This window comes from Heloderma suspectum, chromosome 2 (assembly GCF_057233095.1).
Source record: "Heloderma suspectum isolate Gila_16-S chromosome 2, 16-S_ref, whole genome shotgun sequence".
Taxonomy (NCBI): Eukaryota; Metazoa; Chordata; class Lepidosauria; order Squamata; family Helodermatidae; genus Heloderma; species Heloderma suspectum.
In genome coordinates, this window is record NC_139459.1 from 104,016,962 (window position 1) to 104,088,868 (window position 71,907).

The window sequence follows — 71,907 nt, forward strand, 5'->3', positions numbered from 1 at the left end:
AGGAACTGGTTGCTTTAACAAGTCTTTTGCCCACTCGCCAATAATGGAGCAACTCATTTTGGAGGAACCCCTGACAAATTAGAAGGGCATGACTGCTTAGTATGCCTTTCCTGATTCCGCATCACCAGTGCTGATGTGCAAGAAGAGGACACCCAGTACCTCTAAAGGAAGGTAAAGGAAGAAATATTGATGCAGAGATTTAAGAGAATGTTGGAAGGTAGAAAATACACTGTGTATATCAGGGTGTTGAACCTCTTTTTCAGCCCAAGGGCCAAATTCAGTTTTGGAGAAGGTCTCAGAGTCCACATGCCAGTGGTGGGCAGGGCTGAAGACAAAAGGTTGTGGGACCAAAAATACCAGCATATTTTAGCTTAAAACTCTTACTGCCATTAAGTAAGCCTTCGGGGAGGTATTTCAACCTTTTAACGTGCAAAAGCCAGGAAACCACCAAATGAGTGATGGTTGGGGGAAGGGAAGTTTGGCTACCTAGGGAACCCTGGAAGGCCAGATTGGGACCCCAGGTGGCCCAGATTCCGGCAACAGACCTGAGGTTTAACACTTCTGGGGATAACAATGAGGAACTATCAGTGTATTACCTTTTGAGAGTTTCAGGGCCATTGTTTTGAAAAACAACAATTTCAATATGGAGTTTTATTTCTTTTATCTTTTATTGTTCACCACTCTGGAATCTGTTCAGATGTGGAGCAGTGTATAAATCCTGTAAATAAATAATAAATAAAATAAATTCTGTTGCTCTGGTGGTGGCAGTGGAAGCACAGTCCTTCCTGCTTCTTTAAATAGCAACCTATGGGTCACTTTAGACCATATGAACCGCAGAAGCCAATGCCAGCCGCATCAGACAAACCTTGTAGGAAAGAGGGAATAGAGCTTTCCAGGGAGGAGCTTAATTTGCTAGGCAGGAGATCATACAGCAGCAACGACAGCAGTTAAAAGTCACTGTTTGTAGTGCCTCAGCGTAAGCTGACCCTGGTATGGTTTCCTTTTTCTTTTAGAATAATTCCTGGCACTTGAACTCCCGCTACCTCTGCAAAATGACACCGTGTTACAGTAAAACTCTTCTGAACCTACAAAGCTCACACGTAGTAGGGAGATAAGCCTTTAATGCTGGCATTACAGGACAGGGAGGTGAGAGACACGTACACAGCAGCACTACACACACACACACACACAATGCCAGCACTACAACTTGGTATCCCAGGGAAACTGTGACCTATTATTGTTGGAAATGTTTCTGTAGCATGTGATTTGCTGCTGTTGAAAAATACCTCATGAAGTCCTGTTGTGGGATAGTGTGTGTGTGTGTGTTTTAAATACCTAAAACATTGGGGTGTCTAGAAAAAAGGCTTCAAAGTACAGGAAAGGAATAGAATGTACAGAATAAGAAGGATCTAGATAAGACAGACTGAGATTTTGATTTAAAAAAAATCGTAATGCAGTTGGTTTGTAAATGAAAAACATTGGACAGCGTAACTACATAGCAATAAGTGCACTGAGAACCCAGGTGAAGGGTTGCCTTCTGCTTAAGGAAGTGACAAAGCACACTCTCCCCACGCAATCTATCCTGTAGGCTTCCTCCCTTCCTTTTGTCCAAGAATGAAAGCAGCAACATTCTGGATAAGCAGATAACAGAGATATTGGCATCCAACAGTGACGTCGGGCTTTTCACATGGAGCTTTTATCCTGCTATTGAGATTGCTCACTCATGGAAGTTTGCCAACCCTTTAGATGATGCCATCAACTTCCAGGGCATCTCCTGCACTAAAGGTCCTTCATTCCGTTTTTTAAATAGATCCGAGATAATGAGCTATCAAATTACCCCATTTGTGTTCTGCTTGAGTTCCCTCCATGGAAAAGGAAAAGCCGCAAGAAGAGGATCTAGACCAATGAAACATATGGAAGACTCAGATAAGGAGGAAAAGGAGGGGGAAAGGGGGAGAAGGAAGCACATGTAAAGGGAGTCTGTTGTGATCCCGCATTTAAAACAGAATCAGGAAGCCCCCTTTTAAATTCAGGACTTTAAGGTTGGTGCAGAGATGCTCTTCATTTGGAAACATTTATCGGAGGTTTTCAAGAGGGAAGGCAAGGTTGAAAATGTCCCTTGCTAACCTTTGGAAAGGAGGCAGCTGGACAAGAAGCCCCCTCCTCCCCTTGTCCCGAGTCTGCCTGCTACTCCCCCACCCTGAACTGTTGTTTATTTATTACATTTCTATCCCGCCTTTTTTCATCCTTAAGGAACCCAAGGCAGCATACATAATCATCCTCCTCTCCATTTTATCCTCACAACAACAACCCTGTGAAGTAGGTTGGGCTGATAAGTCTGTGAATGGCCCAATTTCACCCAGTGAGCTTCCATGGCTGAGTGGGGACTAGAATCCAGAACTCCCAACTCCCAGTCCAACACTCGGGCCACTACATCACGCTGGCCCTTCAGGATACAAATACTTCCAGCTTACAAATAACTAAGATACATTAATAAAATCACAATAAACAATATTAAAATATAACAATCCATATGTATCTGTCCCACAGGGCAGTTGGTGGCAGAAGCAGGGCTGACTCAAGACACTTTGCTGCCTGACGTGAAGGGTAAGATGGCTCCTCAACCTATTCCATGTACTGAAGCTGACTGGACTGGCAGTTGCCTCTAACTTAATACAGTAATGGGAGAAGATCCTTCACTGCACCTTAGGGAAGCAGACTAGCTTATGGGGCTCAGTGCAGGCTGCATAGTATGCACACTCTGCCCTCCAACACTTTGCCACTGCTCCCTGTCCCCCAGCATCTGCCACCTGAGGTGACCACCTCACTCTGCCTCATTGTAGAGCCGGCCCTGTAAACTCTACAGCAGTATCTCACCCAGAGTCCCTTCAGAGGTTTTGGACAATTCCCATTATTCCTAATCACTGGCTATTTTTGTCTGGGGCTGATGGGGGATGTAGTCCAAACCATCTAGACAGACCCAAGTTGGAAGAGGCTGCCCCTGAGACTTAATTATATCATGAATAGTTTCTGGAGGAGGCTGAATACCATCAGCTCTGAATACCACATATGTCAGGGGTAGGCAGAAGGTAGATCTTCAGATGTTTTGGCCTTCAACTCCCAGAAGCCCCTACTAGCACAGCTAATGGCCAGGAATGTTGGGAGTTGAAGGTCAAAACATCTGGAGATCTACTTTCTGCACACCCCTAACATAAGTCATATAGTTTTTCAAATACCTTCAAATGAAATATTATAACATGTTTCAAGGATGGGTGGGAGTGTTCTTTTGTTTTTGCATCTTTACCCCGCATATGCTGCAACCCTTTGCTACTTGTCAAGTCCCTTTCCCTGTCAACTACTGCTTACTGGATCCCCCTCAGCCATTTGCTTTGCTTTGCTTAGAACACCCATCTCTTGAGGCTGGGCCATTCAATACAAGTAAAACTGTAGCTTAAATCGTAATGTTGGATAACTATCAAAAACATTCTTGGTGCTATGAAATATGTTCCTATCCCACAAATCCATGCCATCAGAAAAAAGAGTAGACACTCCAGAATACACTGGGAGTACTGGAAGATTGAGAAGCTGCAACAGCTGCTATTATTAAGTCATTTCTCATTAGTTATCGGCTAATTAACCTTCTGAAAATAGAAACATTTCTGCTCAGTGGAAAATGATTTTCCATTCATTGTAATGACTGAGAATTCCACTCTTGGGAACAAGACTGACTTCATTAAAAAAAAATATCAAGCAACCACAGTGTTTAATTGTAGCAGAGGAAAGGTAGATAATAACAGAGATTTCAAATTGGGCAAGCCTCTTGGGCACCTCTGCTGTCTCCCACTAACCCAAGCCACTCAGTGTCAGTAGTATGTGGAACAGCTTCCACAATCTCTGCCACATATGTGGCTGACTCATTTGGAAGATACTCCTGGCAAAGTTAGTTGAGTGAGGGCTTTCCTACACAAGGCATTTACTGTGCACTTCTCATTCCCTACTCACGGTTGTTTACAGGTTCTTTCGATGATGTCATGACCCCCGCCCCCAGTTTTGCTTCTGTGCCTAATAAGCATTTTTGGCAAGTTTTTTAAGAGCAGGGAAAATACTGCATTTAATTGTGAAAGTTAAAGAAAACATGATTTCCTTTTGTGCATGTGCACTATTCTTCTATACCACACCGCCACCTAGTGGTTATGTAGCAGAAAAGCAGGAAAGGAAATGCTCTTCGTGCTGTGCTAGGATTTCAGTTCTGTGACAATACTGTGGATTAACAGCCAATTAACAGCTTCGTGTAGAAAAGCTCTGAAATCTACTTTACCATCTTACTGTAATAGGGCATCTTATGCACACTTACCTGGAATTAAATGCCACTGAACTTAGTGGCACTCACTTCTGAGGAGACATACCTGTGAGCGAGCTACATGCGTATTTATTACACTTACAACCCCCTTTTCTCCATGGAGCTTACAGTGGCATGCATAGTTCTCCGTATTTTATCCTCACAACAAACCTATGAGGTAGGTTAGGCTGAGAGAATGTGACTGGTCCAAGGTCACTTGGTGAGCTTTGTGGCTGCATGGGAATTTGAACCTGGCTGTCCCTGCTCCAAGTCTGACATCTAACCACTATACCACACTGTCTCTTAATGAGGCGTTCTTACTAATAAGAGGAGGCAAGAGAAGAAGCTATTAATGGGAGGAGGCAAGAGAGATGTTGTGGCAGCAAAAAACAGATTTTGTACATATTTTTATAACCATACATTTTCCCTTTGTTGTTCAGTTGTTCAGTCGTGTCCGACTCTTCGTGACCCCATGGACCATAGCACGCCAGGCCTTCCTGTACTGCGCTCTCTCCCGGAGTGTGCTCAAGTTCATATTCATTGCATCAGTGATGCTATCTAGCCATCTCATCCTCTGCTGTCCCCTTCTCCTTTTGCCTTCAGTCTTTCCCAGCATCAGGGTCTTTTCCAGAGAGTTTTCTCTTCACATTAGGTGGCCAAAATATTTGAGCTTCAGCTTCAGTATCTGTCCTTCCAATGAGCACTCAGGTTTGAAGAACACTCAGCTGTGGATGTGTCTGGTGGTGAAAAGAAAATCCGAAGCTGTAAAGAACAATATTGTTTAGGGACCTGGAATGTAAGATCAATGAATCAAGGTAAGCTGGATGTGGTCAAACATGAGATGGCAAGACTGAACATCAACATCTTGGGAATCAGCAAACTAAAATGGACAGGCATGGGCGAATTTAATTCAGGTGACCATCATATCTACTACTGTGGGCAAGAATCCCTTAGAAGAAATGGAGTAACACTCATAGTCAACAAAAGGGTGGGAAAAGCAGTACTGGGGTACAATCTCAAAAATGATAGAATGATCTCAGTACGAATCCATTCAACATCACAGTAATTCAAGTCTATGCCCCAACCACTGATGCCGAAGAAGCTGAGGTTGATCGGTTCTATGAAGACCTACAACACCTTCTAGAACTAACACCAAAAAAAGATGTCCTCTTCATCTTTTTGGAATGCTAAAGCAGGAAGTCAAGAAATCACCGGGATAACAGGCAGGCATGGCCTTGGTGTACAAAATGAAGCAGGACAAAAGCTAATAGAGTTTTGCCAAGAGAACACGCTGATCATAGCAAACACTCTTTTCCAACAGCACAAGAGACGACTCTACACATGGACATCACCAGATGGTCAATATAGAAATCAGATAGATTATGTCCTTTGCAGCCAAAGATGGAGAAGCTCTATACAGTCAGTAAAAACAAGACCTGGAGCTGACTGTGGCTCAGATCATGAGCTTCTCGTTGCAAAATTTCGTCTTAAATTGAAGAACGTAGGGAAAACCACTAAACCATTCAGGTATGACCTAAATCAGATCCCTTATAAATATACAGTGGAGGTGAGAAATAGATTTAAGGGATTAGACCTGATAGACAGGGTGCCGAAGGAACTATGGACAGAGGTCCGTAACATTGTTCAGGAGGCAGCAACTCAATCCATCCCAAAGAAGAAGAAATGCAAGAAAGCCAAGTGGCTGTCTGATGAGGCCTTACAAGTAGCTGACGAAAGAAGGGAAGCGAAAAGCAAGGGAGAAGGGAAGATACATCCAACTGAATGCAGAGTTCCAGAGAATAGCAAGGAGAGACAAGAAGGCCTTCTTAAATGAACAATGCAAAAAAATCGAGGAAAAGAATACAATGGGAAAGACCAGAGATCTTTTCAAGAAAATCGGAGATCTCAAGGGAAAGTTTTGTGCAAAGACGGGCATGATAAAGGACAAAGAAGGCAGGGACCTAACGGAAGCAGATGAGATCAAGAAGAGGTGGAAAGAATACACAGAAGAACTATACAGGAAAGATCTTAATGTCCCTGGTAGCCAAGATAGTGCGGTCACTGAACTTGAGCCGGACATCCTCGAGAGTGAAGTCAAGTGGGCCTTAGGAAGCATTAGTAACAACAAAGCTAGCGGAGATGACAGTATTCCAGCTTAGCTATTTAAAATCCTAAAAGATGATGCTGTTAAAGTGCTGCATTCAATATGCCAACAAATTTGGAACACTCAACAATGGCCACAAGACTGAAAAAGGTCAGTTTACATTCCAATTCCAAAGAAGGGTAACGCCAAAGAGTGTTCAAACTACCGCACAATTGCGCTCATTTCACATGCCAGCAAGGTGATGCTCAAAATCCTACAAGCTAGGCTTCAGCAGCATGTGAACCGAGAACTACCGGAAGTACAAGCTGGGTTTCGAAGAGGCAGAGGAACTAGAGATCAAATCGCCAACATTTGCTGGATCATGGAGAAAGCAAGAGAATTCCAGAAAAATGTCTATTTCTGCTTCATTGACTATGCTAAAGCCTTTGATTGCGTGGATCACAACAAACTGTGGCAAATTCTTAAAGTGATGGGAGTACCAGACCACCTGACCTGTCTCCAGAGAAACCTGTACGAGGGTCAAGAAGCAACAGTAAGAACCAGACATGGAACAACTGAGTGGTTCAAAATTGGGAAAGGAGTACAACAAGGCTGCATATTGTCACCCTGCTTATTTAACTTATATGCAGAGTACATCATGAGAAACGCGGGGTTGGTTGAATCACAGGTCGGAATTAAGATTGCTGGGAGAATTATCAACAACGTCCGATATGCAGCCGATACCACCCTAATGGCAGAAAGTGAAGAGGATCTCAAGAGCCTCTTGTTGAGGGTGAAAGAGGAGAGTGCAAAAGCTGGTTTGAAACTCAACATTCAAAAAACTAAGATCATGGCATCTGGTCCCATCACTTCCTGGCATATAGAAGTGGAAGAAACATATAAATCAGCCTTGGCAAATACTGATTTGCCAAGGCTGATTTATATGGGCCCTTTTTGCCCTCATTTATACTGAGGGCAAAAGCTAGCCTAATCATGTAGACTACCCCAACAATTCATAGATTTTATGTAAAGCGAGGACTGTGCAATAAAGATGAGCTAGAAGCTATGAAAATCCATTGGCTGAAGAATGCTGTAACTTGCATTTCTGTGCCCAAGACTGGGTGTGGACTTGACAGCCTGGATTGGAGTATAATTCCAACAGTGCTTGAGGAAGTATTTGAAGATAACAGATGTTAACATTACAGTTTATACCCTTTAATTCTTGGGACAGTTGCCTTGTTTTCCTGTTTGTTGTATTCTATTTTTTTTTACTTGATTTGGGAAAAGATGGTAGGATGATGTTAGTCCCATTTTCCTTCGCTGTACCAGACACTTCTCACCATTACTAGTGTCCAATCATAGACAATATTTTGGAGAAATTTACAGTTAGATTTTTCAGGGATTCTCTGTCCAAACTGAAAATATGTCTCTCGTTTGTTTAGCAAATGAAGCTACTAGTTTGAAAAACAAACAAAAAACCTTGCATAGCTATGTTTTGGTTAGTCTAGCACTTTTTGCTACATAGTCTTGTATTTCAGAGTAAGATGAACAACTGGGACTTCAGTGGTAAACTGCTGAAGATGTATTACTCAGTTAAAATAAATCAGATTTTCCTTTACTTTTGTGATATGACTGCTGTTGTTGCTATTACTGCCATTGTGTTGTTGCTGGTTTTATTTTTTTATATTTTTATCACTTTTAATATTTTAGCTGTTTTTATGTATTTTATTGCTGTAAGCTGCCTTGAAAAGGCTTCTGCCCTGAAAGACATACAAGAAATGTTTTAAATAAAAAATAAAAATAAGCTAACAATTGATACAAATGAGCAACCTCTAACTAAACCTATCAAACAGTAATAATGGATGGGAGTTTAGTCACAGATGGGCAGGCAGTAGGGTTGTATTTGCCTAACATTTACTTTTTAGCAAATAAAATGCAATTACGCTACGTTGGGATCATAACTGCTGTTTTTAGTGGACCTCAGAAATACCAGCATTACTCATATGGAAATGCAAAGCCACCTTATACCAAGTCAGACCTTTAGCCCATCTAGCCCAATACAATAAGAACATAAGAAGAGCCCTGCTGGATCAGACCACAGGTCCAACCTAGTCCAGCATTCTGTTCACACAGTGGCCTACCTTCTCTGACCAGCAGCAGCATCCTTGGATTTCCAGTGGAGCTCTTTCCCATCCGTTACTACCTGACCATTTCACTCAGGGACGCAGAATCTCCGGCCCTCCTGGGGTCCCCATCAGACTACCTAGTGGTCCCCAGATGGCCACGCCCCCTTCCCCCAATCACCTACAGTTTGGTGGTTTCCTAGATTTTGTGCAGTTTCTCCCCATTCTAAAAGGCTCAAATGCCTGTCCTACATTTCATTTATTTTAAACTAAAATATGCTGGTATTTTGGCGCCATCCCTTTTGCCTTTAGCCCCACCCAGCACATGAATATGGCCCCCCAAAGCTTCTCTGAAATGGAATTTGGCTCTTGGGCTGGAAGAGATTCGAGATTCTACACCTCTGATTGAACTGGCAATGCCAAAGGTGGACCTTTGGACCTTCTGCGGCAAAGCATGTGCTCCAGCACCGAGTTATGGCCTGGCCCATCACAGTCATTGGTGAATGTCTGAGGGCCCCTGCCTTCCAGCTCTGCTTTAGTAGCATGGGACCTGCTGAAGGGTACAGGGTGAGTCTTTTCTATGCCGTTCCAGTCATGTCAGCTGCCCCAACCCATATGGAGGAGGAGCCTACAATGTAGTTCCCTCTCACACTAGTACTGTCCCTGCTGCTTGGAGGGCTGATGTTGGCATAGTTCTCCCACATGACATGGAGCTTCTGATGGTACAAGACACGTGCCGGGCAGTTCCCTGGTGCTAAGGTAACTTCAGAACAGTCCAGAGGGGAATAAAAAAAACTGTCGTTGCTACTTGAAGACTGGATATTTAAGTGATGTATAAAAAATACAGGACGGTAACAGTACCTGAGCCATACCACTCAAAGAGTCAGTTCTGCCTTAACATTTTAAGTGCGTGGCATGAGTCCAAAAAGTACATTCCTGTGAAAATATTTTGTCTGGTGGTTCAATCATTCAGTCTCTTGAGAAATGCTCCTAGGAATTGCTCCTAGGATGTGCTCTTCCATTGGGCTATAATATTTCAGTGTGTTTGCACTCATGGTAATCACTTCTGGAAACATCTTTGTGAACAGATGCAGAAGAGAAAAGTATATGAACTGTCCCATAAAGCTTTATGCAGAGGATCCTTTTGTGCTCTAGAAAAAAACAAGGTAGCATTAGGAAGTCATAGCACGTGTGAAATAGATGCATGAAAAAAACACCCAACATGAACACTCTGGATCAGATCATTCCTTTGAGGTGAAGCGTAAGAGCCAGAAAAGACATTACTTTAAATGCGTGCCTAACAGCTATGTGGGTTTTTTTTCTTTTCTTCATTTTACTCTAGAGTAGGTGCAGGGCCCTTGATCTGGATTGGGACCCTAGTGCTGGAGTTACGGGAGGCTTTTAAGATCTGGATTGGGCCTTCAGCTCCTACTGTAGAGTAAAAATGAGAAGACTTAGATCTAGACATACATTTAACACAAACACACATGTTTTGGTCCTAAGGACACGTTTGGACTTTGTACAAGCAGGGTCAAGTGGAAACCCAAAAGAGGCCTTACAGATGCTCTGCCATCTTTTCTTGAATATTGGAAGGAGCCCTAATATGTTGCTTGCCAGTTTCAGGCCTTCTTTATACATTATGTTCAACAAGTTCGTCAAAATGAATCCTTATGTACTCTAAATGTGCTTTCTGACCCCATGGGCTGCTATCAGTCTGCTACCCTGAGACAGCTTAAAGATGAAAAGTTCAAAATATTTTTAAAAAATGGTAATTAGCAGATACATAATGTTTTCATATTCTTCTAGCAAGTCTACCCTTTCGCACAAAATCCAAGGACCTCTGGATACATTTTTATGCACACACAGATCTTCTATGCTTTACTTCAATTGGGGCAGGGGGGTCCTTGGACATGTACTCCTGTGCAAGAACCTTATATGAAAAATGCTGCATGCATGTGGCAATTTTAATTATTGTTACATTATACGTTATTGAAAAAAAAGTCACAATGAACTTGAAAGTAAAAACACACAGTATAATTCACTACAGAAACTTCAAAGCAGCTTGAAAGGGGAAGGTTTCAAAAAGGCTTTTTGAACATCTGCTGCATCCAGCAGAACAATTTGAAGGAGTTGTGCATTATTATCAACTATATTGGTCCAGTTCACACATCACGAAAACCTAGACTTTTAAAAAATGCTGAGCTATTGCAGCTCCCACTGCAAGTGAGAAAGGCTATACGAACTATGGACCTTTTATCTGTGACTTGCTTAGTATTATGTGTGAATCAGGAACCCTATCTTATCTCTGCCCTGACAGGCTGAGAAATAACCCAAGAACAAACTGTGGTCTGTGGTTTCTTTAGCCACTCCTGCTTTCAGAGGAAGCAATCAGGCAGCACACCATCACACTGCCTCGTTCATGATAAACCAGATTTTTTTAAACAAATCTGGCTAATCATGTTGTGCAAACTGAGCTATTGTCCTTCTGCTCTACACACACACTGGCATCCAAATTCAAGCCACTGTCTCTGTTTTGGGCAGAACAAATAAAGAGAATTATCCATACAGCAGCCTGCCAGTAGCATACAAATGCTCAATGAAGAAGAAGTGTAGGCTGACATTAATAATCCATGTTAGAGCTCGAGCAGTGACGATTGCAAGGAAAGTTCTTTTTTAAACAAAGAGTTCTGGATCACCAACAACCAAAGTAGTAGTTTGTGTACACTGTGTGTAGTCGAGAAGGTCATCCTGAATTGACCTCTTGGTCAATTTGGTTTAACAGTTTGTTAAATCAAACCAAATCTTCTACCATAAAGAGTGACATCTTCATAAGAGACACTGCAGTTTTGGCTTCTTTAGGGCAAGGAAAATAGTGTTTGCAATTAAAATTCTTTTAAGAACCTTCCCCTACGTCAGGTACACTATCTTTCTGTACCTGCATGTTCATAATAGATTCATAAAGCAAAGTTAATGACAATGCGCACCTCGGATGATGCAATATCTTTTTTCCCCCTTAGTCAGTTTCCAGAATGTTGCCTCTCTGCCCAATTGATTTATCTTGTTTCTTGGCAACTTCCTCATCTTCCACCGTCTACAAGATCATTTCACTAAACATCCGAAAGGAAACATTAATCATTTACAATGCCAAAGTATGTTCTGAAAGGAGAACTTCCATGCCTATAGAGTGTACACAATCATGCAGAGGCACAGGCTAACCATCAACACATGATTGATAGTCAGCCTGTGCCATCAAAGGCAGAGATAACCATCCAATGTTTCCTGCCCCCCTCTAAAATGCCTTAACTCCATACCTTAGTACTTACTAAGAAAATCCTTTGCTTAATAATCTAGTTATTAGGATTATTCTGCAAACTCCAGGCTTTGCCTTCTTTCTCTGGAAAAAGATGGAGAGAAGCTGATTCTTCAATAAACAGGAACAAGAATATTCCCTTGTGGCTACAGCCCAGATGAGCCTCAAGATGATACTCAACAGTATCTCCACCGCCACCACTGCCACCCCATCATCATGCACGTGTGTAGGAGAGCTGTTCTACTGCTGTGCCAAATGCAGGAGGCTTGGCAGGAGAACCTACCACTTCTGGATCTCATGAAAATCATGGCAGGAGGGTTTATATTAACTAAATATGTTGAGATTTCTCTGCACTCTCCCCGCCCCCTGCGACATATGCAGACACACACAGACTTTGGCATCGTGATGTTCAGGGGGTAGCTCCCCGAGTACTTTTGGATGATCTGGAAGAAGTAGAAAATAGGACAAGCAGTTTGGGAAGCAATCCCATCCCACTGGGCAAGACAGGATTGCCACATCTCCCTCTTTCTGTCTGTAATTATTATGTGCTCCCAAAGGTGAGCTCTGACATATGGAGACCACATCTGCATCTCCCCATGTGGGACTCAGCCCTACATCTTCTGCTTCCCAGTGCACTGTCCATGCCGACTAACATATCAAGCAGCTCATAGTATTGCCTCCTTTGACTGTACTGATGTTGTTTCTGTTCTTCCTTATCCCTGTAGCTCCTCACCCTCTCCCTTGAGAGAAAAGCCTGTTTCCTTCATGCACAAGTGTGCTGTGTGCCATTTTATTAGCCTTGTCTCACTGGCATCTCCAGCAGGACCTGAACCCTTCTCTCAGGGAACGTATTTCCAGTGATTCCTGGTAACACGTTTTGCAATAATGCTTAGGATCCTGCAAAATGCAAAATATTCAAACCATAATTGCTTTTACTATAGTAAATTGCTTTTACGATATTCCTATAGAAGCGTATTTTCACTTAACAACATTTTAGCATGGCATTATATATTAAGAGAAACCAGGAGGTCTCTTCTTCTCCCTGTTTGGCATTTGACCAATTAAAGCTCTTCTTGCATATTTCAAAACAAGTTTGATATAAATTACAGAAATAAGCAGGTCTATTGCCATAAGGTGCATAGTGAAACAAATACCTGCCAATCCTGAAACTGCTTGCAATTAATGAATCCTACTGAAGTCAATGATATTTATGAGTTTTCAAGTGGCTTCCAGAAATATCAGTTCTAAAAAATATACCACAACTGGAATAAAATGTATTTTATTCAGCTCCCTGTATTCTACTTCCTTCGTGTTGTATGTCTTATAATTGAATGTTAAAACTGTACAAATGAAAATGTTTCTCTCTCAAATGCAAGCTAAAGCTTTAATTATAGGTTCCCTCCATCTCATTTTATAAAATTAACAATTAACTGTAATCAAAGACAAGCGAAAGCAGAAGCAGCAATTTTCTCCTTCAATAGCAGGGTCAAGTATTCCAAGTCAGATTCTGTCTAAAGAGAACCATGTTCATACATGAGATCATATGTGCTGTGGAAGTCCCTTCTCTTGGGGAAATAAAAGTTTTCAAATGTGGATTCCAATAAGAAACACTACAAGAAAGAATAGCATATACATACATGCACACACGCTATCATCAAACATAGAGTATATTATTTTAAGACAAGGGTTTGTGTTTGTGGGGGGGGGGAGGTTGTTTAATGTGAAAGGCACGTGGCATATATGCAAAAAAGAAAACAAGTAAGAAGCGACGGAGACCTCTGGCAACCAACCAGTATCCATTACAGCACAGTTTTGCTAGATAAATATATTCACGTACAAACTATGGCAGTGATTCATTTACAAGCCATTCAAACAGATGTTCTTGTAGTTAATTTTAAATTGGTCTGATACCATTGAAGTTAATGGAATACGCTTATGTACAAAAACACGGGCTTCAGTGGAACAGCTACAGCTGCCTTCTCCAATCTAGTGCCTTTTGGACTCCAATTCGCATCAGTACCAGCAAATGGTTAGGAATCCTGGGAGTTGTAGTTCAAAACATCTGAAGGCACCATGTTTTGGGAAGGCTGAGCTACAGGCACCCTAATCCAGCCTAAATATATTGGTGGAGACCCGAAGAGATACTTCCGGTGTGTTCAAGAGCACTGGCACTCCCAACGCGAGTGCTTTGCTTACTTCTTTTTCTTTGAACAGAACAGCGGACCTCTGTGTCCTTGAGTAAAGTGCTTTGGAGAGTCCCCCATCCCACCACTGTCAAAAGTAGTTTGCCACATGGCATGTAGGGGCTGCCCCTTGAGGGGCAGCCCCACATTCCTAGCTGTGAGGTTCTTTGGATACATTATGTAGAAGTAAGAGATGTAGCACATTTAAAGCATTGTGTTAGTGGCAGCTGCAGTGATGTTACACCGATGTTTCTGGCAGTAAACATGTAACGTGCAAAGGCAGACATGTGTCCCTAAACATGCAGTGGAAATGTACCAGGGGGACTGCAGCCAATCAGCCCTCCTTGAGTCTTTAAATACGTTCTTCCGCCTTCATATATTACATGTTTATTTCAGGGGAAATAGCCTGAATACCAGTGTCGCTCTAGCAAACACTATTGCCGCATAAAACGTGAATCAGTGTGAATTCAGCGTGCCACTGAAATTGCTGGGATTTACTTCTGCGTAATGTCTTTGGCCTGGGAGCAAGATCACATCTGTGCGCCCCAATAACTATTATCTCTTGCTCTGTATCCCAGTTGCTAATAAGCCACACTAGAATCTTCACTTCCATGCTTGGTAAAAGTGGGACTTTAGTCCAGTGGTAGAACATATGCTTTGCATTCAGAAGCTTGACAGCTGTGTGTTAGGCAAAAATTCAGCAAGTGCAGCCTTTGCTGACAATGAGTGCAGTGTGATGCAAAGAGCTGCACCTGTTAAATTTCCACCTGTCAAAAAGACACAGGACACGAGGACATCTGTCAGGGGAGGGGAAAAAGGTGTGCAACCCTCCATCATACCATTTCCTCTGGAGCAGTCTCTGTTGATGTCAGTAGCACACTTGTTCAGCCTTGAGAAGAGAAGACTGAGGAGAGATATGATAGCGCTCTTCAAGTACTTGGAAGATTGTCACAGAGGGGAAGGCCAGGATCTCTTCTCGATCATCTCAGAGTGCAGGACACGGAATCATGGGCTCAAGTGACAGGAAGCCAGATTCCAGCTGAACATCAGGAAAAACTTCCTGTTAGGGTAATACAACAATGGAACCAATTACCTAGGGAAGTAGTGGGCTCTCCCATGCTGGAGGCATTCAAGAAGCTGGACAGCCATCTGTCAGGGATGCTCTGACTTGGATTCCTGCATTGAGCAGGGGGTTGGACTCGATGGCCTTGTAGGCCCCTTCCAACCCTACTATTCTATGATTCTATGAATCCATCAGTGAAAACTGCTGCAGTCCAGGAAGATGGTAGCTACCGCTTTAAAGAATGAAGGTCACATTCATAGACACTCATTCTGGACCAATTTGAACAGGAATGCTGAGGACAACACAGCAATCCTATACAAGTCTACTCAAAATGAAGTCTCATTGAGATTGATGGGCTTATTCCCAGTTAAGTGGGCATGAAACTGCAGCCTAAGGGTGCAATCCTATGCATGTTTAGACAGAAAACATTCCTGGCCAGGGAATGCTGGGAGCTGTGGGATTATTTTCTGTCTAAATGTGCACAGAATTGCACCCTAAGAGGCTTAAGGCTCCAAGGCTCCAATTCTATATACATGTACCTGGGAATAACATCTATTGTACATCTGAGTAGGCATGCATGGGGCTGCAGTGATAAACACACCGATCCTGGGAGCAAGTCTCACCGAACTAAATGACAGCACATACATGCATAGAATCTGCGGTAGGGCCACAATCTTAAGCACACTTACTTGGGAGTAAGTCCAGCTGAACTCAGCAGGCCTTACTTCCAAGTAAATGTACGCTTCAGCTGCAATCCTGCGCAATACTTCTCGGGACAGAACCCCAGAGGTCTGAGTCGAGCTTTCAAGTGAACCTGTCCAGGATCAGGTTGCATAGACGTTTTAGGTCCCTCCACAACCGCATGCACGCTATATACAGCGCATGCGATTGCGGAGGGACCGAGAGAGAGAGAGAAACAAAGCACAGGCAGTAACGTTTTGCCGTCGTGTGTACTTCCAGAAAATCATCGGAACGGGACTAACGGGCACAGGCCGCTTCATGCGGGTAGAATCACGACCCCGCATCTCCTCCCTCGCGGGGAAAGCCACTTACTGTGCAGAGGAGTCTTGCGCGGCTCATCTGTGTGCAGGAGGCGGCTGCAGGTCGGAGCAGAGGTTCACCTGCGCGCCTTATCGGCCGCAAGCAAGGCATCGCCTGGCGGCCGTCTGGAGCGCGCACAGCTGCGGCGGCAGGTTGCCTGGATCAGGAAATTAGGGCAGGCGGGTGGGATCGGAGGCGCTCGCGAGCCAACCAGAGGCCGCCCAGGCGCCCGTGAGTCACCGGCAGCAGCCCAGACCGCGACGGGAGCGGGGCGGTTCGTATAAGAGCGTCGCCCAGCCGCCCTCCCCTCTCGTGCATGTTCCTCGGGTTTTCCTCACCGGCCCAACCGGTGTGCAGGGGGGCGTTTGCGCGCGCGCGCGTCCGTGTGTGTGTGCACGCGTGCGGGGCTGCCCTGCGCGACGCCTCCTGGGTTTTATTTATTTTATACGTGCATGTCTCTATAGCCTGCTGGAACTGCCTTCTTCGTCGCCGCCTGCGTCGCGTCCCCCGTCTCCACCCTGCCTGGAGCACCGCGCGAGCCGCGGGCTGCGTCCCCCCCTGCCTTTGCGAAGGGGAGAAGGAGCGGGGAGGGGGGCGCGCGGAGGGCCGGCCCCCCGCCTTGGGTTTTCCTCCTCCCTGCGCGCTGCGAGCTTGTGCGAGGCGCGGCGGCGGCGGCAGGCGGCGTCGCGCGATGGACACGTTCTCCCGGTGGGGGCTCTGGCTGCTGTTTGCTTCGGCTTGTCTCCGGGGGGCGCGCGGTGAGTAAAAAAACGGAGCTCCGTTTGCTCCCCCACGCGCTCGTGGCTCGAAGCCTTCCCTGCGTGGGAACCCTGCAGACGGGGAGGGGGCGGGGGAGGGGGCGCGGGGGGAGGCAGGACCGACCAGCGCGCGCTTGCTTTGGTTCTGCGCCCCCCGCCCCATTGAGGAGGCGGACAAACAGCATTCGCGCGCCCCCCCATTGAGGGGGACAAACAGCATTGGGCTCCCTCGTGTTCTTCAGAGAGGACCCCTAACAAAATGTCTTTGAATTATGCCGTTTATCATTAATAATAATCTCCAAGGGGAGACTCATAAACGCCGCAACAGCTGTGGCCCAGGCCCATTTCTCAATGCTGCCCATCTTCCCAGTATTAAGATGCAGGCTGGGATGGGGCCAGGGGCTCCCTTTGAAATTGGCTTTGACAGGAGTCGTGATGGGGGAAATCCTTGCGTTGGGTGATGATCTCTTCTTTCTGTATGGGTGCGTGGGAGAGAAGAGCCTGGGCCCTGGAGAGGTAGGTCAGGGGCTTTCTTTGTTTCCCATGTTGTTGCTGTATTGCTACCATTGCCTTAACTCTAAAAGTAAGACCTCAGAGCCTTCTGCCCGTAGGCAAGCAAGCGCTTCAAATGTCAGTGGAAGAAAAAGCCGCTTTCTTTTCCTCTTCCATGTTGTTTGAAGGAGATATCTGATGGCTCCTGATACTGTGTAGGTTGCAGAACTTTACTTCTATCTGCTGCTAGCAGAGGGTGATGAACTCCTAAAGACTCCTGTGTAATGTAAGTATGGATGTCTGTCATTGATAAGGTGAGGTGCTAGGTGCTGGCGGAACAGCCACGAAAGGGAGAGGGCCTGACCCACATGAAAGACGGTAACTCGATCAGGAATGACGGTTGTAGCAGTACTGCTTGGCCATAGAACAATGCATGTGTGTTTGGTCCCTGGCTGAGTGCTATTTTGGTTGGCATTGGCACCTGCTCTGCTCTCCAGACATGTGTGTATGTGTGTACACAAGGGTTTCTAAAACAACACTTTAGTATGCGAGTGTTAAACCAGGGGTGCAGAACCTTTTCAAGGTGGGGGCCCGCATTGCCCCTCACCAGGCTGGATGATGTCAGTGGAGAAGTGTAGTTTCCATAGTTTTAACTGTGGAACTGTGAAACAACTGCTTGAAACTATGCTGTTTTCCTAAACTTGCCCCACTTATCTGAACTGTGTCTAGCTTAAGATAAAACTAGGAGAGACTAGGGTTCATGATAATGTTGAGTAACCAGCTCCGAGCCTTAAAGTGACTGATTGAGCTCTGACTGCTGTGGGCCTGCTAGCAATGCCAGTGGTGTAAGGTTTACACTTGAAAGTACTTAATGCTGAGAGGTATCCTGTTTACCTAGGCCAGTTTTATCTACTTCTCTAGGCAAGTATTGGGCAGCAAAAGTATAAACCTTAGTTTTTCATCTGGCTGAGCAAGTGCTGAAGGCAGGGGTTGTCTTAGCCCCCTAACCTAAATTTTAGTCTCTAGATTCCCTTTGAGTTTACCAAGAAATTTGATTAGAAACAGCATATCCTGGACATTATGGTTACAACTACAGCAAGTGGACTTGTAGAAGTCAGCCCTATCAGCTATTTGTGTCTCTGCTAGAATTCTGATTTGTTTTGATGTTAGCCTATTAAAGTGAGACCTTTGAAATACCTGCCAAGGTAGTAACTCTTCTTCCCTGTATGGTATTCCCTGTGAGCAGGCTGTGTAACTCTTACTTGGCTGGATACAGCCCTCAAGTCCTAGATGGCTTCAGATATACAATGGCAGGAATATCCTAAAACGTATTTGACTGTGTTGGCTCCTGTCTTAAGCATACTTCACGTAAGCACTCTACTGTAGTAAGTGAAAAAGGCTAGCTCGGTTCTGAACTTTCATGCCACGATTTCCATAGTGCTTACCCAGACAACTTCCTTGAACCGAAGGCTGAATGTACAGAACTATGTTTACATACTAGACTTGATGCTCAAGGGTAGGCACAATTGGGCACCTGTCAAGGGCCCACATCCCAGCAGGGGCTCACTGACAGCCTCCTGGACGTGTTCCTTTTCATCATTACACCATGCTTGTTCACCTGCCTCTCGTTCTGGCTCCAGCAACAGCGGTAGTGAGAAGGAGGAGCAGTAGATACAGTTGCTTATTTGCTCACTGGCTCTCCGCCTGTTAACCAAGCGGTAGCGATGATGAAAGAAGATAAGGAGTGAGAGCAGCTGGAGACAGTGGCAGTGAAAAGGTAGACTCACTGAGGGAGGGGTCCTGTTGAGGGTGTCTCGCCCAAGAGCCTTCAAAAACCTGGGGCTGGCACTGCTTGGCTCACTTAAAGGGTTGTTGTGTGTGAGGAAACTCTGTTGCATGCTGCTATTCAAAAATTGAATTTAAACTGAATAAGAAGGGTGCAGAATATAACTACTCTTTCATATATGCTTGTCTTGTAAGGATGTGGTCCCCAACTTTTTTGGGTTCATGGGCAGGTTTGTAAATAAGAACCTGTTGTGGGCACCACTACAAAATGGCTGCCATGGACACATCACATAGCTATAGTCACAAAGGATAAGTAATATGCCAAAGAAACTGAGTACAGGAGATAGAGGTTGAGTCTGAAGCCCAAATGTCTAACCACATATTTATCCCTGCAAATCACAACAAATTACATTTTCCCATTTCACAGAAGGCAAAATGGATCATCAGCCAAATGCATATTCTTTCTCATCCAGGATCTCCCCTCTCTCCCCCCCGCACACACACCCGTCCGTTCTCCTTCCCCCATGATTGCTCCTGTTGCCTCCACCCTGTCCCACAAGATCACTTTCCACTGCTCTCCCAAGCTTACCAGGGGACAGTGGGGTCCCTTTTTCTTTTTTTTCTGAGTACTTTGCAGAGTGGAGTGTTGGTCTGCAGGCACCCATCTTCATTTTTTTAAGATTGCCTCTAGGGTCCAGGTGAGGCATTGTAAGAAAATGAAGGTGGCACTGGCTGAAGCCTGGTGCTTCATTTTGAAGTGATGCCAGCTGTCCAGAAGGTCTTTAAAAAAATCCAGGAAAGGCAGGAGGCCTTGCAGGGCCAGGTGTCCTTAAGCTTAGATGTTGTGGTTCCCTCAGGTGTCACACTGGGAAGCTAGTTGTAAGGCAACCAGCTTCTGATTTAGCTCTAGCCCAGGACAGAGAGCCTGCAGTGTTCCAGGTGTTGTTGGACTCGCAACTCCCATAAGCCTCAGCTAACGCCGTCAATGGTCAAAAGTAATGAGGACTGTAATCTAACGTTGAAGGCCACATTGTCCCCACCCTTGCTTTAGCTAGGACTATATGCTATGCAAAGTGGGAGGTTTGAGTAGAATGAAAGGATCAGTTAAATTAGTAAACTGATTGGAAGAGCGTATAACCTATGGCTAGAAGTACGTAAAAGGTATGCTCCCACTCATGGATTAATGTTCAAATACAGGACTTGGTTGATCTTAGTTGTGGTTACCATGAACCAGAAGTCTGTGGTTCAAATCCCAGCTTGGTGACGGACTTGCTGGGTAGCCCTGGGCAAGCCATTCTCTGCCCTCATCCCTTCCATCTATTGCCATCCAAAGCTATATAGGGCTGCAGGAGCTATTCTGAGGGAGAAACTAAAACTACTTCCTAGTTTTCATCTAGACTTGGCATGACCCTAGTTCATTACAGTAGCCAATCACTCTTGGTAAGTTAATTTGGGTTTGTGCAATTGGCAAAAGGCCTCCCTCTGAAGTTGTGAAGATGCAAAATTGGTTATTTCCCCCAACTCTCTAAGTGTTTTGTACAGTTAGGAAGCAAGTGCTATGTACTTGTTGTAACTTGGTATTTATAAGGACCTAGTGTTGGTCCGTATAGGAAGTTTATAAGGACCTCCTGCTCCTCAGGTAGCCTTTCCACTAAAATGTTGTGGGGATATTGGTTACCAAGATACGAACCACAACACTGGCATTTGGAAACATCCTGCTTAAGTTAAGGATATTAATATGTTCAGGGGTTTCCCCTTGGAATGGAAATAATTCTAGAAACCTGAGATTCTGGTTCATAGCTTCCAATAAACTTCAGTGCTTTGGCAAAGTAGATCATGAGATAATTCACAACATCCTTCTCAGAAATAACATCTATTACTAAAAGGTTCCATTTAATCTTGGGCCAACACCTTATCTTGAAATGTTAACCAGTCTAGTTGATGCGTGACAAAATGGGAAGAGGGACCTTGCATTGGTGTTCCTAATATTTAAAAAAGCTCTGATTGTGTAATTGAGATTGTCCTAACATCTACATTTCTACAAGTGGGTCCCTGCCCATATTTCTTCTTCTCTGTATCTAAGCAGGAAATACTACAATGTTTGAGTTCTGGCCAGGAACTTATTCCTGAGTGCTTTGTGAACAAGAGAAGCAAAATCTTATACTGGAGTTCTGTCAGGAGTTGACTTGAACAGCACTTGCTCTTTTTAGTGAGGGCTAAAAATAAATGTGCTCTGCCAACCTTGAAGTGGCAAAAGTAAACATCTAAATGATGCAACAAATTAGGAGAGCCTTTCATCATGCTGCACTTCCTTAGCCTTTAAAAATGCCTATATCCTGTTTCAGCGTGATTCTAGACAGATGAGTCTGACTGTACGGCAGTGAATGTATTGCCAGCTCAGCTTGGGGGAAGAAGAGAGTAAGTGCTGTGAGGGAGAGCATAATTACTCCCTGGGAACAACAAGTGGAAGCTTAGAATACTGTGCAAGAAGACACGTCTGCTTTCAGTTCCTTTAAATGCTAGTTGGTCCTTTCTCTTCATGTGTAAAGACTGAGCAAGAGGAAGCTGTCGCACATCATGGGAAATAAAGCCCATTGACATGTTACCATCAACTTCATTGGGGAAGGGGCGTAATTCAGTGATGGAGGCCGTGCTTTGCATGCAGAAGGTCCCAAGTTCAATCCCTGGCATCTTCAGCAAAGGCTTGGAAAGAGTCCTGCCTGAATCCCTGGAGAGCTGCTGCCAGTTAGTGTCAGTAATACTGACCTAGATGGACCAATGGTTGGACAGTAGTGTCCTGTGCTTGTATATATGGCTGAGTAGCCACTATACTGAGATCTTGATTAAAAATATGCCAGATCTTGATGTTAAACAAAAGAGATTACTGTCTTTTGGCCATGTGGCAACCAACAGGTGAGACAACTACCACATGTTATGCAGTTGTAACCTGGGTAATAAGACTGTGCTACCAGTCATTAATGTATTATTGTAGCCTTATAGATGGTGGCTATTCCTTCTGGCTCCACGAACATGAGTACTCTGTGCTTGCTGCGATGCACTTTTTCCATGTCTTTGCACAGCATGCTCCATGTCTTCTAGAAGAGGGGAGTGGAATAAGAAGCTGCCATTGTAGCTGATGTCTTACATGCAGCCCTGACTTAAATCGGTGTAATGTTAGAGACTGCCCCCCCCCCCAAGAGTAACCTTTCATGCAGCTTTCAGTATGCATTCTGGAAACTGCACAAGTTGGTTCCTCTAGAGCCAGGGTGGGCCAAAGGTAGATCTCCAGATGTTTGGGACCAACTCTCAGAAGCCCCTGCCAGCATGGCCAATGGTCAGGAATGCTGGGCATTGAAGAACTAAACATCTGGAGATCTACTTTCTGCCCATCCCTGCTTTAGAGCTTCTAACACTTACAATGGAGGAAATATCCCTATCCAATCTGTAGAGCAAGCAGCGTGTTATGTGAGTTATACAAGCACTTGAAATGTGTATGTTATCCAAAAATGCAAGCTGCTCGCACATTTCGTATCAGTGGAAGCAGCTCTAAAGCAGGCCTGTATTCTAGAGGCTTTACAGAGGATGTCCCCCTCTTCCACCACTTTCAGGAGCTAAGGCAGGATGACATGTTCTGGGGATGTGGCTGTTTGCTATAGTAGCAGAGGCTTTTACTGACCTCTTGGTTCTGAGCATTTCTAGTTAAATTGAGTCAGCTAAGTTTTCAGAAGCATGAGCTAGTTAAAATTTTCCTCCTGCTTAATACTAAAAACAAACTTCTGTTGCTGGATTCTTGTCCCTGCTCAGTTTTCTCCACTATTGTCCAGGGAGGAGGTTAGGTCGTATCCAGCGGTGGCTTTGCCTTTGTGTAAGCACTCATGCAAAGCACCTGATTTTCAGTGTTTCCTCTTAGCCACTTAAGTTCCCATCCCGCCCCCAAAGCTGCTCTTGAGAGTTGGGGACCCTCCAAAACAGTATGCAATATGGTACAATGGGCTGCAGTAGGTAGGCGGGAACAGGAAAATTAGGTGTCCCAATTTGTGCAAACAGAGGTGCTTTCCAGTAAGGCAAAGCCATCATGGGATACAACCCTTTTAATTCTCATCTAGCATTTGGGGGATGATGAGGAACCAATGGTCTTATAAAAGTGTATTGTACTGCACAGGGGCTGAACAAGAATATATCTCAGAGCCCATCAAAACATCTAGCCAACTAACGTTTTTGTTCATGAGGACATATTTTTAGGGCAACCTGCTTCTCCACTGAGTTTGAAACACTACTAATTTTTATAGTGTGTATACACCAGTTCATCAACTCCTAGTGCAATTCTGTATACACCACAGGCTGTGGGCAGCATAGCTGATCTGGCATGTTGGTCTTCCATAGAAGTCACTTCAAAAATAAAACCTAACCAGGAACAATATTATGCTGCCTTCTACTTTCTCTGCCCTGTAGCTTCACCAGCTATTGAATCCAATCCCTATTCTGTTCCTACCCACATATCTCCTCCAATGTTGATCTGTTCTCAAACACCATCTCCATCCTGAAAAGGCTTTGTAGACATGCCTTTGGAGAAGAGGATTTCAACCTTGCTTCTTCATACCTGCCACTGCCACTAACCTATCCCAGCTTTGAAGACTTGGTCAGGTTTCTTTGTTCAGCGGTATAAAGAGAAAGGGGCATGAGCATTCCTCGCCTTACAATGGGTTATAAATCTGCTATGCATACATCTATATTCTGTATTTGGTGGTATGGCAAAAGCTTAAGTCTTCTGTTCTCCCCCCACCCCATCCCAAATATATAATAAAACTCTTCTCCAAGATGACAGCAAAATGTTTGCATTGCTAGAGTCATGCATCAGAGCATGATTTGCTTGATGGGCTGCCACCTGAAACCTTAACAGCTAAGTTAGGCAAGGTGACTTAGCCTAGATTTATGTACATGCACCTCTACCTGCAAGTGGTCCTGTATTTTGTAACACTGTTGAAAAATGCTAGCCAGATGTGAGGGGGCTTTAATAAAATGAGAAGGCCATACAAACAACCATTGAGATGGTGGCTGGGTAATACTGAATGGCAAGACTGCTACCCAGTGGGGCCTCCTTGCTTCAGCACTGTCCCTAATGGTTTGTATACATGAGGAACTTTGGCTTTGTTGGCTTCTACTCACCAATCCTGGGCCAGGCAAACTCGTTGTTTTCCAAAAGTGTGATGTGACTTGAGCTGTGTGAACTGAGAGTTGTTTGTTAGAAAAGAACATTAAATCATCTCTTCATCATGACTAGAAAAAGCCTCCTATGACAGCTTACATTACCAGAGGACAGAATGTCAAGTCCTGACCCTAGATACAAATATGCTTCGTCCAGGTGAAGGATGCATTTGATGTACTTGTTACGCTGCCTCAAAGTAGTACTATGTCTAACTGCAGCTTATTTCTCAAATCAAGGTACAAGAATACCATGTGATGAATCTCAGTTTCAGTGTCATAATGGCCGCTGCATAACTCTGGTGTGGAGGTGTGATGGGGATGAAGACTGCTCTGATGGCAGTGATGAACTATCCTGTGGTAAGAACTTACATGGTCACTGAACAAGTCTCTGGGTAGTAAAATAGCTTGGCAAATACTTCAGCATGCCTCCGACATGCTCTGTCTGAGCTTATTTAGCTGACAGAAAGCCATGGAGAGCAAAATGATTGCAATAATGGGTTCCACCTTTAACAGGCTTATCAAAGCATCCAACCAAGTAAAAGGAGTCTGAGAAAGCTATTCATAATCTGTATCTTGGGGTTGGACTACTGGTTTTGCCAATGACTACCTATGGAGATTCACAGTACTTAAGGTCAATGATCAGAACTGTGCTTCATACAATTGCAATAAAACAATTTGACCTGGGCTAGACACACCATCCGTACCAAAGAAAAATGCCGCAATTTGCACATTCAATAAACTTCAGATACGTTGACCATTTGTAGCCAGTGAAGTGCTTTAGCATATTTTAGGCTGCAATCCTGTGGTCTCAAGTCAGCCCAGGGGCCATCCCCCCAAGTGTGAAGATGGAGAGCTAACCTCTGAAACCCCTCCCAGCTGTCATGGAAGTTTTTTATGGCCCCTGCTTGTCTGTTGGTAAATGCAAAATGGGAGTGTTCCACGGGCATGTGGGTGGTAGATGGGGGAAGGCTTAGATCCACAGGATCCATAGCCTTTCCCATTCACCCAAAACATAATTGCCTTCCTGTGGCAACCAGTGGCAGGGGAATCCCTAGATAAAAGGGGAGGTGAGAAGAAATGCCTTGCTCTCTTTTGCCCTGCTGGCACAAGCTCAGCAGGGTTTTGGATAAGGTGGTTTTTCTGCCCTGATCTGTTCCCACTTGTGGGATTGCTCTGCTTGGTGTTAAACTGTTGTAACAAGACCTCTTTAGACAGAGAGACCTCTTTAGACAGAGAAACCACCTTATGAAGTGTTAGAATAGAGGAGGTCTTCCTCTTTTAAAGCAACAAGGTGACTGGCATTTTGCCAACTTCTAGTATAGTTGCATCTCAAAGCTGTTGGAGGTTGGCACTATTCCCCTTTGGGGACTGGCTCACACACCTAGTATCCCTAACAAATTTGCTACATATGTCTGTCCTTTGGCATTTACTTGCCTGTGGGGGGTGTGTGTGTGTGTGTGTGTGTGTAGGAGGTGAAATATAAACAAAAATTACCTGAGACTGCTGTGAATTATGCACTCCCAAACACATGAAATGATGCAGCTGTTTAACTAGGAACATGCTTACTCAACTAAACATGTGGTTCTACATAAAATGGTAGATCGTGTGTACTTGAGGTTTACTGGGGGTGGGGGAGTTGCATCCTTATTGCCTTTTGGTTTTCCCATTTCTAGTGCAATAAGGTTCAGTTGATGCGCTGCTGCATCTAGCTCTTCATCTCTTTAGGGTGCAGCTGGCTGTGGAGACCTGCTGATAAATGAAAGCTGGTTTAGCAATTAATATTTTTAAAAATAGAACTCGGAGCTTTTTTTTAGACCTCTTCATTCCATTGTGATATCAATTATGTATTGCTGCTATGAGTTTCTAGGATGGAAACTGTTGGACAACCATTAAGCAGAGTACTTGAAACATGCCACTGAGTTCCTACACTTCTGACAAATTCAGTGTGATACTTCATCCTTGCAGTGAAGAAGACATGTTCTGCCTCAGATTTTGTGTGCCAGAACGGACAGTGTATACCAAACAGATGGCACTGTGATGGGGATACTGATTGTGAAGATGGTTCTGACGAACGTTCTGAACTATGCTGTGAGTAGGCTTGCTCTTCTGTCGCAAGGCAGCTGTAATGCCATCCCTTCTTAAAATTGAAGTAGGTGAAATGGCTATGCAGGTGGCATATACTTAACGTTTGGCGTATTAAGGCAGCAATTGGGCAGGAGACTGGTGCGGTGGGATTGAATTGAGATAGCAAACATATGTCTGGTGTTCTCCAGCTGGCATGTAATCAAGTCTTCATCTACTTGCAACTTAAGACTAGGCCAGCCTTCCCCTACAGGGGCCCTGTTTGTTTTGGACTACAATTCCCAAGCTTCCTGACCACTGGCCATGCTGGCTGGGGCTGATGTAAGCTGAAGTCCAAAACATCTGAAGGGCACCAGGTTGGGGAAGGCTGGGCTGGCTCTTGGACCTTGAGGTAAAAGTCATATTAGTGAACTCAGAACTTGCTTCATGATAAATAATGTAACATGGCCACCAAACATATTACCAAATAACTTGGCATAAGCCACTGCTGAATCTTAAAGAGTATTCACTTCCAGAATCTGTACCCTGCATTATAGGCTCAAATGGGCTGTTGACTTGGTTTAAATGTTGAAAGAGCTAGTCGTATTCATAGAACATTAAACAAAGAAATGAGCAGTGACCCTCAAAGAAGTCTTCCTGAGCAAGGTATTGGCTAATATGCTAACGGGGGATAGAGGTGTCCAGGATGGCTTTGCTCTGGGAGGGCAGTTCTCAAGGTAGAACAGGAGAGCAAAACGTAGACTAGCCTTGCTTTTCATGCATAGCTGCAAGTATATGTTGCATAAAAGTGCAAGCTGTACTGTCTAAGCTGACTTGAATAGAAACCTTGAGTCCTCAGTCTAGGACCTTGAAGCAGTTTCTGAGGGAACTCTTGATCACTTCTTAACAGATGCAAGGAAGTGTGCAATAGGTGAAATCAGCTGTGGTCTTCGAACAAATCGGTGTATCCCAGTGACCTGGAAATGCGACGGTGAAGATGACTGTGGTGATGGTACAGATGAAGATGATTGTGGTAAGCCAGAGTTCTTTAGGATGGAGCAGGCATGACCTGGCCACCTAGGTCACATCACATCTAGCAACAATGTGAATTGGAAAGCATCCAGCCACACTAGTGAGCATGGGATATTGGCCATAACAAAATACTACTTGGCACTCAGACATCAGGTTCTATATCAGTTTGGGCTGCATTTCTGTCTGTAGTCTTCTGGCCTCTTGAATTAAATAGGTCTTGGGAAAATTCCCCATCAGTGTTTCTGAGAATGCTGTGGGATCTCAACTCAGTACACCACTAATCTTAAGCATTAATGGCTAATACAGGATGCTTGTTAGTTTAAATAGTAAGTCAAAAGTTTGGCCTTGGAAATGCAGCCTGGACCATTACAAGTACCAGTAAAAGGCAATGTTATATGAACTACAAAGCCTTCCTGTCCAAATTGCCATCCTATAGAATGTTAAACATTCTAAAAGCAGAAATTGTTACTGTATAGATAGAAACGGCAAGGCTACAGTCAAATGATCTACATGAGGTGTTTTCTTGCATTAGGCAGCAGTTCTTCCTGTAGCTTTTAACTTGAATTTTACTAGTTACATGCTTAAATTTAAAAGTGCTGCCTTTATAAATAACTCTGCTACAGTACCAAAAACCTCGACTAATTTAGGTGCTAGATTAAATGGCAGTTTAGTTAATGGTCAAACCATACTGCTAGTACGGTGTTCATGGATATAAATCAAACCATCTAGTGCATTGAACTTGGTGTAGAAATTAACCTGATAGGTGTAGATTGCGATACTCTGTTCACATTATTCAGTTTCTTCCTACAGAGCAGTACTACTTGGTAAATCTAATTCTGTGTCTTTCCTTAGCCAATATAACTTGTAGTCCAGAAGATTTCACATGTGCCAATGGGCAGTGCATCTCAAAAGACTTTACCTGCAATGGGCAAGAAGACTGCAGTGATGGTAGTGATGAGGTTGGCTGTGCAGCACCTACTTGTAGAGTAGGTGAGTTCCAGTGCAAAAGTGAAAGTGACACCTGTATCCCAATTAACTGGGTTTGTGATGGTGAAGCCGACTGTACTGACTGGTCAGATGAATCTCCAGAGCAGTGTGGCCGCCAACCTGTCCGAACTGTGAAATGTGGCGAGGGCGAGATGCTGTGTGACTCAAGAGATGAGTGTTTTCACAAGAAGTGGCGTTGTGATGGGGACACTGATTGCAAGGATGGAAGTGATGAAGTCAATTGCCGTAAGTAATGGACTGTTGTCTATGGAGGGCAGACTGTTGCTTGTCACTCATTAGCTCTAAGCTTAGTTCTTCAGTACTCTCTCCCTCTCCCAGCTTCTCGGACATGCAGACCTGACCAGTTCAGATGTGAGGATGGCAGCTGTGTTCATGGAACCAGACAGTGTAATGGTGTGAGGGATTGCATAGATGGATCTGACGAAGTGAACTGTCAAGCAGGTAACTGGGTAGTACCATATGGCTATGAAGTGACTTGAAACCTGGAGGCCATATTTCTTGTGCTGTTTCCTAGACAACCTGGTGGCTCTGGAAGTCTTCCATTAGAGGTTTTCCTGGAGGGGTGGCATCAGGATGAGGCTTACCTCTTCACACCTTCCCCTGTGGGATCTTGATGCCATTGCCCCTCAATGTTTTAACATTCCTGTTGTAGAACAAAAGATATTATTCAATCCATAAAACTGACACCAGTAATCAGCTAAGTCATGCAATGTGGCATTTTGAGCGGGGAACAAAGCCATTCCTTTAATATTGCCTCCCTCTTCTCTCCACCCTCCAGCTAATCAGTGCACTGGACCTGGCAAATTCAGGTGCAGGAGTGGGGAGTGCATAGATTCCAACAAGGTGTGCAACCAGAAACAGGATTGCAGAGACTGGAGTGATGAACCTCTCAATGAATGCAGTAAGTTGTAGACAAAGTAGGTAGGACTACTGTCACTAGGAACCACTCTGTTAACTAGCTTGTGACTAGGGATGGTGCGGGTGTCCAATTGGGGCTCAAAGCTTGGTGATTTCTCGCTAGCTTGGCCCCCTGGAGACCAGTCCGTGGATCCCCGCGGTTGCCCAACTTAGTGCGCACTGGGCAAGCACACAGCCACCCACTCCCTCGCCAAGCCGCCATTTTGCATAAAAATGGTGACTCGGCTGTTTCATAAAGGGGCATTTATGCAAATGGTGACCATGAAGAGGTCATGTATGAAATATGGGCATAAATGGACCATTTACACATGTAATGTTTCGTAAATGGCTGCTTTACGCCTGCCATTTATGTAAATGGCCCTTTACAAAAAAGGACAAAATGGCAGCTCGGCAAGGGAGCAGGCAGCTGCACACTGCTTGCCGGGTGCCCATGGACTGCCCAGCGGCTTGCCACATGCAGTGAGCAGGGTCAGGCAGCCAGCAGGAGTCTGGTTAGCGGCGCAGAGAGCGAGCTATGGTGAGTTCGGCCATCCCTACTTGTGACTTCAGTTTTTGTAAGTTTCTACTCAAGGTGGGAACTCTAAATATAGCATCGAGCAGCAACACACTCTCGACATCAGTTTTGAAGCCAAGAAAGTAATATGCTTGTGACCTGGTTTTCAGTAGTAAAGCAATTCATGTAGACATGCAGCACCCACTCTATTTGGTCCTCTTCTGATCTAGAAACTGTCTCTAGCTCCCCTTTCATTGCAGATGTCTGTTCAGTACCTCTGTCAACCATGTTTCCAAGCGCACACAACAGTTCTGAAAAGACTTGTAAGAGAGTGGCATTTCTGATCATTCTTCTCTCTTCCAGACATAAATGAATGCTTGGTGAACAATGGAGGCTGCTCTCATATCTGCAGAGACATGGTTATAGGCTATGAATGTGATTGTCCTGCGGGCTTTGAGTTGATAGACAGAAAAACATGTGGAGGTAAACTTGCAGTAGTAGAGGTTGCTGCTGAAACTTGACTTCATATTGGAGTGCAGTACTAAGTATCTTTTATCTTCTAGACATTGATGAATGTCAGAATCCTGGTATCTGTAGTCAGATCTGCATCAATACAAAACTGGGGTACAAATGTGAATGTAGCCGTGGCTACCGAATGGATCCACAAACCGGAGTATGCAAAGCAATTGGTAAGGAACATGGATAGTGTTGAAATAAAGCAAGTATTGTCTCAGTTGTCCAGATTCTGCCCTGGAGGATAGAAAACGCATTGACAGCATGATGGCCTCTGGAATGGCCTTTGGACTCCTGAAACATGTAATTCTATTTAGGGGACCTGAACACTTGGGTGGCAGAGCAAAACCCCAGTGGGGGTATATAGTCATTAAGTTTACTCAGAAATAAGGCCCACTGACTTTTAAGGGGTTTGCCTCCCAAATGTGTGCTCATAGTAGAGCTGTTCCTACAGTTTCTGGCTTTAAGGTTTGATATCCAGCACTTCATCTGGTAGCTTTATATTAATCTACTTTTGCAGGAGGAGAACCAAGCCTGTTTTTTACTAATCGCTGGAACATCAGGCATTTTGCCCTAGAAAGGCAGGACTATACGCAGTTGATCGGAGACCTGAGAAATGTTGTTGCTCTGGATGCTGACATGGCTGAGCACACAGTCTTTTGGGCTGATGTTGGGCCAAATGCTATCCTCAGGTAAATGGACTTCGTAAGCTGTTCCCATATGGATAATAGAACTTAAAGTTTCTTGGACCCCTACCTAAAGATATTAACACCTTTATCACTTCTTTGGAGATCTGGTACATATCGTTTTTCATCTCCTTAAGGGAATATGGCTTATTTTGGGGACAACATATGCCTTGCACCCAGCTTGGCACAATCATGGGTAATGAACAGCCTGACATAGACTATACACAACCCACTTTTATAGCTGTACAGCTGCAGGTAGAGAACATAACACTTCCATTCTTGGTGGCAGCCTAGAGGAGGAGGCTGCTATTGTAAAACATGATGACTTACTTGTCAAGGATTGCTAGCTACTAAGAGCCAATAAAGAGAGCCAGTGTGGTGTAGTGATTAGAGTGTTGGACGGGGAGCCAGGAGATCTGGTTTCTAGTCCCCATGTGACAATATGAAGCTCACTGGGTGACTTTGGGCCAGTCAGTGACTCTTGGCCAAACCTACCTTGGAGGATTGTTGTGAGGATACAATTGAGTGGAGGAGGACCATGGGAGCTGCCTTGGGTTCCTTGCAAGCGGGGGAAATGGTGGGATATAAATATAATAATATATGAATAATAACCTTGTCACAGTCTTAACTTGGATACTAGCAATGTTCTCGGATCACTACACTGATGTCCAGCTTCAAGATGGCTTTCAATTTAACAAGACATCATTAAAATGGGAAACCAACAATATGTAACACTGCCTTGTTTCAACTACTATTCTGTCTACCAACTGCTTTTAGGAAAGGAAATATAATTAAAAGTTGTGGATACATTATTTTTTTATGTGGTGCCAGAAACCCAGTAGGTGCCAAGCACAGTCCTGGGATGGCTGTCCTGTTAAAGAGCCTTGTCAGCCTAAACTTGCTAGATGTCAAGCTTGTTGGTAAAAGGAATAACCTACAGGTGTGGTGTGTTGGGGGTGGGGGGTTGAGCTGAAGCTAAACTTCTAGACAGAGTCCAGGATTAATTTGGGATCAGTGTGATGGGTTCTCTGTGCCAGTGCAGTATGTTTAAATATGGGAGGCTACATCCATTGCAGACTGCATTTAATGAAATCTTTCTCCCCAGCGCCTCAATTACATCTACTAACAGACCAGTGCAGCACCACCGGATTGTAGACAATGCGCAGAGCCCTGCAGGAATCTCTTTTGACTGGATTTACAAGAACATCTACTGGACTGACTCTTCTCTCAAGTCCATATCTGTGGCTAGCCTTGACGGTACTAAAAGGAAGGAACTGTTTAATGCTGACTTAAGAGAGCCAGCCTCAATTGCTGTGGATCCACTTTCTGGGTAAGTAATGTGTTCGCATACTTCGGGGAATGGGAGCATCTGAACATTGGTCTCAAGTATCTTCAAGCTTCTGTAGTAGGGACCAGGTGCAGTACTGCTGGAATTAGGTCAGCACTTGCAGTAGTGAGAGGCCAAGCCCATATCATTTTAGGGTTTCTGGGCTATGCAGTCCTCAGTTGCCCCTCCCAAAAGGGACCGTTGGTAATCTCACTTCACAAACCTACTTGCATAGCAGTGCAACACCAGCACAGGCAGGAAGAATTTCTAGTACCTAATATTAGAGTAGCTGCCAATGATACTTGCAAACGCCACTTGACTGCCTCTGTTAATAGCTGTGGGGCAGAAAAGGCACTGTATATTTCCAGTCACAAAACGTAATGCATCAATGCACTATGTTTGTGTAACAGACCAGCCTTGAGGGAAGAGATCTGAAACTGGTTGAGAAAAACAGTACAAATCACACATGGTGCACCTAGGGCTAATAACATGATGCAAAAAAAGGACCATAGGAAACTTGTCATGAGAAGATATGCCAAAGTTTAAGGCAGAACATAGAAACAAAAGCATCAGTTACACAAGTGCTGAGGAAAAACATACCATAAAATGGTCTAAAATGAGGCAGTAGAAGCAAAATTATTAGCAAAGTAGACTTATGACAGCTCTTACCTGGTTTCTCTTACAGCTTCATGTATTGGTCTGATTGGGGTGAACCAGCCAAAATTGAAAAAGCAGGGATGAATGGACTTGACAGGCAGCAGCTTGTGACAACAGATATTGAGAGGCCCAATGGGATTGCACTAGGTATATTAATGTTCTTCATACCACATTGGAATTCTTTATTTAAGGAATTCTTGGAGTTACTGGATTAATTGGGATTAGTGCCTTAAGGGTATGAAGGCAAGTGGCCTTCTGAGATGAAATACTTGAAGTTGGGACTCAAGACGACACCAGTCACCGCCTTCCCCACCCCAAATCAAATCAGTACCCAGCTTTGGGATATTTGACATGCCTCCATGGCTTCTCAATTATGGCCATCTACTTTTGGTAGCTATAGCGTACTTGTGATCTGTGCTTCATGATGGCCTTCATTACCCATTACATAGCCAAGGACACTACTACAAAGCTTCCCTAGATATCCAGGCTTACAGTGGATTAAAGCAAGTGGGCAAGCCCCTGCCAAAACATGGCTGTTGCCTAAGTGCTGACATGTGTCTCTCTTTAGATCGTGTAAAGAAGCGTCTCTACTGGGTTGATTCTAAGCTGCATAAACTCTCCAGTGTGGACATGAACGGGCAAGATCGTAGGATTGTGTTGGACTCCCATGAATTCCTTGCTCATCCTTTTGCTTTGGCAATATTTGAGGTAAGGATTCAAGCTTCCAATGGGGTGAGTTTAGAGTGGTAGCAGGCTCACTGTTCTGTAGAATTGCTATAGGTCTTAATGATCTGTGAGTTTGGCCAGGAAGGCAGCGAACTAAATTGATAGTAAATAGCAAAAGTTGCCCCTTGTGACTCACTGCTGGGATTGGATGGAACACATGCCCTTGGCCAAGTGCTCCTCAGCATTCACTAGCATACTCAAACATTAGCAATTCAAGGAATAATCCTGCAGTCTAAAACTATTATCAACTTGGTTCCTAGGACACTGTCTACTGGACTGATGGGGAAAATGAAGCGGTGTATGGTGCAAATAAGTTTACAGGAGCTGAACTGGAAACGTTAGTAAACAACCTGTATGATGCTCGAGACATAATTGTGTATCACGAACTCGTACAACAACCAGGTAACAGCCGTGGGGTGTGTAGGGCAGCAGAATCTCAATAGATTAAAACACTGCTTTGGGTTGCAGAATACAGCTGAGAGCAAGGTAGAGTGCCTGAACTCTGTAAAGGAGCAAAACTCTCTGAAGGCTTCAATCTAAGTTTTCTGGCTTGGTATCCTGCTTTTGGTCCATAAAGATGGCTTATGCTTGCTGGCAAGTGTAAAGGGGACAAATGGCACCCGATGCTAGAAAGGTGGGGCAGTACTGGCCAGTGCATGCCCTGGGAGGGGTGCTTCATTCTTAGGAGTGTCTTCAAGAACAGACCTAAGGTGGGAAGCCAAGTGCACGTTGGGTTCTTCCTTGGCAACAAGCCACCTGCAACTAGGGATGGCGGATTCCCTACCTTCCGGTCCATGGAGGAATCTGCCCGGGGTGGGGAGGCGATCCGTTCCTCCCTGCTGGAATCCTCCAGAGCAGCTCCGTGTCGGAAGGATTCCACAGAGCCACACACCAGCTCCGTATCGCTGGCGATACGGTAATGGCGGCTGCCATTACTGTATCACGGGGGAAAAACACAGCCACAAATGGCGTATTGGAGGCCACTTCTGGCCGTAAAACCCTCAGTTTAACCTAATCGCAGCCGTTTACGGATCCATTTAGGTAAAAACAGTCCTTTACGGCCGCAAGTGGTGTCCACTTCGCCATTTGCGGCTGTATTCCTTCCAGCGATATGGTAATGGCCACCATTACCGTATCGCCAGCGATACGGAGCTGGCGTGCCATTCCGCCAGAAATCCTTGGGAGGCGGAGGTAAGTGAGCCATTCCACCACAGATTCCAGAGGCCAGATTCCAAAGAATCTGGCCTCATTTGGATCCACGGCGGAATTCTCTGCCATCCCTACTTGCAACAGCTTCATCTAGTAAATGACCACAGCCTTGGCTACCTTGATAGAATTTCTCCCAATATTAGCTGACATCTCTGAAAACTTCTACCCACAGGAAAGAACTGGTGTGAAGAAGAAAAAATGGCAAATGGAGGCTGTGAATATCTGTGTCTGCCTGCTCCCCAGATAAATGACCGTTCCCCAAAGTATACTTGCACATGCCCTGATGGAGACACATTGCAAGATAATGGCTTAAGATGTAAAGGTATAGTCATTTGCACCTCTTTTTTTTTAAGTGTGCTGAAAAGCAGATTCCAGCATTATGCCCTGCCATCTCTTGCATAACACTCATACACATGTGTTTGGCCATTATTAATATTCTCACTGCCTTCTCCATATGCGTGGATATTGCATGCGGTAGTACACAGACATTAACAATCAAACATTAACCTAATAAAATGATTAGCAGTAATGTTTACTGATGTGGGCCATGATAAACTCCTCTTCTGCCATAAACTTGCTAGGTAAAATTTGACAAAGGGCTGTCTCTGCCTCAGTCTCCCATCTGCAATATAACAATACAATCCTAACCTACAGGTAGTAATCAGAGTTCTAGATAAATACCAGTCCAAAACATTGGGCTCCATAGTTCTCGATGGCTATGCTAACTAGAATGTAGACGCACACTAATATATAAACCTACTACAGCATCTTTTGCTAGAGTGCTAAATACTCAATGTGCTAAGTATTCTGTCATCTGTGGTGGTGGTCCTGCAGCTTGATCCTAAACCTAACTATCTTGCATTCCGCTATTCCGTGGAGCATGGAAGTGTACTTATCCCATACTTCAGCCCTGGCTTTATTTTCCAGAATAGGCTTCAAACTATACTTTATTCTTCAACTTTATTTAAAATACTAAAACTGCTAAGAAGTGGCCAAGGGCTGCACGGCTAGAGCCTGAACTACTTCTTGCCATATAAGAACTGATAGCATCTTTAGCTGCTGGTTGCTGCTTCATACCACAGTAAATCTAACATCTTGCAATCCAAAACTAACTAGACATGCATGATCATGCTCATCTGCTGTGGGTGTACCACCTCCACAAAGCAAGAACCCAAAGTTATTGATCTGTAATTTCAGGTACAGGAACTTCTGTGACTTACACTGAGGCAAAAGAGAACAGCAGAACAGAAAAACCACCGGGACCACTTTCTGGAGGTATTGGTCCTAATGCAAGGCAATGCAATATGATGGTGGTGAAATGAGAAACTAATACAAAGTACAAAGCACAAACCTCTCAATCAGCAGTAGGCAAAGGTCTTTTTTTGACAGACCCTGAATGCTGGGTTTATTTGTCAAGGAGCACTGGGCTAGCTGGACTTTGGTCTGAAACCGCAGGGTACTTAACATTCTTAAGCAAAACTGCATAGTCAAGAGTACTTGGTAAGGGTTACCCAAGCCTAATTTGTAAAATTTGTTCGCCACTCTTCAACTGCCTATGTAAAATATTCAAAGCAACATAACATTCTGCTTTATAAACTTATATTGCATTCAAGACAAAATAAATGCAGCAATAAAATCCAATTCAAAAGTTACCATCAAACTCTTGTGGGAAGAGAAGTCCTAGCTGCCTGTCAAAAGCCAAAAACACTTGATTAGTCAAGGCAGACTTCGCTGGACATAATGGTCAAATATATTGGCAGTGTCTCCATAGAAAATGTGCTGTCCCTTGTGCCCACTTCTTAGACTTCCAGTGGCAGGGGGACATGGGGCAAAGCCTTGGTAGATTACCTTAAGGGTTGGGCAGATTCATATGGTTGAAGGCTATTCTCAAAATTCTCTTGTGCCAAACCATGTAGGGTTTGAAAAGTCAACAAACACTTTGTGCCCAGAAATAGATTACCAATGCAGATAGTTCAGAATCATCAATTTGGGGGTTCCAGGATCTTAACCAGAGCTGGTAGATCAAAATAAAATTCCAATGCACTGTCTTCAAAGGCAGCCCCACCAAGGAAGTTACACTTGTCTGGAGAGAAGGTGTGGGTGACCCTAGCCAGGACTAGCTTGTCAAAGAAAAGGGTAAAATGGCATACCAGCCAAAAGCTGGTAACAGGTACTCATAGCTGTTTATCATATCTAGTGATCCAGGAATAAGCCTTCAGAGGTACAGACTACACTCATGCTGCAAACTCTCAAAGGGAGTGCAACCCTGTCAAACAGACTGGACAGTTACTGCTAGATCACCAGAATCCCCCACTAACTTCATCTTGTCCGGCTTAAGCTTCAGATTGTGCCCTTCAGTTCAAGCTGTAGTACCTTGGAGATCCTACAAAGTTGGTGCATCCCTGCTGTAATGTAGAGAATCTCTATTCTGACTTTGGCAAGCAATGCTGCTGTGCCAGTGTATTGATGAGAACCGGCATTCCATGAGGCATTGGCCAATATTCTCTAACAATAGGTAGTAATATGCTTGCAACTTTGAGCAGGAACTTGATAAATGGCTGAAGTCCTGTCCACTTTCTGCCCTCTCTAGATCATATACATTACTTACTAGGCAAAGCTGTATTCCAAATATCAAAGCCTTTTAACAGTTGCTCAAGCTGTACTTGGCAGTAAATAAAAGGAATTTTAAACTATAGCCTTCTCTCCCTAGGACAAAATCGGAGCAGTCCAGTGACGGAAGAGCTGGCTTCTTCCAGAAGTTCTTCAGCGGCATGGGCTATTCTTCCTGTATGTAAGTATAAATCAGACAACATTTCCAATCTACCTCCTTTCTTTCCTGGCATGCGTTCTGTTGGAGAAAATACTAGTGATGTCTAAGGTAAACATGTACGACAGAAGGGTTTTCAACTGCCTCATCTGGGTTAAGACAGCTGAATAAGTAACCTCCCAATTTCTTTTAGTATTTTTGGCAATGGCGGCTGCAGGTGGCTACTTCATGTGGCGTAACTGGCAACACAAGAACATGAAAAGCATGAATTTTGACAATCCAGTGTACTTGAAAACAACAGAAGAAGACCTCTCTATAGACATTGGAAGACACAGCGGTTCAGTGGGGCATACATATCCAGCAGTAAGTGAACGCCTAGTGACTGGCTACTGCTAGCTTCTAATAGGCTATAGCAGATGGTTCTTGATGATGAAATCCAGGAAGAGTTCCCAGAAAGCCATGGAATGTTGCACAACTTCCTATTGTACCTAGAGGGTCAGATTTAAGGTCTTAAATGATCCTCAACTGTTGTAATGTGATTTGATTCCAGGTATACAGATCTTAAGACTATCTGTCCTGGTTAATAAGTATTAAATCCCAGGCTAGCTTCTGCACCATTATAAGTAACCACATAGAAATGCTCTCCAGTACCAGGCGTGAGTGCAAGTGGTTAACACGTATTTGAGGTTAAAAACAGCAGCTTACATAAAACTATTTAACTTGAGCAGCTACTTGCTAATAGGCTCTGCTGTTCTATGGAGAAAATAAAATAGGATAAATGTTGTGTATTAATGCTGTTAGATAAAATAGATGGCAAGGACAATCTTGTGTTGATATAGTTGTTTAAGGTAGAGAACTTCACAGCATGAGATGGACTAAGTGACACTGTCACTATAACCAACCTTCTCTCCTCTAAACAGATATCAGTTGTAAGCACAGATGATGACTTACCTTGAGACCTCTGCTAATCACCCTCTAATCTTCTTGTGTTCTACACTTCTTGGATGGTAGCCAGACCAGTGGCTGACAGATTTCTTCCCATCCAGAAAAAATGAAGATACGTGGAACAAGTTCACAAACCATTTTCATACAAAGTTGTAAACATCTGTCTACAACAATTCAGCTTTTAATAGTTACTGGTTATCTGTAACCCTTTAATAAAATAAGTATTGCCACCACTGGCTATGTATGAAGCACTTTCCAAAAGCCATATTGAAGTAACAAGTGCTACAGAAGTACTACCTGTAAATAATTGTACAGGCCCAATTGTAAATCTTCCTGAAGATAGTCTATTAAGCACTTTGGAAAAACATTTCAATGTAAATTATTGTATAATTTTTTTCAATGGTTGGGCAATGGCAATAGGAGAAAACGGGTTACTCAGATGAATTGCCAAAAATTTGTAAACTTTAACTTTTGTATGAATTGTGAATTTGTCCTCCCTGAACCACCTACAGGGGTGTGCAGAGGACAACTGCTCTGTATCAGAAACCACTGTAAATTTCAACACTGAAATGCAATTAAAGAGAAGCAAATATATTTTACTCATTATTTCTCTAAGGTCATGTTACTAACACACTTTAATGCTGGTAGAAGTCTTCTCTGTAGGCATACTTTGCCTTGTTTTGAACAGATGGAGACCTGTTAAAGTCTTAGGGAACAGATTAGTTCTGTCTTGCTATCTGCAGAGCACTTAAAATATAAATGATGGAATATCTAAATTGGGGGTGGGCAACCTGTGGCCTGCCAGCTGTTTTGGCCTACAACTCCCATCAACCCTAGCCAGCATAACCAATGATGAAGGATGGTGGGAGTTGTGGTCCAAAACAGGTGCAGGCCACACTCTGCTCACCCCTGATCTACATGTTGGAGGTAACTGTTTGTGGTATCAAAAGCAAAGCAATGTTCTTCATACCACCACATCTCAATTTTGTGGTAGAACCTTTAAGGGGAAAATAGTCTGCCAGTCATAAAATGCAGCTTGGCCTTTGTCTGTGAACATGATCGGGGAAAGAGGCACCTGCAATCTTCCCTTCGCTAGATGGCAAACAACCACACTGCAGTAAGTTCTTTGGAATATTAACAATTGGCTATAGGGGCATGCATCAAAATGCTACAGTCTATCAAGACCCTAAAGAAGAGTTGCAGGACCTCAGGCCCAGGTGCCAATTCAAGCCCTTCTAGGGTCCCAATCCAGGTTTTCCCAGGTGGCCCTTGCCCTGCCACCTGGCTTTCTGAAAGGTTGGAATGCTTCTCCTATGGCTTAATTACTGGCAGGAAGAACTTTAAAATATGCTAGCATTTCTGCCCAGCCCCCTGCCTGCCATTGAAATGCAGCCCCCAAGAGCTTCTCCGAAATGGAATTCAGCCCTTGAGCTGAAAGATGTTCAAGTAGGGATAGACAAATCCATCAATTTTAGTTTCTCTTAGTGGCCCAGTTCGCACAACACAAATGTATTAATCCATGGCGGCTTGTTAACAAACATCGGTACCAATAGGGCTCAGAAAAAACAGTTGTCAGGCTAGACACCAAAATCAAAAAGAACAGCTGCGCTAGTTGAATTCCCAACGTGTTTCAACACAGGTCTTTATCAAGGGGATTACAAACTCTTTAAGACTTTCCTGGAGGGAGAGGGAATCATCCGGAAAAGTCTCTAAGAGTTTGTAATTCGTTTGATAAAGACCTGTGTCGAAATGCGGTGGGAATTCATTTGGTGCACATGCTCTTTTTTTGATTTTGGTTTGTTAACCAATCCCTGTGTGTGCTGGCTTATTTCCCTAATTAACTTTGCCAGACGCAGGTTATGTCCAAACCTGGCAAGATTGGCTTGGTGAGGTGGTTAACAAACTCATGGCCTGTTGTAGGGTGGTTTGTTAACTTTGGATAGCATAAGAAGCTGCAACAAGGTGTGTGACCTGGCAACCTGGCCCCCCACCGTGGCGGGCTGCAGCAGCTGTGCAAACCAAGTCAGTTCCTCATTTTTCCAATCGGTTTATCCTGAGCTTTGAGAATTTAAAAAAAAAATTATATGAGAACTCATTAGCATTTCTGAGCACACTTCTAATACATGCATGTTTGCCTAGTATACACATTTTTGCAAACAATTCTAATATAACCCATTTCTGAACATTTCCCCTAATGTATGCATTTGTTTGGAGAACTCTAGAGCAAAATTTAGAAATGCACATTTTGAAGGATAACTGAGTTTCAGTTCATATGATGGTTTTGAAAGTGCAAAATTAGGTAAGTTCACATTAAAATGCAAACAGAATTCCTCCCCCATCCCTAGGTTCAGCACCCCTGCCTCAAAAGGAGTGCTCCTGATCAGAACATCAGCCAACCTGGAATAGGAGTCTGCTAATGCTGTTCAGGCCTCTTATTTATTCGTTTGTTTTATTTCATTTCTATACCGCCCAGTCGCCGAAGTTCTCTGGGCGGTTCACAAAAAGTAAAACCAAAAAGCACACAGTAAAACAATATAAAAGCATTAAAACCACAATATAAGAATAAAACCTAGCAGCAATGCAGAGATTTAAAATACAGATTTAAAACAGCAAAGCTAAAAGACTAGAAAGCTAAAATGCTAAAATGCCTGGGAAAATAAAAAGGTCTTCACCTGGTGCCGGAAGGAATACAATGTACGTGCCAGGCGAACCTCACTAGGGAGCTCATTCCACAGCTGGGGTGCCACAGCAGAAAAGGCCCTCTTCCTAGTAGCCACCCTCCTAGGAGTGCACGAAAGCCACTTACCTGGTCTCGCAGCTTTTCACGGTGGGGGGGAGGCGCTTCGCTGCTCTCCCCCCGAAGTTCAGGCCGGGGGGGGGGGAGGCTTCCCGCCTCGCCCGGCTGAAATTCAGGCTGGGGAGGAGGCGCCTCGCCCGGCCGCGAAATAAATTTTTTAAAAAAAAAACGCCCCCGTGATAGGCTACGTGACGATTAACGTAGCCTATCATGGCTAGATCTGCAAAGTCAGCCGTGATAGGCTATGTAAATCGTCACGTAGCCTATCACGGGTGACTTAAAAAAAAAAAACGCGTACGCAAATGGTGGCCCCCATAGGGAGCCGCCATTCGCGTTCCTTATTTGGTCGCTGTAGTCTATGTAAATCTTTATAAAAATAGCGTTGCCCTTATTTTCGCTGTAGTCTACGTAATCTTTACATAGACTACAGCGACCAAATAAGGAACGTGAATGGCGGCTCCCTATGGGGGAGGTGCGGAGAATTTCTCCCCGAAACTTCGTCGGGGGGCTGAACACGTTGGCGCTCGGCCCCCCGAAGTTTCGGGGAGAAATTCTCCACCATCCCTACACCCGCCTCACTTCCTTTGGCAGGGGCTCACGGAGAAGGACCGCTGAGGATGATCTTAGGGTCTGGGCAGGCACATATGGGAGGAGGCAGTCCTTCAGATAACTTGGCCCCAATGCATTAAGGGTTTTGAATGTTAATACCAGCACTTTGAATCGGGTCTGGAAATGGACTGGCAGCTAGTGCAGCTGGAAAAGTATTGGCATAATGTAATCTCGTTGGCCAGTCCCTGTTAACAATCTTGCTGCCCTCTTTTGGACTAGCTGAAGTTTCCGGACCATTTTCAAAGGGAGCCCCACATATAATGCATTGCAGTAATCCAGACAAGAAGTTATCAGAGCATGGATAACTGTAGCTAGGCTATCTCTGTCCAGATAAGGGCATAGTTGGTGTCCCAGCCTAAGCTCTTTGGGCAGTGTGGCAGTCTCAGGAGTGGGGAAGGGATAAAGAACATACACATCCCCCCGCAAAGCTCAATAAACTAGACAAGGGAGCCTGATCAGGATTAGCCCCGGGAATATTTATTGAAAGAATTTATTGAAAAAGTGGTATAGAAAAAATGTAAAGGAGTGGTGGTGTCCCTTTATCTTCCTCCTGACACAGCCCTGTATAAGGGCAATGGTAAGGAGAGAGAAACCTCACAGCATTCATTCCCCCACTCCAGGAGAGCTTAAAGCTGTCCATAGTTTGAGCAGGTCAATTTTCTTGTCCTCAGTTTTATCTTGTGTGTTTCAACTGCTCTTGGCCATAGAGCAGTCTCCTTGGCTTCTAGTTTGTTTAGACACTGTCTGGACTCATCTGCTAATCTCAGGTTCTTGTTGGGCAATATTTTTTTTTTAAGGAATTCAATTTACAAACCTTATGTACTTCTAACTGATTTGGGCTGTTTCCCACAGTAACTAATTGGCATCCCAACTTGAAGCTGGGGATCAGTACACACCTCCAGTAGTCAGCTATCAGCAAAAGCCTCTTTAAGAGCCTCATATGAATGTTTGACCTGATAGGTCTATTGGAGTTTGTGCAGATGTATTCTACTAACCAGACTTTAGCCTACAAGAATTTAGGAAGGTGTTTTGGGTGGAAAAACATTACATGTGATTTAGCCAGAACTGCAACTAAACCAATGCTGCCTGCCCCTTCCTGTATTCTAAGCAATGCTACAGGATTCTTCTGAATGTTTTGTAGTGTAGACACTGCTGCAAGACAGAAGTCAGGATGTCTCCTCAGCATGTAGTTGCAAGAACACCTAATCTAGAGGTCAAACTAGACGTGGCAGATCTGTGAACCTAGCTTATGGAATAGTCTGTTCTTTAACAGTGAGAGGGGCATGAGGGATGCTGAACTTCATTGCAGCTTCTTTCCCACAGCACTTTTCTCCTCAACTAAGTTTGTATACCAGAAGTAATCTTGGTAATGGGTGTAGGTGGTGGGAGTTCCATGTGCCCCTTTTGCTGTTAAAGTCACACAAACCCCATTCATGAACCCCATAACATACAGAACAACTTTAGTCTTGGAGCCCACAAAATCCCCTTTCTGTTAGTTAAAAGAAGGTATTTCAAAAGCCGCTATATTTACAAGTAAAATGAGTAACCAGTCTGACTATTATGATATTGGTAGTGCATATTTGTAGTCCATACTTCAGCTGGTCCAAAATAGGGCAGCAAGATTGTTAACAGGGACTGGCCTGCGAGCTGATATTACGCCAGTACTTTTCCAGCTGCACTGGCTGCCAGTCCATTTCTGGGCCCGATTCAAAGTGCTGGTGTTAACATTCAAAGCCCTTAACGGCTTGGGGCCAGGTTACCTGAAGGATCGCCTCCTCCCATATGTGCCTGCCCGGACCTTAAGATCATCAGCAGCGGCCCTTCTCCGTGAGCCCCTGCCAAAGGAAGTGAGGCGGGTGGCTACTAGGAGGAGGGCTTTTTTTGCTGTGGCACCCCGGCTCTGGAATGAGCTCCCTAGTGAGGTTCGCCTGGCGCCTACATTGTACTCCTTTCGGCTCCAGGTGAAGACCTTTTTATTTTCCCAGGCATTTTAGCTTTCTAAATTTTTATCTTTGCTGTTTTAAATCTGTATTTTAAACTCCTGTACTGCTGCTAGGTTTTATTGTGGTTGTATTGTTATATTGTGGTTTTAATGTTCTATATATTTTAAATTGTTTTATTGTGTGTTGTTTGGTTTTAGTTTTTGTGAACCGCCCAGAGAGCTTCGGCTATTGGGCGGTATAGAAATGAAATAAATAAATAAATAAATAAATATTTGTAGTTGATGTAGTGTTATACTCTTATCATTCCTTTTGAAAATTCAAATCCTTTTTTGCAGAGCTATCGTCATCCGCTAATAGTCCACTGTTGGGGGGGGGGATTTCTCATTCCTCAGGGAATGTTGTTTGTTTCTCTTTGGTGATGGTTTCCAGTGGGATATGTGCTCCCACTGCATATTTGATCTATTCACAATTTACCAACAGAAGTAAAAAAATCATTGGCCATACACAGTTTGCAAAGTACTTTACATTGCAGTCTTAGGTTGACATATCTTATTAGGATTTTGACATATGGAACAACTCAGTTGTATTAATACTGGATTGTTCCTAGTCAAGCCCTTATAAATGGGTTGATAACGATACAATTATTAGTCCAGATTATAGGTTTCCATAAACAGTGCGAAAGATGACACCATGCCAAACCTAGAAAGCTTAAGCAATTGAATCGAGCCAAAACTTCGCAGGAGGAGGTACAAGACACCCAGAGTCCATCTGATCTGGTAGGGAGGAATGTTTTCTGTCTCCAAATACGATGATTTTGGTGGTTAGCCAGACCAAGACCATGGGGGTAAATCTGTCTGAGCAGTCTCCTAAGCCAATCTGTCTAGTTCCATAGAGAGGTCTACTCTGTCTAACTGCATGGTTGGAAACATAGGGGATTTTTGTGTGGAACCCTAGGAGTGTATAGCTAGGGTAGAGCAACAAACCCCAATACTCCCCATGTACTGTGCTATATAACAGGCTCTGCAGAAGTTGAAGCATGGGGATTGTTGTTATAATTGTGTATCTACTAACAGGTCTCACGCTTGTGTTGCAAATGCATGTACATGGTAGAAAAAAACCAAGTTCCCCACTTACCAGGGAGCAGTGAGTTGTGGGTGGGCATAGGTTCAGAGGCGAAGGGGAAAAGGAGGTGGGCACGAAGCTGGCTCAGTTGGCAGGAGTGGGGGCCAAAGGGCTGGACCAGAATGACTTTCCTTCATAGTCTTCACTCTGGTCCACCTAAGGCCCAAAAAAGTGGGCTTCTGATGCAGCTTCAGCATTGTTCTTGCCAATTTTCCCACCCACCCACTTCTGGTAGCAATAGGTCTTGCAGTGGACAGAAGTTAGTCACTGGTTAACAGGGCTGGGAAGGAATTTCACCTGCACACTAATTAGCTATACCATGTATGGTTTTCACCTACCTCATTGTAAGATTACTTTCCTTGTAAATAAGTTGACCTGTACTCTCAGTCAGGGGCATTGTTGTAGGAGGCCCACCTGGGCATGGCCCCCAGATCTTTTTTGAGCTGTGCCCTGGATCTTTTGAACTGTCCCAATTGTCTTTTTTTTTTTTTACATTTTCCCATTGACTTGCATTAGAAAACAAAAACAGCCATAACTTTTTTTTAATTTGTACAATAAATACATGAAATTTGGAGGCTTGGTAGCCCCCATAGAGCTGATTGAATATGCCCACTTACAGGCAGTTAGGTCCAGTGGCTTTTGTGCTAGTCACAGGTAAAATGTGCTGTTTTCAAGAAAATGTGTCAAAGCAAAGAGCTATATATATATTTTGTGCTTCCACATACGTGCGTGGAATTGGGGGACCTCGCAGCCCCCATTGAGCTGATGAAATCTGCCAAATTTCAGGTAATCATGTCCAGTGACTTTTGTGCTAGTCACAGGTAAAGTTTGCTGTTTTCAAGAAGATCCGTCAAAGCAAATAGCTATATATAAATTTTGTGCTTCCACATACGTGCATGGAATTTGGGTACCTGGCAGCCCCTATAGAGATGACTGAGCCTGCCAAAGTTCAGACAGTTAGGTCTAGTGGGTTTTATGCTAGCCACAAGTAAAATTTGCTTTTTCCAAGAAAATCTTTCAAAGTAAAGAGCTATATTGGGGGGGGGGGACCACATACGTGCATGGAATTTGGGGACCCCCCCTACTAGCCAGCGGCCGGATGTCCGGCTGCTGGCGGAGCCGGCCGGCGGCTCCACAGAATTGCTGCGGAGCACAGCCGGCCAGCCAGGATTCCGGGGGGGAGGAACGGAGCGCCTCCCCTCCCGGCCAGGATTCTGGGGGGAGGGATGGAATGCCTCCCCCCCACCATCAACATAATCCGCGGAAAGGTAAGTCACTTTTGTATATCCCTAGTTCTCAAACAGCTTTTTAAAAGGTTGGAAAACTTTTTCATCTCCTCCCTGGAATTGAAAGGGGGGGCAAGGCAGCTCTGGACAACATCTTGCAGAGAACCCTCACGCGATAGTGGCAGGGGCTGGATTCCAGGATTATCTTCCCAGAGCTTTACCAATGCAAAAAGCTGTATTGAGACTCCTATTTTATAGGAGAAAACAGGGCTGACGTGTTCCATAATAATATATGCTTTAAGAAATATCAACAAGCTCTGAGGGATGATTTAAGAAACGTTAGCAATATTTGAGAACATCTGAGGACCTGTAAGATCTGTTTGAGAGAAACATGTCTGTGCCAAGGAGAAGAAAGGAGCTGGCATCTACTCCCCCCGCATCCTCTGTGTCAAAAGTGTCAAAAACAGAAGATACAGGGGAAGTATTTACGCTGATAAAGACTTTATCTTTGCAATTTACGGAACAAGTCAAACGGATTTAATTCAAAATTCCATCACTGCCCTGCAAGGAGCTGTAGATTTAATTAATGCGTCACAGTAAAAAATGGAGACAAAAATTAATGAGCTTGAAGACCGAGTGGCGGGAAATGAAACTACGACACAAATTTGTTTTAAAAATATCTCTGATAGAATCTCTCAACTGGAGGCCTTCATGAAAAGATCCACTGTACGTATTATTGGGATTAAAAATCTGTCTAATGATGTAAAATTGCCTATTTTTGTGGATAAACTTTTGCATGAGATACTCCCTATTCCATCTGATTATTTACTTGATATTGAGCAGGCATTTTGTGTGCAAAATGCTAAAGGGACTGATTACATGATCATAGCTCAATTTGCAAAAGTCTCCACAAAGAATTATATCCTGCGTTTGGCAAGGGAGGCTGGAAGCCTTTCCTGGAAACAAGATAAAGTTATGTTATTTCCAGACTACATCAAAGAGGTGGCGAATAAAAGAAGGCAATTTATCAAAGCAAAGAATATGGCAAAACAAATGAACTTACAATATTACTTAAAATATCCTGCTACACTTTGTATTGTGTCTGAAGGTCAGATGAAGAAGTTTCTAAATCATGAAATGGCGGAGGCATGGTTTAACATAAAAATGCGTGAGAATTCTGTTACAATCCCATGAACTGGAATCTTTAAACAAGCTTTATTAACTGTTTGTGCTTAGTCTACATGATCCAGGCTAATTCAGAAGATAAATTATTATATTTATATTGATTTACTCTCTTTCATCTTTTATTTTTTCTTGCTTTTCTTTATATTTTTTATTTTAAAACAGATAACATATCTAGTATGAAAGATATTACTGATGGCTGAAGGTTTATATTAAGTTTTATTATTATATAATACTATATATATTTATTATTATTATTATTACTAATAATATAGGCTTTTGGGAATTAATTGTAGACCTGTTTCTTTGATATAGAGTGATGATATGATATAGAAAATTAAGGTTGTTTATTAAACTGTAAGATTGTTAAGGTTATAGATATAATTTTTAAAATAGAATGGCATCGGAGGCCTGGGGTGTTGGAGTTTAAACTCAATTCTTTAAGGGGGAGGGAGAGGGAGAGGGAGAGGGAGGGGAGGGGAGGGGAGGGGAGGGGAGGGGAGGGAATTTTTCTTTTTTCTTCACTTCCTCTCCTCCTCCCTTTCCCCCGCCTTTTTTTTCTTTTTTTCCTCTTTTTTCTTCTCTCTTTGTTGTTGTGGTGTCCTCATCAGAATATTGTACTGTTGGGAAATTGAAGTATTGATTAGATCGTTGGTAATTTTGGTATTGTTTATTTCATTTATAAAAATAAAATAAATAGAAGGTGTTTAAGGTGACCATTAGGAGGTCACTATCCCTAATCTCTGGTGTAGGATTTTTTTTGAGGTGCAAAAAACCTCTTTCCCCCTACTTTTCTTTTCTGCTCTTACATGCCCACTGTTGGGAACTTGCCTGCAATTAAATTTTGAAGAGGGAGAAGGAAGGGAAGAAAGAGCTTCATGTGAAATACTGGTATTTCACACAGCATCTGATTTTACTGCCCCGAACTGGAACCTTTGGCTTCTGCAGAAGTTTAGTAGCTTCAGTACAGCAAAGGATCCAGTCAGCCTCCACAAACTTCTTTCTCCCCCTCCACTTTAATTTCTCCTAAATAGCTGTAGGACTCAAATAATCCCAAAGGGAGGGTTACGACTATGTGGCGTCATGATCGAGAAACTGCTGGGTCTTTCAAATAGGTTCTACAGTTTTAAAAAAGCTAGACAAAGCCCTCAGCCACCTCACCTCATAAAGTATCCTTGCAAACCCTGCACAGTCTCCTGAATTCCTCTGAAGTACTCCCTCTCCGAAAGGAGCCACTTGGCTTAGGGAATTCTCTCTGCTCCCCACCCCCACGCACATTTCCAATCACTATTCTTCTTTTCTTCTTCCCTCCCCTATCCTGTTCTTTCTTTCTTTCTCTTCTTTATTCCACCCAGAGCATATCTTGAGGAATTCTTAAAGAGAATTCTCTTCAGTGGGCAAGAGAAGTTCTGAACTGTACTTGATTTTATTGGGTTTTCTCCTTCTCACTCAAGTCTTTGAGAAGAGTGGGTTCACATGGTTGCAGAGAAACAAATCTAGGACTGTTTTGTTTGTGAGTTACCATTATCCAGCAATAGGAAGGGCTGTAGCTCAGTGGTAGAGCACATGCTTGTCATGCAGAAGGTCCTGGGTTCAATCCCCAGCATCTCCAGGTAGGGCTAGGCAAGAATACTGCTTGAAACCCTGGAGAGCTGCTGCTGTCAGTCAGTGTCAACAATTCTGGCCTAGATGGACCCAGGGCCTGACTCAGTATAAGGCAGCAGCTTCCTATGTTCCTATGAACAGAAAGCTTTAATTAAAAAAGTAGGAGTTTGGGGTTTATTTTTTAAGTGGAGGGGAGATAAATATTGCTAATATATGCAATCCTATGTATGCCTAGTCAGAAGCCCCATTATGTTTAATGAAGCTTACCCGCAGGAAAGTGTGCACAGGATTCCAGCACAAGTTACTTTTGCAGGGAGGTTTGCACCTTGATGTTCTGCATGTTTACTCAGAAATAAGTCCTGAGTTGTGAGCATGGTACTGCAGGCATAATACAATGCCTACCCAATTCCGTCTAATGAAGTGACTACCCTTTTTGCTAAATCCTGTGCATGTGTTGTCATTTGGGGGAGGGGGGGTTGCATGAACTCTAGCTTCACTGGTGAGGGAAAGGCATTTAGTACATGCTCAGAGTTTCTCCATAACTTAGCCCTAGTTTTGAAAACAGACTCCTTGGCTGAATCCTGGTGAAGTCTTGGCACAAATGAAGTTATGGGTAGGAAGTTGCAATGAGAGCTTGTGCATAACAAGGAGGAGGTAGAGGAGAGTTGAACAAAATAAGACATCTGTTTTTATGAAGAGTTGCTGGAGGATGGTAGGATGAAGAGGGATGGTGGCATGGAGGGGAACAAAATTGGTAGAGGGAGAATGTAAGTGCTCAGTGGTGAAAAAAACATTCTGCACATGCTCAGAGGCACTCTATAAGAACATAGGAAGAGTTGTGCTGCATCAGACCAAGGTCCATCTAGTCCAGCATTCTGTTCACACAGTGGCCAACCAGATGTCCATAGGAAACCCACAAGCAGGACATGAGTGCAATAGCACCTTCCCACATCCTGCTAACATTGGTGAAATTTAAATAAATTCTAGTAATTCTAAATTTGCATGCATGTATATCCTTCAGAACCTTTGCAGGTTTCTTGCATGGGGGACACCTCTAATGACCTGTGCATTTTCATACAGATTTATCCAAAAACTATTGGGGAAGGGGTGATGGAACGGAAAGCAAATCATTCCCTCCCCCAAATTGGAGAATTCCCCTTCCACATGAACTGCTGCACCTATCTTTCTGAAACTTTGCTGAAGTATGAAACTAAGTTGTCATACTTAGGGACAACTGTAGGCTGTCTGTAATTTTCAGAAAAATGATCTACAAGGAACATAGGAGTATGTCCTCTTTTGGAGACCTCCACATTTTAAGGCCACCCTTGCACAAAAACCCTTGTTCATCATTCTGAAATTTGCTCATCTTGAATTTCATCACTCTGAAATTTGGCAGGCATGATCTCCTCTGATGGGGCAATGAATCCTGAAATTCTTATCCAATTCTTCCAAGGAATAAAAATGCTACTGGCAGGTCCCTTTAAAAGAAAATCAAAATATAAACCCTGCACCTATTTTTCTGACATTGGGCAGGTGTAATCTCCTTCTCTGCTACTACATTATTATGAATGGAGAGTAATTAATTCACAATTCTCTAGAGACAATCCAATTATCTAGTACAGTAGCTGAAGGCTGCCTATGAGAGCAGCCCACCTCCCCAATTTTGCCCCATTCCAGCAAACTGTTGCAGAGTTATTGCTCCTACCCCATTTTTCCCAATGTGCACAGATTTCCCTGAAGAAGCCAAAATCCCCAATTCTCCACTGCAGCATCTGAAGGCTACTATGCCTGAAATAATCATCCAGTTCTGGCCAAGAAAAAAAAGTTAACAGCTTTTTTCTCATTTCACATGGTAGTCAACAGGAAGCATCAAGACTCATTTTTCCAAACATTGACTCAGGTTTGGTGCTGAGCTGAAGTGGTCCAACTACAAATTGGCCAGAGCAGAAGTGGGATGTTTTCCAAAATGCTGAATCGGGGTCTGTGTGTGTGTGTGGGGGGGGTCAGTGCACACTTTTTATGCATTTATGTAATCTATACACACACCACACACACATATATATATTTGATGTGTACTTAGGCTCGTGTGTGTGTGTGTGTGTGTGAGAGTGTGTGTGTGTGTGTGTGTGTGTATCTGTGTATATATATATATATATATATATATATGTATGCAAATTTGTGTTATGGGCCTATGACCTGGATTTTTTAAGAACCTAGCAACGCCCCTGCTGTCAGTAAATTCCTAGAGGATGCTTCATGTTAGACTGTTCATATCACAATTATGTAGGCATGAAAGGCATTGGACTAGATCCAGTCAGGAGGGGGAGCAAGATTGGGCTACCCGCTGCCTCATGGTGGAGATCCCTTTAAGGGATCTTGAGATGTGGTACCAAGAACAGCACAGTTGAGGAGCTGCAAGTTTGCCACTTTCCGAGGAGGGGAAAAGGGGTCCGCATTAGTGGTCTATGCCATGGTGAGGCCCTGACCCTGCCATCTACAAACTACACTTCTAGCAGATGGGCCAGGAAGGGGGAATCAGACAGCAGGCAGGCTGTCCGATGACAGGATCCTTACCCTATGCCTCCACCAATCCTATTCAAACGCAAACCAATAAAGTTGTGGCAAAGTTATTAATTCAGCTAAGTCTGTGTTTCTGATTTGCCCCCCTCCCTTTGCCACTGGACCAGGGGCGTGTCTCCATCAGCTATTTACTCCAAGCTGGCTGCGTGTGGAGGTCATTAGGGATACATGACGTCGTGGCCATCCAGCAGCCACCCCAGAGAAAAACCAGATTTCCTGAGACTGCTTAAAGTCTGGTTATTTTCCTTAAATTGGGTTCTCTGCAGTATAGTTGTTGTGTGCCCCAAAGTGCCCCGCATTTACCTCAGGTATGCTAGGGTATGCTTTTCACCATGACACCGGTCTCGGGGTGTTTCCTGTCCCTGTGCTTCCCAGCACAAACCAATTAGTGTCTAAAGGTAAAGGTGTCCCCAACCAGTCGTGTCAGACTCTAGGGTGTGGTGCTCATCCCCGTTTCTAAGCCGAAGAGCCAGCGCTGTCCGAAGACGCTTCTGTGGTCATGTGGCCGGCATGACTAAACACCGAAGTGCATGGAACGCTGTTACCTTTCCTGCCGAGGCGGTACCTATTTATCTACTTGCAATTTCTTGCTTTCGAACTGCTAGATTGGCAGAAGCTGGGACTGAAGACGGGAGCTCACTCCGTCATGCAGCACTCGGGTCTCGAACTGCTGTCCTGCCAACCTTCCGGTCTGCAGTTCAGCGTCTTAACCACTAAGCCACCGTGGCCCTTAAGGAAAGGTTCCTCCTGTGCAAGCACCGGGTCATTACTGACCCCTAGAGGGACGCCGCTTATGCTGGCATTTTCCTGGCAGACTATAGTGGGGTGGTTTGCCATTGCCTTCCCCAGTCGTGGCTACCTTTCCCCCAGCAGGCTGGGTGCTCATTTTACCGACCTCGGAAGGATGGAGGGCTGAGTCGACCTGAGCCGGCTACCTGGGACCCAGCTTCCGCTGGGATCGAACTCAGGTCGTGGGGAGAGTTTTGGTTGCAATACTGCTGCCTACCACAATGCGCCACACGAGAAGTAATTCCCATTGTGGTCAATGAGGCTTGTCCCCTGAATGCGCACACCAGCATTTTCAGAGATTCCCCTCAATCGAAATAGCACATTTTAAGCACTACTTCCCTGCAGGCTGTAAAGCGCTTTCCCGAAGCTGCAATTCTCCATTGTTTGGCTTATTCCCTTCAGAACTAATTCACACCTTCGTTCCTGCACAGCATTGGGTTAGAAAGGGGGCTGGTTTCCCATCTCTTTGTTTCCCCTCCCTGTCTTTCTTAGCACAAACATATGTGTGTCTACTCAGAAATAACTCCCCTTGTGGTCAATTAGGCTTGTTCCTGAAATGCGCACTCCCGAAGTTACTGAGATCCCCATGAATCAAAATAATGCATATAGAGAGCCTTAATGTCAAAGCTTCGAAGCGTCAACTAATCACAGCAGGGCAGCAAGAACACTGTGTTCCTATAATGATTGTTTACTTAAGGAAGCAAGTAATGTGGGGGGGGGCAGAGAGAGGAGATTATTCACAGCTTTGGCGGCTTCAAGGCAGGGGGAACATAGTGTTCCTGTGATGATTGTTGGTTTAAGAAAGTACTTAATGTGTGTGTGTGTGTGTGTGTGTGTGTAGAGAGAGAGAGAAGGCGAGGGATTTTTGGCAAGACACCGGAGGAAACCTCCCAGGATTTTATCGAAGGAGAAAGGGGGAAGAGCCTTTCTTATTGGTTGAGCAGCCCCTGCCAGTTAGATGATGTTCACTCCACCCCCACCCCACCTGGAAGTATCTTCTGTGAAGCAACTTATACTGGTGCGATGCACTCATTCGTGGAGCCCTACGTGGACACAAGCGCACCAAAGCTGATCCCTTGGAAAAAGAAACTAGGTAATCCTCCATTTGCTTCTCCTTCTGTTGTCATGGAGAAACCCCCACGTCCCTAGTGAAGAAAGCACAACTTATGCATCCCACCTAAACGTAACTTCATGCTTATGGCAATTTAACATATCTTCACCTAACTGTCTAAATAGTGTGGCCTTAACATGTGGATAGTTCAAGTTCTTCCAAGGAAAAAGGAGCTTAGTGATTACAAAAGTAATGCTGGAGATTCAGCAAATTTGATGCCTTTAACTCTCCTTGGTGCCCCCTTGTGTTATGTCAAAAATCACTGGGGGCAACATTGTATGGGATGAAACAAAGAGATCTTATGGAAGGAGAAATAATCAGCCAGGATTTAAGATTATTTTGGATCCTCGCTAAAATGGCGGGGGGACAACAACAATAGATTAAAGGACTGGGAGCTGGATCATTTATTTAGAATTCCAGACTTCCAGAATGCTTCTGTATCTGTATGGCCTAGGAGGATAATTGAATTTGCATCTTTCCCAGCATCTGTTTCCTGATTGTAAATCTCCAGCGAGTGTTAGAATTTCTAAAGTACTGTTTTGATTTTTCATGGCTAATATCAGACCAACTGAATACTGATGTACTGAAAAGGACAAAAATATAATTATATGCCAATGTATATTCCTAGCCTATAAAATGTAGTAAAAGTGGCCTTTCTCACAAGCAGCTGTTCTGTAGCAAATAGTGCCTGAGCACCATATGGACATTCTGTTTGCTAATCATACACATTAAATATATTCCTGTTGAGAAGGACAAAATTCTGCACTCTGTCATCATACTTTAGCTTCTAAAATGTTTTAATTTCAATTTAAAACAACAAGTGTGACCTAAAAGTGAGCATTCTAAAATATGCAAGAGTTCAAGGGAACAAAGCATTCTAATGCACACTGCCCTCTTGGGAATGGAAATCCTTTCCTCTGTGCAGAAAGTGGTATCTGTTTATTTACATACTCTCACTGTGACTCGCCTTGATATAAGTTTCTTAATTGGTTAAAATGCAGCTTTATTCCTTTCTGCATCAGCTTATTTTATAAAGAGCTAGGAAGCCCCTTTATCATGCAGTGAAAATACTGTGGACAGTGTAGTTGTCAGCCAATACATTTTTTTCATGGGTATATATGTCCTTTTCCTTCAACTTCTGTGAGGAATAGATTTGGGTTCAGGCATGGTCTGCTCCTAATGTGTCACCCTTGTATTTTGTGTGTGTTGACTTCTAAACCTCAGAATCAAGGTAAATATTGGAGGGGGCAATCCTATAGGGATAGTTGGCTGCCTCCAAACTCGGAGGCGGCCAGCTATCCAGTGCAGGGCAGGCTGAGTGCAGAGGGGATCTTCTCCACACTCTGGCCACCCTGCATTTGAGGCTAGACAACCGATTTTGGCTGTCTAAACAGGGCACCTTGGAGCAGGTGGGGGGGAGAGACCAGATGGCGCATAGGGAGTGTTGTACCAGGATTTCTGTGGTCCCCTCCCCACCCCCAGGAATGCCCCCTTTTCAGCCACTCCACACTGCTCTTCCGAGCGCAGAGCCGGGAATGAACCATGCCTCCTACAAGGCGGTGGGGGAAGGGGCAGAGCGTCAGATTTCTGGGAACCAAGCTCAGAGCACCAGCTCCAAGCTTGGTTCCCTTAAACTGAAAAATCCTATGGCCATCTACATGCTGTCTTGTGACCATAGGATTGCGCCCTTAGTGTTGTTTCAATGTTTATATTGCTTTCTGAATCAGCACTATACTACATAGCACCACAATTTTTTAAATATTTTCATATGTCAATATAAATAGTAAAGTTAAAATTAATAAATCTGCATTTTTATTGTAATTATCTAAAAGTTACCCCAGCACTATTTGTCATGAACCTAAATGTTCTTCCTTGCTTTAAGGCTGCAATCCTGTGCACACTTACATAGGAGTAAAATTGCTTCCCTTTTCTCTGTAATTGCCATTCTTTGTTTACTCAATATTCATGGATGTTGCCAAATGCTGATGTTGCCAAATTGTCGAATTCCAATGTTTTTCTGTGTTGTCCTCCTGCGTTGTTTCAGACCTGATTTGTGTGTATTGTTCCCTACAGTAAAATTCAATTCCAGCACCAGCCTGTCCAGTGTGGACAAGCAAAGTGCTTTTTGAGACTTTAAAGGCTATTTAAATCGATATTTCAATGTAGTTAAAAGCTTCCTCTCTGTAGTTAAAAGTTCTGCCCCCCTTATTGCTTGGAGGATTAGTGATGAATTGACCCTTTGTCAGCTTTTATTATCCATTGGAGGGGAGGCTTTAGTTACCGGTTTCATATTTTTATTTTATTTTATAGAAATCAGCAATTTTGATACAAAATAAAAGGGGAGGGGAAGAAGACAGGAAACACATAATTAAAAGCACACATATACACAACCAAAACTGCCTCTGGCAGTTCATCCTTTATCCCCCAGCTGCACTGAACAGGAAATAATAAAAGGGGTAAAATCTATAAGCAGGAAGCTACTAATGATTGCTACAGGGGACCTTTGCTAAATGGGATTCATTGGTAAACATTAGAAAAGGATTCTGTCTTTAGAAATGCATTGTTGGTTAATATAGCACTGTGTTAAGTGCTGATTGAAACCTCTGTTTTAATACTGAGAAGACATTACAGTTTAGTTAGGCTTCAGTTCACTCACTTTGGAACTGAACATTAACTTAAGCATGGTTGTTCTAAATAGATTACAGTTTCAGTACAGTAGTATGACTAGGACTATAAAGAAACCAGAGCTGAGCAGGGACATGAAATGTACATCAAAGGTAATGTAATGTATTGACAATAATTAATGTTTAAATTATGTGACATTTTCAGTATTAAATAATTCATCTTATTCAAGATAGTGCATGAAAGGCCTGATATTAATGTTACTCAGAGGCTTGGTGAGGGCAGCACATAAAGTTGAGTGGCACAGATGTGGGATTCACTAGTCTGATGCCTACAGCCTAACACAGTAAAATACATCCAGCCACTGAATACTACTGGGAAGTGACAAAAATATCAGACATGAGATATCGGATAGCACCAGCCAGCAGAGGGTTTGCAAAACTATCTTGAACAGGAGCGGAATACCTGAGCAGTGATAAATTTGGAGTTTTAGCACTACAACTCTTAAGGGCCCACAACCATGCTTAATTCACCATACACATTTTTTTAAATTGCCTATATTGGGCAAAAGTGACCATGATCCCCCCAGACCTGCACAGTTAGCTCCGTGTTCCCAAGGAGGCTTTGGCTGTATGATCTCAATCAACGTGGAAAGCCATTTCTGAAATGGAGAGTCTCAAAAGCACTTTGTGACACAACATGTGGTCCTGCTGTTGTTCAAAGGAAGCTCAGCATCCCACAAAGCACATCCTGCAAAGCTTGCCTAAGTAGCCCTTTGGATCCTGTCAAGGAAGTACCCTCTCCCCATCATGAAACACACAGAAAATCTACTGAGGTGGAAAATATGTAATGGCCGGTTCATTTGCCATCATAGACAGTACTACTAAGGGCAAAACTGAACTGCAGTATGCATTACTGAACTGTTTTGTCTTATTACCGAAGGACACTGGTACTGAAGCTGGATGTACTGTACCAACCTGACCATCTGTTGCCACATTAATAATGGCATGAACAGCAAAATCTGCTCTTCGAAAAACCGTGTGACCGTATTTAAAAATCAGCAGCAATTCAATTCGTCAAGCTTTTGCTAATGCTATGCTGTTGAGTAGATGCCTGGATTGGGTTCAGGAAGGTTGTAGTGTCATGCTAAATATAGCCTTCCTTTCTTGCACAAGCCACTCCAGTGACTAGAGCAGGGGTTGCAGTCTGGTGGTATTTAAAATAAGCACACTGCCATGGTTTGCTTTTAACTGTTTGCCTTAGTTAATTTGCCTCCATTGCTCTTCTATTCCAGCGCCGCCACCAGGTGTGATGGCATTATTTCAACAGCCCTTAGATTACTAATAAACATTTGTAGATCATTAATGATCTTGGAAACAGCAAGGAATCTTCTAGACAATAGTTATCATACTGGATTTGAAGGCACTAAAAACATATTGAACTAAGGGAGGGACTATAGCTCAGCGGTGGACCACACGCTTTGCATACAAAACATCCCAGGTTCAATCGCCAGCATCTCCAGTTAAAGAATCTGGCCACAGTCTTTTACCTCACCTGCTGCTAGACTAGACACTATTCAGCTAATGGACAAATAATCTGACCTGGTATGAGGTCACTTTCTATGTTCATAGCACACCTGCATTCTCAGATTTGTCCACCGGAAATGTTCTTCATAATTAAGGGTGCACTCTGATATATAAGTACCATCAGTAGGGATGTATGGATTTTGTAAAATCCATTCTGTCTGCATATCATGGATTGTCATTCTGTTGTCCACTCATTGACAGAACTGGATTTTTTCCAATTTCCCAAATGTGCACAATTTTGCAATTTGTGCAAATTTGCAATCCCCCCGCCCCATGCACAAATCCCCCCCAAATGCACATTTTCATGTGTTAGCCTATGGGGGGGAAGCACATTTTCAGCTGGTGGTTTTTTTAATTTTACCTATTTTTCTACAACTAAATTTGTGTAAAATTCCAGAAGTTTAAAAAAGAAATGGTCTGCAAGTCTGCAGAATCTGTGCAACTCAGGAAAACTGGGTCCACTGCAGAATCCATGGATCAGATTCATAGAAATGTGAATTCAGTTGATTCCATTGTGGATTTCTCCGACATACCTAACGCTCAGTGCTTTATCAGATCCCTGAAGGTCTGCTTATTTTCCATCAGCATCCCATTCAGCTGGCAAGCAACACCACGCAGTATCTTAAATGAATACCATATAACTGCATTCAGAAGAAGAGTACTCTGGAAATGTCCAATCTGTATTTTGAACAAGACATGAAAAGAATTTTTTTTAGAAGTGTCTGAGGCAATAAACCATATTTGTGCTAATAGCACATGAAGCAGGGCATACCCTTGATTTGGTTTTTGCTACAAGCTTTGAGATGAATAGTCTGAAAATTGTGTGTGTGGGGGTAACCCCATTGTCCAAGTAACCCCATTGTCATGTTCAGACCATTTCCTGGTGAGATTTGAACTCATGGCGTTGCTTCACTCCTGCAGGGGTGGGGGACCCATTTGGATAGTCTGCCACAGGAAACTGATGGAATGCAGTGGATTCCTGATGGAATCCAGTGGATTTCTGAACACTCTTGGGAATTTTCCAGTGGAGAGAGCTGGTGATCCAGCCAAGGCCTTAATCTCACTGTGGAACAGTGCCATGTGGAGGGCCATCAACTTGACTGCACCTGAGTGCCCTCTCTAGTGCTGCAGAGCCCGCTCTGCTCCTTGGTATACTGCGGAGCTGCGGTCAGTGAAACAGGCTGGATGTTGGCTAGAGCACAAATGGCATAAGACTCAAAGCGAAGATGACCAAGCATGATCTACAGCACATAATCATTCCTATTGCACAGTGGTGTGGGCAGCAAAGAAGGTTTACTTTGCTGCCTCCATTGCATCCTTGAGTAGCCGTCTAGTGGAGCTCTTACAGTCTGTGGGCTGTTAACACTCTCCCCAGTGAGGTCCCTCAAGGACTCTCTGTGACCTTTTTGCATCACACTTTGAAGACAAAATCACTGTCTCCACAGTGAACTTGATGCTGTTGTTAGCACAGCTCCAGTCAAGGTTTCAGATGCCACTCTCTGCCTGATTTTGTGGGATCAGTTTCAGTTGCTGCAGCCTGATGAGGTGAACAAGGTGCGTGCAGCAATGCAATCGACCACATGCCCTCTCGATCCTTGCCCCTCCCGGCTAATAAAAACTAGCTGAGGGAATATGACTGGGTGGATCCAGGGAGTGGTAAATGCTTCTTTGTATGAAGGGCTGGTTCCTACTGTCCTTTAAGGAGGCAGTAATGCAACCACTCCTGAAGAAAACCATTGTGGACTCAATGGCATTTGACAACTGCTGCCCAGTCGCAAATACCGCTTTCTTAGGGAAGATATTTGAGAGGGTTGTAGTGGAGCAACTGCAGGCACTCTTGGAAGATACTGATTATCTAGAGCATTCCAGTCTAGGTTTTGACCTGGTTATGGGACTGAATCAGCCCTGACCTTTATCAGGAGAGGGACAGAATCCTGTTAATTCTGCTTGATCTCATCGGCTTTGATACCATTTGTCAAATCATTCTTCTGGATCAACTCTGTGGGTTAGGCACTGAATTCTTACCTGCGGGGTTGATTTCACATTGGGTAACCATACCTCAGCCCATTGGCAATTGAGCTATGGGGTTCTGCAGGCGACCGTCTTATCCCCAGTGTTCAACATTTATATGAAGCTGCTGGGAGTGGTCATTAGGGGATTTGCAGCCAAGGCCATCAGTATGCTGATGACACACAGCTCTATCTCCCTGTGTCATCTGAATCAGGTGAGGCTGTGCAAGTCCTGGATCAGTGCTTACACTCAGTGATGCACTGGATGAGGGCCAATAAACTGAAGCTGAATCCTGGCAAGACAGAAGTCTTGTGGATGAGTGGTTCCTGAGTGCTATTGATGGGATTGCACTCCCTTTGAAAGATCAGGTTTGTAATCTTTGGGTACTCCTAGATCCATAACTGTCGCTAGAGACCCAAGTAGCCATGGTGGCTCGGTGTGCTTTTTATCAGTTTCAGCTATGGCCTCTCCTGGACAGGGATAGTTTGGCCACAGTGGTACGATCTCAAGACTGGATTACTGCAATGCATTCTATGTGGGGCTGCTCTTAAGGCTCATCCATAAGCTGGAGCTGGTGCAGAATGCAGCAGCTTGGCTGTTGTCAGGAGCGTCCCCTTTCCAGAATACAACTGCTTTGCTGAGGGAACTGTACTGGCTGCCTATTTGCTACCAGGCCAGGTTTATGGTTTTGGTACTAGTATACAAAGCCCTAAACAACTTGAGACCAGACAACCTGAGAGAGCACCTTCTCCTTTATCAATGTGCCCAGTCACTGAGGTCATCAGATGGCATGCTCAGGCTGGTTCCTCATGGACCTACAGCCTGGTTGAAATCCACCCAGAGTAGAGCCTTCAGTGTGGCTGCCCCCTTTATATGGGGCTCCCTGCCTCTGGAGGTCAAGCAGGCACCAACACTGTATTGGTTTTGGTGCCTCCTGAAAACATGTTTATTTCAAGAAGCCTTCCTTGATTAGGCCATGGTTTTTATTGGTATTCTACTTTTTAAAAGTTGGAGGAAAATTCTGAGAGTGCCTTGGACTGCAAGAAGATCAAACCAGTCCATACTCCAGGAAATAAAGCCAGACTGCTCACTTGAGGGAATGATATTAAAGGCAAAACTGAAGTACTTTGGCCACATCATGAGAAGACAGGATACCCTGGAGGAGATGCTGATGCTAAGGAAAGTGGAAGGCAAAAGGAAGAGAGGCTGACCAGGGGCAAGATGGATGGATGATATTCTGGAAGTGACGGACTCAACCTTGGGGGAGCTGGGGGTGGCAACGGCCGACAGGAAGCTCTGGCGTGGCCTGGTCCATGAAGTCACGAAGAGTCGGAAGTGACTGAATGAATAAACAACAACAACAACTTTTTTAAAAACAATGTTTTTAATATGATGATTGTGTTTATCTTTTATTGTTCACCACTCCAGAACCTGTTTAGATGTGGAGCGGTATATAAACATTGTAAATAAATAAATAAAATAAAACATTGCCTAAACAGGAAGGGCACAATCCAGCCAAGGTTAAGCCCCTTTCTAGTCTTATCGAAATCAGTGGAAGACTGAGGCCCATGTTGGATCCTTTCCCTGAGCAGCTTCTGTGGGGCTCCCAGGCCATCTCCCACCCAGACACTGACCGGGCAAAGACTGTTGTAATTAAGCCAACGGAACAGCATCATGTGCTTCAGGTGCTCAACACAACCTGCTGCCATCCAGATCTATTGGTCTTCAGTTCCCATCAGCCCTAACCAGTATGGCCAGCAGTCACCAATGCTAGTAGCTGTAGTCCAAAACATCTGGAGGGCACCAGGTTGGGGAAAGCTGGCTTAATTTTTTCATAAATTGGGTTAAGGAGCAGCAGTGGCAACACATTTCCCTTCTACTTGCCTGAATGCTGTGCTCATTTCTTGTTTTAGAACTCAAAGACAATATCCTTACCATGTGATACACCCACATGCTTGTGGATATGGGTCAATATCTTGATCTATTGTAAGCCTCCACAGCCAACATCTTTGTCATTTGCTCTTTATCCATCTACTTGCTGCTCTCTACCCTCTTCCTCTCATGCGTTTTTCTTTCAGGCAAGTGGCATGTGTTTCTGCTTCAGGGAAATAGATTCATTGATGTCAACATAATAGCAGATCTATAGCACCTATCCATTTTAAGTTTTTAAAGTGTGCATCACTTAAAACAAAACAAAAAAGACACCAAGAATAATGGTCATGCCAAAAGCCAATGAAACAAAAACATAAGATTAATGTGCTGACTGCGTAAACGACATTAGTTCAGTTCTCAGCGTTTTGCATTGTGATGGTGCAGAACAATTAAATAATTTATGGAAAGCTGCTGAAACTTTGTTACAGAACTGAGAGACCAAACTGGGATTTCGGTTCATTTGCCTGGCTGTGCTCATAGCATAGAACTGCTGGGAATTTGAACAGGTATACAGCTACACTGCTATGGGCCCTGACTGAGCTGTGAATTAGCAAATGGCAAGTATCCCAGATTTTGTTGATCACTAAGAAGTGGCTAGCTAAGCTGCCTACCTTTAGGTGGAGTGGAGTGGAGTGGAGTGGAGTGGAGTAGGGTAAGTATAGGAAGGTAGTGTCCTTGTTTAAATCATAGACCTGGTTCACCAACATGACAACCCAAAGTGGGTTGTTACCCTTGTTCATTTTAGGGTGATCCCTCAATAAGACATTACACCTGTCACTTTACTCCTATATTTCATCACCTCCATAGACAGTGACATCCTTTTATTTTGTTCACCTTTGGGGAGGTTGGTGCAAATTTAACGTTAAAAAAATTCAGGGAGATTGGTGCAAATTTGCAGTAACTATTGCACTTATTCACAATAACTACTGCACTTTAGCAAACACATGTAAATCTCCCCAATTTTTTTTAATGTTAAATTTGTGCAAATCTCCCCAAAGGTGGAAAAAATATAAAATTTGTGCAAAGCTGCCCAAAGGTGGGGAAAAAAGCTGCAGAAAATGTCTACTCTGTAATGAGCGCATTTGCACTCATTAGCAGAGTAGCCTGCTGAGGCTGTGCTGCAGAGAAAAGGTTTTGGTTTTGTACTGGGCACTTTTCCCTAATATTTTGGAATAACCAGTTCAGCACAAATTATGGTAACAATTCTATATTGTCGTAAATAAATAAAATTCAATAACTTTTATTCCGTATGAAATATTGAATGTTTTCTGTTCTAACGTTTTAAAAGTTGGTGGGGTGTTTGTGTGTGTGTGTTTGGTAAGGACAAAATTACTTTATAAAAGCCAATGTTATATACTAAAAGCAAATATTTCTAACTGGCCATCTTCTATGCTTTCCCATTATAATGCATTAATGGATTTTTTGTTTATTTGTTTTATTTATTTACCCAAATGAAATATACCCTTACTGGTTTGGCTGTTTCATGGTAAATATCCAGCATTAAGAAGTTAAGTACAAGAAAAATATTCGCAATAAAATCATAATAGTTCTAAAGCAACATTTGTTTGATTTGCCGCATTTGCTGTCATTGATTTAAAGCACACATTCACAAAAAGATGGTGCAAAACGCAGGCTTCAAGGATATGAAATTCAAGGCTGTTCCACACATTATAAGGCACCCAAACTGTGTTGGCCAGAACATGTACACTTGACAAAGAGCTGCAGCCAGTTCTGGCTGTCTGAGGGCCAAACAAGTGTTGATGTTACTTTACATTTAACATGCAGGTTTAAGAAAATGCAAATACCATAAGCTGTGCGGAGGGGAAGAGTTGATAATTATTAAACAGATGTGGAGGAAAGTTTAATCCTTCCATCCTTTGCTGTCATCCTGAGGAAAATCCCTCACTGGTTCCAGCACATAATTTCCTTCCAGTGCAAAGGAGAGGAAAGTGTTAATTTCTCACTCCATACTTGCTGCATTCCCAATAATTATCAGTCCCCCTCCCCCAATTGATGCTATTTGTTTTGTTTTTTAAAAAAACAAGTTAAAACATGTAAATGCAAAGGTGCACTTAATGTCCCAGCTAGTTTGGCCCTGTGTATACTTGTCTCATGCATGCATTTTCAAACAGATTTGTCTCATTTTAGATCCATACCTAAAGGCTTAGAGGTCAATTGAGGCTTTTTTTCTTTTTTTTTTTAACCCTCCCCACCCAGAGGGGGGGGTACAATTTCATAAAAAAAAAGTTTAACCCTCCCTCGTGGAGCACAGAAGTCCCAATCCAAATTGAGGCTGCGCATGCTTACATGAGGAGTGCTGGTCATGACCTATAAAGCCCTATATGGCACAGGTCCAGGTTATCTGAAAGATTGTTTTCTCCCCTATGAGCCTGCTCGTGCCCTGAGATCTTCAGGGGAGGCCCTACTCACAGTCCCACCACTATCACAGGCTTGCCTGGTGGGAACACGGGAGAGGGCCTTCTTGGTGGTCGCCCCAAGGCTCTGGAACTCCCTTCCCAGGGAGGCGAGAGTGGTACCCTCCTTGGTATGTTTTCGCAGGCAGGTGAAAAAAAATTTGTTCCGGCAGGCCTTTGGGGATAGTTAGTCTGGACCTGTGAGAATATGATGGATTGATACTATGGTTTATATTGTTTGTTGTCTTTTAAAATTTTGATATTTTATACAATTTTAATATTATTGATCATTTAATTATATTTTAACTTTTGTGTATTTCTATTTATGTTTTAATTGTACAAGGTTTTAATGTTGTAAAGCCACCTTGAGTATTGGGGAAAAGGTGGGATGATGGTGATGATGATGAGGAGAAGAAGAAGAAGAAGAAGAAGAAGAAGAAGAAGAAGAAGAACTGGAAAATAGCTGCATTATGCATGCTTTCCCACACATTTAGTTTGGCCCTTAGGTGTACATTTTAAAATAATGTAATATGTGGAACAGTTCTCCAGTTTAATTTCTGCTGTGATTGTTGTGAGTTACAGCACATCAACATTTCAAAACTCAGCTCTAGTAAATGTAATCTGCGTTTTGAAGCAGAGTACCTCTCTTAAGAGTTGTGAGCTTTCCGGAACAGTAGGGCCCCACATGGTCTGAAGCCTTGTAGTGTTCCTGTAGTGTAAGGGCTATGTAATACTTGCTAATTTCTACAAGAGATATATTATATAAATGAGATCCTCATGACCCATGGAATAAACTGTCTTGTAACCTCATATTTTAATGTGAGACATTAAAATGTCAGTTAGATTTTACAGCATGAGCTTCCTGTCTTGTTTAATTATAAGGTATATGCTTGAGCATTCTGTGAGGGCTACAATGCAGCCTTGTACAGCAAGCAATTATGTATGATACTCTAAAGGTCTGGAGCATGGGCTTATTGCATAACAATTTAATCTGCTTGATCTGATCGTTTTTTTTGCACCAGTTAAATCAGCTTAGGGAAACAGCAAAGCTCTAAGGTCACTTTCTGTGAAGCTGGACTATGCCTCAAACAAAGGGGGTAATTTTATCTGCCTAAGGGGGCAGAAAAGAATATTTCATTTGAGATTAATGATCTAATATTAGCATACTTGTTAGAAAGCAGAAGGAAGGAAAGATGGAGAATGGGCATGGAAGTTGCCAAGCAATGTCCAAAGTCTTTTTCTTGTTGATCATATCTGAAATGCTGAAACAATCAGTGAAAGAGAGGTTTGTCAACAAGCTAATTTTCAAGTCTTTCAGTACATTTCAAATATGAAGTTTTTTTTCCAGCAGGAATCCACTCCATATATGCATGGAATGAAAATTTCTTAATAACTGAACACTTGTACAGTGTCTAATTAAGCAAGTTCCTTTATCTTGAAAGTTCTTCTTTATGCCCTTAGAACCGGGAAAAAAATATTTATTTTTATTTAAAGCAAAAAGTTACAAAACTAGAAAACTTAGAACAAAGCAGATCACATATGTATAAATGTCCAATTCCAAAGCATTTCCTTTTTCTTTCTTCCGAGTGTATATATTCTGTAAGTTTTGTAATGTCAGCAAATTTCCAAATGTTGACTATCCATTCTTTAGTGCAAGGTGTATGGTCATGTTGGTTGCTTTCTCTCAGAATTTTTGACACAGTTTAAAAAACTTCCAAATCAACTCATGCTGTTCATATACTACCCCACTCCAAAAGCCCGAGGAGAATTTGAGCAAGTTAAAGGGAAGAGCATAGTCATCTTACTAATTACAAACAGAACCTTCTTCTTTTTTTAAAGTACATTTCCATTAAATATGTAAAAAGTCAGTTTGGTTTAGGCACACATCTAATATATGTCATTTCTGTTCTTATATATTTACTTAATCGATAAGATACTGAATACCACAAATTAACAACATTGACTCACCTTTATATTTAGCCAACGTGAAAGAGTAGGGCCTCAGTTGAGATTATTTGCCAAGCTGTCCCTAAAATTGGAATTTTAAACATATTCTCATTTAAACTTTGAATACCCAGTGATGCATCTAACACAAGTAACAACTGAAAACCAAGCCAATTGTCTTTTCTAACTCTTCATACCGTATAATGATTTAAACTGCATAATTTCCCATTTTGATTTGCTATTATTAATATTTAACACCCCCCCCCCAAAAAAAACCTTCTTACTTGAAGGGATTGCCTTGATACAATTGAAACAAGAGCTTTAAAATCAAAGAAACCTATAGTACTAAATAAAAATTGGCATTTGGTACAATCATACACTTTTTCTACATAAAGAAACAGAAAAAATGGATTATGTTGTTAATATTACAGTTAGGAATGGGCAGAGCATGGCTCCCCAGACAGCGTCTGAAGAGCCATAGGACAGTGGAGGTATCGTCCTCTGCGGCTGTAGACAGAGCTATGACTTCAGGGGAGGACGGACATCCAATCGTGGATCTTTCCCCCACACTCCCCAACCCCTACCCCCAGCCACTGAAGAAAGTTTCACTTACAGGGACACAACTGCAGGATTCTAAAGCCTCTCTTTTGCCCATCTCATTCACCAAGACACGTAAGCTAGATGAGCCAAGAAGTTCATGTAGCTGTAAATGCAAAGAAAATGAGAAACGGGGGGCTTTTTTGCCTCCATCCTCCTCCTGCCCTGCCTGGCTCCTGCTGGCAGGGCATAGGACAGACAGAGGGCTCCAATCTCAGATCCTGCTCTAAGCTGTTCCTTTCTCTTGTATTACCAAATGATTACCTGATAATAAAGCCAGTCTGGACAATATAACAATTTTATAATCTTGGTTCAAAAGAGATATTGATAATGCAGTCTGGACGGGATCTTCATACTTCTTGTATATCAACAAGATTTTAGCATCATTAAACAGGTTGGGCAGTAGACCCAGAGGTACCACAGAAGGTTTTATAAAACTCTGTAAAGAGACTCTAATGCCCGACATAGCAATTTTACGTGCAGTTATGCAGTGTGGAGGAGGGATATCTGCTGGGAATTGTAGCTGAAAACATCTGGAGGGTACCAGGTTAGGAAAGGCTGAGTCGAGGAATGATGAATGTTGAGTAAAGCTGAAGAGTGAATCATGGAAGAAGATAATGGAGGGTGCTGTTGTTGCATTGGAGCAACGTGGTATTCTTTCTGTAGACAACCTTTCCCAAGCTGGTACTTTCTGATGCTCTTTATACCTTTCTTGTTGTGCACAATATTTTCTTTGCCACATTTATCTCACACTCCCCATCTGGGCCTTGGCTGATACACCTGTTGTTTTTTTAACCCTAAAGCTCTACAACACATTTAGAGCCAGCGTGGTATAGCGGCGAGAGTGTCGGACTGGGAGCCGGGAGATCCGGGTTCTAGTCCCCACTCGGCCATGGAAGCTCACTGGGTGACTGTGGGCCCGTCACACACTCTCAGCCCAGCCTACCTCACAGGGTTGTTGTTGTGAGGATAAAATGGAGGCGGAGGAGGATAACATAAGCTGCCTTGGGTTCCTTGCAAGAGGAAAAAAGGCGGGATATAAATGCAAAAAATAAATAAATAATTTAATCACAATCACCTCTTTCCTAATGTTCACCCAAGCACCCTGAAATTTCCAATTGAATGTTTAGAAAATACTTATCCCACATGCAACCTGATCCCCTCCTGTAAAGTTTAGAAATCCACTCTCATGTTTTTGTAGCAATTCTTACACATCAGAGTCTGGAACAGATTCAACCTAGGTTTTACTAAGAACCCAGGCCCATGCTTTCCCCACAAGCTCAGCCTGCTCAGGCAGCTGTGAAAGAGGCCAGTCTAAATGTGTGTTTATGTCTTCACAAAACCATACTTTGCCCTGCACACTTCCCTGCATTTCCCTGGGTCTCTGAAGAATCTTTTAGACCTCCCACCATGGGTCATTTTATTTTTACACTCCGGTTTTTCAAAATCCACGATTTATGTTTTTCACTTTCTTACTTAATTGACCCCCTTCAGGGCAGGGTTCAGCAAATAGACTTATGGCTCATTTGTTCATTAACTTAGAAACAGACACATTTGCTATTACAAGCTAAAAGCAGGATATGGAAAGCTGGCATGGGCCAAGGGATTAGAATCATAGAATCATAGAATAGTAGGGTTGGAAGGGGCCTACAAGGCCATCGAGTCCAACCCCTTGCTCAGTGCAGGAATCCAAGTCAGAGCATCCCTGACAAATGGCTGTCCAGCCTCGTCTTAAAGGCATCCAGTGTGGGAAAGCTCACCACCTCCCCAGATAATTGGTTCCATTGTCGTATTGCTCTTACAGTCAGGAAGTTTTTCCTGATGTTCAGCCGGAATCTGGGTTCCTGTAACTTGAGCCCATTATTCAGTGTCCTGTACTCTGGGATGATCAAGAAGAGATCCTGGCCTTCTTCTCTGTGACAACCTTTCAAGTACTTGAAGAATGCTATCATATCTCCCCTCAGTCTTCTCTTCTCAGGGCTAAACATGCCCAGTTCTTTCAGTCTCTCTTCATAGGGTTTGTTTCCAGTCCCCTCATCATCTTTGTTGCCCTCCTCTGAACCCTCTCCAGTTTGTCTGCATCCTTCTTAAAGTGTGGTGCCCAGAACTGGACACAGTACTCCAGTTGAGGCCTAACCAGTGCTGAGTAGAGGGGAAATAGTACTTCCCGGGATTTGGAAGCTATGCTTCTAATAATGCAGCCCAAAATAGCATTTGCCTTTTTTGCAGCCACATCACATTGTTGGCTCATATTCAGCTTGTGATCGACAACAATTCCAAGATCCTTCTCGCTTGTAGTGTGGTTGAACCACATATCCCCCATCTTGTAACTGTGCATTTGGTTTCTTTCCTAGGTGCCGAACTTGGCATTTATCCCTATTAAATGTCATTCTGTTGTTTTCTGCCCAGCGCTCCAGTCTATCCAGATCACTTTGAATTTTGTTTCTGTCTTCCAAAGTATTAGCTATCCTGCCCAATTTTGTGTCATCTGCAAATTTGATCAGCATTCCCTGCACCTCCTCCTCCAAGTCATTCATAAAAATGTTGAAGAGCACTGGGCCCAGGACTGAGCCCTGCGGTATCCCACTCATTACCTCTCCCCAGTTTGAGAAGGTCCCATTGATAAGCACTCTTTGAGTCCAAATCTGTAGCCAACTGTGGATCCACCGGATCGTTGTTTCATCTAGCCCACTTTGAGCTAGTTTGCTCATCAGGATATCATGGGGCACTTTGTCGAAAGCTTTGCTGAAGTCGAGGTATATGATGTCTGCAGCATTCCCATGGTTCACAAGGGAGGTTACTTGATCAAAAAATGAGATCAGATTTGTCTGGCAGGATTTGTTTTTGACAAATCCGCGTTGGCTGCGAGTAATCAACGGCATTGTTGTCAAGGTGCTTCCAGATGGATTGCTTTATGATCTGCTCCAGAATTTTCCCAGGGATTGATGTCAGACTGACTGGTCTGTAGTTCCCAGGTTCCTCCTTTTTACCCTTTTTGAAGATAGGGACAACGTTAGCCCTCCTCCAGTCATCTGGCACTTCCCCCGTCCTCCATGATTTCTCAAAGAGAATAGACAGCGGTTCTGAGAGTTCTTCTGCCAGTTTCTTTATTACTCTAGGATGCAGTTCATCTGGCCCTGGAGATTTGAACTCATTCAAAGTCATTAGGTGTTCCTTGACCATATGCCTATCGATCTCAAGCTGCAATCCTGCCCCTTCAGCCTGTACTTTGCCTTTGCCAGGGGGGGTCATAGACCCTCTTTTGGGAGAAGACTGAGCCAAAGTAGGAATTGAGTACCTCTGCCTTTTCTTTGTCATCTGTTATCGTCTTGTCATCCTTATTTAATAGCTGAACCACCATTTCTTTCCTCTGCCTTTTACTATGCACGTAGCTGAAGAAAGCCTTTTTGTTGTTTTTAACATCCCTTGCTAACCTCAGCTCATTCTCAGCTTTAGCCTTCCTGACGCCATCCCTCCAATTCTTTGCTACCTGCCTGTACTCTTCCTTTGTTACTTGGCCTTCTTTCCACTTCCTATATGTGTCCTTTTTTGTTTTCAGGTCATCCCTAAGCTTTTTGTGAAGCCACATTGGCTTCTTCTGTTGTCTTCCACCTTTTCTTCTTGTTGGAATTGTTTGTGATTGTGCCTTGAGAATTTCCTTTTTTAAAAGCTCCCACCCATAATTTGCTAAGCAGGGAGGCAGCAAGGTGAGGAAACATTGGGGGCATTTCTGCATCAGGCTGTTAATCCGCTGTATCCACTTTCGGTATGGTTGCAAAACTGAGATCCAAGCACTAGGGCTGTGCAGGGACCCCCGATCCGACTTGGAAGCCGCTTTGCAGCTTTGGAGGTGGGCCTGATTCAGCTCAGGCTGATTCAGCCCCCCCCCCCCGACCCAACTTGGCCCTGAACCCGAAGCGGGAATCGGATGCCGAACCCCGCTTTGCATCCCTCCCTGATTCCCCCGCGCAACCGCTCACCTCCTTACCTTGCTGCTGCCTTCTCCTCCGTTGCCACTGCTGCCGCTGACATCTCTGCTGCTGCCTTCTCCTTGCTGCCGCTTTCTCCGCCACCACCTTCTCCGCCCTCACCATGTTCTCCTCACCACTACCAGCTCTGCCGCCATTGCCACTGCTGCCAGGTCCTAAGGCCTGGATGCGTGCTGACTCTTATTGCAGGGAGTTGCCATTTTTAAAATGGCAACCTCCTGGAAGTTCCTGCAAGTTGCCATTTTTAAAATGGTGACTCCTGGCAAGAACAGCCTCAGGACCTGGCGGCAGTGGTGGCAGCAGTGATGATGGAGGCGGCAGAGGAGGAGAAGGCAGAGGCGATGGCGGAGGCGGAGAAGGCGGTGGCAGAGGAAGCGGCGGTAGAGGTTGTAGCGGAGGAGGTGGGAGGCTCAGGTAAGGACCTGGCACAGCTGGGCCGGGGTGTCGAAGCTCCAAAGCGCACCAAGCGCTTCGGAGAGCCCCCAACCTGCTCTGGGTCTCTTTGTGCCCCTTCCGCTTCACCTCGGAAGAGGCTCATTGTGACCTGAAGCAACCTGCTTCAATTCGGGGTTCGGGCCTTGGGCCAAAGCGGTGCACAGCCCTACCAAGCACTATTCAATGAGCATTTCCTTTCTTGGTTTTCTAGTACATCATCTCTAGGTGGTGCTGTGCTATAGTGGACTAGCACAATTCTACAAGAGGAAAATCACTTTCTTTCACTTTTGCAATTAAATTCTGCATATGCTGTAAAAAAAACTCACCGAAAGTGCTCTTTAGACACAGAAGCGAAACTAGAGGGTCACAACATCATTTCATGAACCTGTAAACAATTGTGAGTGCACAATATATCCCTCACATAGAAAAGCTCTCTTAGCTTTGAAATTTTCACTCAGTGTTAAGCATTGAATTGTCTATATATTGCAGTAGGACAAGAGAGAATTACAACTTTCTCCTGTGTGACTCAAAGATTACTTTATTTGTATATGAGCTGCTTAAATGTAAATGCCTCACAGCTAAATCACATGCAAGAGAAAAATGATTGTCTTGTTTTAACAATCTATGATTTTAAATACTAAGGGAGCAATCCTATGTACCCTAGAGAGTGTCTGGGGGGCATGGGATATT

General features: G+C 43.6%; 1 protein-coding gene and 1 long non-coding RNA gene across 3 annotated transcripts; one reads left to right on the plus strand and one right to left on the minus strand.

Moving 5' to 3' along the window:
* Nucleotides 1-4,089: 4,089 nt before the first annotated feature.
* On the minus strand, nucleotides 4,090-16,476 carry LOC146352572 (uncharacterized). Its single transcript, XR_014787768.1, has 5 exons — nucleotides 16,155-16,476; nucleotides 14,878-15,098; nucleotides 11,530-11,652; nucleotides 9,407-9,696; nucleotides 4,090-5,076 (listed from the first exon to the last, which is right to left on the minus strand). It is a non-coding gene; the product is annotated as an uncharacterized LOC146352572 (long non-coding RNA).
* VLDLR (very low density lipoprotein receptor) lies at nucleotides 16,411-41,365 on the plus strand. Of its 2 annotated transcripts, XM_084834400.1 has the most exons (19): nucleotides 16,411-16,900; nucleotides 24,620-24,739; nucleotides 26,348-26,470; nucleotides 27,354-27,476; nucleotides 28,328-28,708; nucleotides 28,802-28,924; nucleotides 29,262-29,384; nucleotides 30,258-30,377; nucleotides 30,458-30,583; nucleotides 30,928-31,099; nucleotides 32,199-32,423; nucleotides 33,106-33,224; nucleotides 33,646-33,785; nucleotides 34,064-34,205; nucleotides 35,185-35,334; nucleotides 36,210-36,287; nucleotides 37,723-37,803; nucleotides 37,973-38,142; nucleotides 38,700-41,365. In XM_084834400.1, exons 1-19 carry the CDS (start codon nucleotides 16,459-16,461, stop codon nucleotides 38,733-38,735), a joined length of 2,994 nt encoding a protein of 997 aa, XP_084690526.1. In that variant the 5' UTR covers nucleotides 16,411-16,458; the 3' UTR covers nucleotides 38,736-41,365. The 2 variants fall into 2 exon arrangements, with proteins under 2 accessions (XP_084690526.1, XP_084690527.1); XM_084834401.1 differs by lacking the exon at nucleotides 36,210-36,287 and having other exon boundaries at nucleotides 38,700-39,351.
* Nucleotides 41,366-71,907: the final 30,542 nt, after the last annotated feature.

What these genes read in the sequence shown, in the direction of transcription:
- VLDLR (XM_084834400.1), top strand. Translation starts at nt 16,459, where the DNA reads ATGTTCCTCGGGTTTTCCTCACCGGCCCAACCGGTGTGCAGGGGGGCG. An exon ending in GGGCCAAATGCTATCCTCAG is followed by an intron (nt 31,100 to 32,198) that starts GTAAATGGACTT and finishes CTTTCTCCCCAG; the next exon opens with CGCCTCAATTACATCTACTA. An exon ending in ATGGGCTATTCTTCCTGTAT is followed by an intron (nt 37,804 to 37,972) that starts GTAAGTATAAAT and finishes AATTTCTTTTAG; the next exon opens with TATTTTTGGCAATGGCGGCT.